The sequence below is a fragment of the Oryza sativa genome, chromosome 4 (assembly GCF_034140825.1).
Source record: "Oryza sativa Japonica Group chromosome 4, ASM3414082v1".
NCBI lineage: Eukaryota > Viridiplantae > Streptophyta > Magnoliopsida > Poales > Poaceae > Oryza > Oryza sativa.
Window position 1 is genome coordinate 21,633,184 of NC_089038.1, and position 60,948 is coordinate 21,694,131.

At 44.6% G+C, this 60,948-nt stretch overlaps 7 protein-coding genes and 1 pseudogene across 10 annotated transcripts in view; 4 read left to right on the forward strand and 4 right to left on the reverse strand.

The window, feature by feature from the left end:
* Nucleotides 1-1,302, reverse strand: part of LOC9269193 (uncharacterized) — a 2,950-nt gene extending 1,648 nt beyond the window's left edge. Inside the window, exons 1-4 of the mRNA XM_015778404.3 lie at nucleotides 1,041-1,302; nucleotides 297-377; nucleotides 115-203; nucleotides 1-25 (exon numbers count right to left, since the gene is read on the reverse strand). The exon at nucleotides 1-25 is cut by the window's left edge and continues 50 nt beyond it. Of these exons, the coding sequence (XP_015633890.1) occupies nucleotides 1-25; nucleotides 115-203; nucleotides 297-377; nucleotides 1,041-1,163 (318 nt within the window). The 5' untranslated portion in view covers nucleotides 1,164-1,302. The remainder of the gene's footprint in view (nucleotides 26-114; nucleotides 204-296; nucleotides 378-1,040) is intronic.
* A 12,992-nt stretch (nucleotides 1,303-14,294) lies between these two features.
* LOC112938623 (dehydration-responsive element-binding protein 1C) lies at nucleotides 14,295-15,467 on the reverse strand. The gene has a single exon (XM_026024647.2). It carries the CDS (start codon nucleotides 15,439-15,441, stop codon nucleotides 14,707-14,709), a length of 735 nt encoding a protein of 244 aa, XP_025880432.1. The 5' UTR covers nucleotides 15,442-15,467; the 3' UTR covers nucleotides 14,295-14,706.
* An 8,428-nt stretch (nucleotides 15,468-23,895) lies between these two features.
* Nucleotides 23,896-28,657, forward strand: LOC4335856 (histone-lysine N-methyltransferase ASHH1). Its single transcript, XM_015778019.3, has 10 exons — nucleotides 23,896-24,176; nucleotides 24,262-24,335; nucleotides 24,427-24,583; nucleotides 25,042-25,128; nucleotides 25,227-25,311; nucleotides 26,298-26,391; nucleotides 26,529-26,727; nucleotides 27,003-27,037; nucleotides 27,563-28,118; nucleotides 28,209-28,657. The coding sequence occupies exons 1-10, from the start codon at nucleotides 24,174-24,176 to the stop codon at nucleotides 28,473-28,475; spliced, it is 1,557 nt and encodes a 518-aa protein (XP_015633505.1). The 5' UTR covers nucleotides 23,896-24,173; the 3' UTR covers nucleotides 28,476-28,657.
* Nucleotides 28,658-29,817: 1,160 nt separating this feature from the next.
* On the forward strand, nucleotides 29,818-34,069 carry LOC9266560 (ubiquitin carboxyl-terminal hydrolase 27). Of its 2 annotated transcripts, none has more exons than XM_015781642.3 (11): nucleotides 29,818-29,971; nucleotides 30,439-30,817; nucleotides 30,926-31,049; nucleotides 31,608-31,708; nucleotides 31,800-32,027; nucleotides 32,357-32,425; nucleotides 32,547-32,678; nucleotides 32,757-32,891; nucleotides 32,976-33,038; nucleotides 33,123-33,368; nucleotides 33,494-34,069. In XM_015781642.3, exons 2-11 carry the CDS (start codon nucleotides 30,578-30,580, stop codon nucleotides 33,770-33,772), a joined length of 1,617 nt encoding a protein of 538 aa, XP_015637128.1. In that variant the 5' UTR covers nucleotides 29,818-29,971; nucleotides 30,439-30,577; the 3' UTR covers nucleotides 33,773-34,069. The 2 variants fall into 2 exon arrangements, with proteins under 2 accessions (XP_015637128.1, XP_015637129.1); XM_015781643.3 differs by having other exon boundaries at nucleotides 31,800-31,929; nucleotides 32,561-32,678; nucleotides 32,804-32,891.
* A 3,274-nt stretch (nucleotides 34,070-37,343) lies between these two features.
* Nucleotides 37,344-39,888, forward strand: LOC4335858 (transcription factor bHLH95). Its single transcript, XM_015779624.3, has 3 exons — nucleotides 37,344-37,886; nucleotides 38,835-39,374; nucleotides 39,524-39,888. The coding sequence occupies exons 1-3, from the start codon at nucleotides 37,398-37,400 to the stop codon at nucleotides 39,617-39,619; spliced, it is 1,125 nt and encodes a 374-aa protein (XP_015635110.2). The 5' UTR covers nucleotides 37,344-37,397; the 3' UTR covers nucleotides 39,620-39,888.
* Nucleotides 39,889-42,501: 2,613 nt separating this feature from the next.
* On the forward strand, nucleotides 42,502-45,694 carry LOC4335859 (transcription factor bHLH95). Of its 2 annotated transcripts, none has more exons than XM_066309265.1 (3): nucleotides 42,502-43,052; nucleotides 44,490-44,975; nucleotides 45,336-45,694. In XM_066309265.1, the coding sequence occupies exons 1-3, from the start codon at nucleotides 42,633-42,635 to the stop codon at nucleotides 45,432-45,434; spliced, it is 1,005 nt and encodes a 334-aa protein (XP_066165362.1). In that variant the 5' UTR covers nucleotides 42,502-42,632; the 3' UTR covers nucleotides 45,435-45,694. The 2 variants fall into 2 exon arrangements, with proteins under 2 accessions (XP_066165362.1, XP_015636599.1); XM_015781113.3 differs by having other exon boundaries at nucleotides 42,505-43,052; nucleotides 45,339-45,694.
* Nucleotides 45,695-47,357: 1,663 nt separating this feature from the next.
* Nucleotides 47,358-51,256, reverse strand: LOC4335860 (cellulose synthase-like protein H2). Of its 2 annotated transcripts, XM_015779351.3 has the most exons (7): nucleotides 50,364-51,256; nucleotides 50,100-50,228; nucleotides 49,429-49,641; nucleotides 48,978-49,104; nucleotides 48,703-48,884; nucleotides 48,253-48,603; nucleotides 47,358-48,140 (listed from the first exon to the last, which is right to left on the reverse strand). In XM_015779351.3, exons 1-7 carry the CDS (start codon nucleotides 51,123-51,125, stop codon nucleotides 47,580-47,582), a joined length of 2,325 nt encoding a protein of 774 aa, XP_015634837.2. In that variant the 5' UTR covers nucleotides 51,126-51,256; the 3' UTR covers nucleotides 47,358-47,579. The 2 variants fall into 2 exon arrangements, with proteins under 2 accessions (XP_015634837.2, XP_066165361.1); XM_066309264.1 differs by lacking the exon at nucleotides 50,100-50,228.
* Nucleotides 51,257-53,933: 2,677 nt separating this feature from the next.
* LOC4335861 (putative cellulose synthase-like protein H3) lies at nucleotides 53,934-59,729 on the reverse strand (annotated as a pseudogene).
* Between the last annotated feature and the right edge of the window lie 1,219 nt (nucleotides 59,730-60,948).

Consider the following 60,948-nt stretch of genomic DNA (forward strand, 5'->3'; position numbering starts at 1 on the left):
GGAAACATGGCGGGTAGTCTCAAGGCTATCATAAAGACAAACAATCATATCAAACACATAAGCCCTTTCCAAAATAGATACAGGTACATGGAAAAAAGATTGTGTGATCCTCACGTGTTAAGCCCTTCTTCCAATGGTTCCCAAGTGTCAGTTATGTCGATTGATTCAATAGAGGTATTCTGATGGAGACCAACAATCCTTCTCTGCTCAGGGAGGGCGTAGATCAGCACATGGCATATCGTAACAGTGAGGGATATCCAATATTATCTGATTACATTATGGAATTGCAAATTTACCTTGAGAAGCTCCACAATTGCGACGGTCTTGTTGATCGCCCTTCCCATAGCTTTGATAACGATTTCATCTGTCGCGTTGTCCTGCTATGAGGAACGAGAAAGCAAAAGCAATTATTAGTGACTAATTAGAAAACATGGATATTCCCCCAAAATAGCAGTCCCAAACATAAAGAGATGGACAGATTTAACAAAGCCACTACAGTCAGATTCCCTCATGATTACTGTGCCATACCAGACAGTGGACAAATCAAATCTCCACACATATAGAAAACAATTACTAATAATTAGTATCATTCACAACACAATACCACCTTTACCCTACTAAATCTATTTCCTATTTTATTTTAAGGATAGTACAGGGTGAAAGTACTATCCTAAGACACACAGTGAACAAGCCCCACCTATCAATCATCAACAGCAACGATAAACCGCCTGCTACACCAGACCAGAAAAGAGTTCACTTCCTAAAACAATTTGTATATTCTATGGGATATAATACTAGTAGCAATTAGCAAAAATAAAACGTAACCAACCAACACCTAGAGCAGCAGCAGCAGCATCTACCAACGCAATAGTAGAGCCCTAGGTCACCAGAAAATCGGCCGGAAACATCGAGACGCGCCCCAGATTCGCTTCCGCCAACGGCGGCGAGATTACTGAACCCGCACTAAACCCTAGCTCTCCCCACCCAAAAAAAAAACAAAAAACAAAACAAATCGAAGGCGGAGGAGGAGGAAGGCGGACCTGGAGCAGGGCGAGGGCGTAGGTGATGTAGTTGCGGGTGCGGCCCTGCGCGGTGATGCGGATCTCGTTGGCGCCGATGGCCGCCTCCTCCCGCGGCTTCTCCACCCTCTGGTACCGATCCATCGCCTCGAATCCTCCTCCTCCGCTCCGCCTCGCCTCGAACCGAATCGAAAAATCCGCCTCTCGCAGCTGCTGCTTCCGCCGCTAGATTTCTCCTCTCCTCTTCGTCGTCGCCTCGAGAGGAGTAGTAGTTTTTGGCTTTGCTCGACGCCGCGAGGGGGAGGGAAGGATATAGGTGGGGGGAAGCCGGAGGTGGATAGGGTTCGGAGCGAGCCCGACAGGGACCCGGTTTGGGAGCCCGGGCCCGGCACGTCGTACGGTCGGTCGGACCGTCTCTCGGGTTGGGTTGGGTGGGGTGCGTTGGTTGGTCGTGTCTGTCCGCGTCGGGGTTGGGGTATCTGGTCCGGTCCGGTCCGCGTCGATCGAGTTGGGGAAAATTGAAAAAAAAAAAGGGGATAAATCGGACGCGCATGTCGAGGCGGGCGGGCACGGGTTGGATCTGGACTGTCGGTTTCCGATCGGGCGGTCGTCGCGTCGATGGGGGGCTGGTCTGTGGTGAGGTCAACGCCTTTGCCATGTCCAGATTCAGATTTCCCTTCAGATTTTGAATGGGACTTTGATAAATATACAATATTACATGCAACTACAATATAAAATTTGTGTAGACAAATACGTTAGCAAAATTGTTTTGAATAGTACTGAACTACCCGGAGTTCAGATTAGATAATTAGATTACTGTTTCGGATACAATTAGACGGGAGGGGTAATATTGTCTCGTGTCATGTCCGTACTCCGTAGACTGTATAGCTGCTAAGATTACAGTTCGAATTCGGAAGAATACCAAACCGTTAATAATAGGAGTACTTATACTAACCGAAAGTATAGTACGAGCTCGAGTCCAGTACGACCGCGTGGTTTCTTAATTCTTACATTTATCATCCTATATAATCTTGTTATATTATACTGATTAAAGCCTAAAACAGCTACAGTAACGACCCCCCACCCCCAGTTTGTTTCAAAAACCAAAGCTAGCCTCCCAATTAAGGTAAAAGATTGCACCAAAACTCCTGATCTATTTACGCATACAATACAAGACTGAGGGAGAAACGAATCAAACGATAGGAACAGATTGATGGCTGTAAAACTCCGGTCCCTACCACTGATGCACATCGGTGATATCGGATTTTCATCCTCGAGTGAATGTTTTCTCGTTGCTTGCATATCATCACCAAAATAGTTATAAAAAATTTTAAAAAGTTTTGATAATATAGATTAATATAAAATATATCATTTTACAAACATGCAAGACTAAATTCGACTTCTATAAGTTACAACAAAGAAACAAACTAAACTGTGAAAATAGTTATCATACATTCGTTGTTATTTTTCTACAACTTTTAAAAGTTAAATTTTAACTTGCATATTATGGAGTGATATATTTGATATTAATCTTTATTTTAAATTTATTTTAAATTTTCTGTAACTATTTAGATAGGATGTACATAACGAGAGATGAGTACACTTTCCCATGCATTTTTGAAAGCGAATTCAAGCAGAACCTGCAGAAAATCCTGATCTCGCTCGAAATCAGTACTCCTACTGGCTACTGCTGGAGTAGTACCATGCGTGGTTCCTCCACAGCTTTGATTAGCGATGACAAGGAACCGCACAAAGCGTACTCCTATATTACTCCTGTCCTAACTATGGTGCCCAAAGATGGCAGCAGCGTTGATGACAACATTAACACGGGAGGATGAAACAACAACCGGTGGTATCCCTGCAATATTTACTGACCAATGTTGCAAGTTGCAACTCGACGCTTTTGCTTTGACACCAGCTGGTTAATTGTCGACGACAATTAGGCCAAATCAAGAGACACATTTATTCACAGGCAAAGTTGGATCCCCAATTGGTTTGCTAGTGCCGCGACGAAGGAACTGGGCTAGGAAGGCCCTGCCCATGCACACAGCCCACAGGGGCCTGCGAGCCTGCGACTGCGAGATAAGAGAGTGCACAGGTCGATGCATCCTGGTTACTTGGTGAGTTTAGTCCCATACCGGGGAATCAAGCAGGTGCGCAGCCCCCTCAAATGGTGGCCTTGGCGGCTGCTGGGCGTGCCAAAATGGAGGCACACGAGGAGCCCGTGGATCCCCGTGACCTAGTGGCGGCACAGTGTGCACGGTATGTGCACGTAGCGATCCCCAAACTTGATGTTGCAAAAAACTTCCTCCACAAGAGGATCCGCCACTAGCCAGGCGCATGACACATGCGCTTAGCAAACTTTTTTTATTTCTTCTTCTCTTTACTTATTAAATAAATGAAATTGATACATTTTTGTTTCTTCCTCTTTACTTATTAGATGATGAAAATAATACATTTTTGTTTCTTCTTTACATTGTATAAATGAAGATGACTCTGCATTGTATAAATGAAGATGACTCATGTACATTTTTGTTTCTTCCTCTTTACTTATTAGATGATGAAAATGATGCATTTTTGTTTCTTCTTTACATTGTATAAATGAAGATAACTCTGCATTGTATAAATGAATATGACTCATGTGTCACCTTGTGATTGAGTCGTAGGTTTTCATAACCGATTCTGCTAAATCTTTGTCGACAGATTTTTCGTTGCAAATCACTCTTTTTTCAACCCTTAAATTTATGGTGAGATTCGTGCTAACAACATCCAAAAAACTAAGGCAGCTTACCACTTACCATGTGCAGCGCTTGGCCATTTGAGTATGGAGGAGAATTTGGTTGTATATATAAAACAATATTTACATCATAATATAAAATTACAGTCCTATATAACTAAATTATATATGTAAATTCAGTTGATATGACATGTAAGTGCACTATAATTTTGATAAAAATAATGTGTAAGTAAATATGCATTTGTTATTTTCTTTTGTAGTTCGTTAGATATAAATCTAAAGGTAGAAAAAATCTAGGTGATTTTTTTTTTGAAAAAATGGATATTCAGTTCCACTGTAACACCTTGAAAATCATATCGGATCCATGCCATGTTACTAGGATCTATGCCACTGTAACACCTTGAAAATCTAATCCATGCCATGTTGTAGGTCTGATACACGTTTTGAATCGTATTTTCCCATATACCAAAATAGGCATGCCTCCTGTTGCCCAAGCATTGTCTATTTGTCTACTACAATTTAATGCTCCACGTTATATGATCTCCTATGATGCTACAATTTAATGCTTCGTGTCAGATCAGATATCCTATGACTTATGCATTGTCTATTTGTCTACTACTCCCTCCGTCCCTCCGTCCCATAATATAAGAGATTTTGACATTTTGCTTGCACTATTTAACCACTCGTCTTATTAAAAAAATTTATGCAAATATAAAAAATAAAAAGTTGTGCTTAAAGTACTTTAAATAATAAAGTAAGTAAAAAAATAATAATTCCAAATTTTTTTTGAATAAGACGAATGATCAAACAATGTAAGTAAAATATTAAAAATCCTTATATTAAGGGACGGAGGGAGTATAATTTAATTAATGCTTTGCGTCAGATCAAATCCACAACATTTTGAATCAAAATCACTCGGGCAAAAGAATGGTGATGGAGGAGTTGGCGTAGAGGAGTTGCCGACCACGAGCACCAGCTAAACCTAGAACCCACCAGTGGCCGCCCTACATCTGCTTGCGTCACGCTGAGCCACTACTAAACCCGCTATCTCTGAGTCTCGTCACCATCGCCAGATATGCTTAACCACTGGATCTACAAGGTCCTCAACGAACGGAGTGAAGAAAGAGAGGGTGGGATTATGAGATATGCTCCGCACAGTCCTGACCTTGCCACCATTGCCGCTTGCTCCACCGTCGACACGGTCAGCGCCACCCCCGGCTGCTTGTTTCGCTGTCGACGCCATGTCGCGAACCGATGGCACTTGCTCTGTTGTCCCCTGCTCGCTCAGTTGGTTGGAGGAATGTAGGGTAGAGACGATTGGGGGCAGAGGAACCCACGGTGTCTGACACAGGAGGGAGAGGCATTTTGATCCATATAAAATTATAAATAGCCAAGAAAAAGAGAGTTGAAATGTATGTACACATGATATAGATCAGATTTTAAAAGTATTCTAGTAGCATGATTCCTAATACATCAATTGCAGTGAAATTTTAAAACCATAAAAATTATAATGGTATAGATCCAATTAAAACCCAATGGTTACTAGAGTTTAGTAAAGGGTTTTTTTTTTACATGCAGTGATGTACGCCATGCCTGCACACGCTCTGCTTTGGCACAAATTAGGCCCACCAATATCATCAGCTCGTCAACGACAATTAGATCCATTATACAGGCAAGTTGAATCCCAATTGGTTTGGTGGGCCGCTAGTGGCCCACACGCTCCAGCAGAGTGCCCACAGCCCACAGGGCCTTTGGCTCTGCACACGTCGATGCACTCTCTGGTTTAGTCCCATACCACGGAGCAAAGGGGGTGTGCTGCCCCTCAAATACCGTCCGCGTGGCATCTGGGCGTGCAAAAGAGGAAGCACACGCTGAGGGTGACGAAGCGTGCTAGTGGCGGCGTAATTTGTGGGCGATATGCCTACATAGTAATCCCTAAAACCAAACTTTGAGTGTTTGTAACCAAATTCCCGCCACTAGCTCCCAAGCACATTACATATGTGCTTCTAGGCAATTTTTTTGGAAAATAAATATATTGCTACTATATTTAGACTAATCTGATGGACATATAATCTTTTTTTCGCAAACGGGAAAAAGCTATGCATGTCAGTATGTTAGAAGAAGAATTATGTTTTTTCTTAAAGGCGCAAAATCTTTGCACATCGCTATATTAGAAGAAGAATGTTTAAATACAACTTTTGGCACAAATATGAAAAAGCTTTGACCTTTGCATGTCACTATGTTAGAAGAAGAATGATGTTTTTTTTTCGCAAAGGCACAAAAGCTTCGCACGTCGCTATATTAGAAAAAAAAATGTTTACATATATGTTGTAATGATCATGGAGGGGTTATGAGGGGGAGAATCCAAACTAAAAGTGGGCTAACTAAACCGGAATATGCTCCAAATAAAAGGTGCAGGGGGTGGTGTTGGCTATAGAAAAACAGCCAAGTGCCAAAAATATCTCAAAGAGAAAAAGGTTCTACCTTCAGCTAGAGCCGCCCCTCTTGCATGCTCGTGTCCACCACCGTATCTACCTGGGAAACATCACCAGTGAAGACGCAAGAATTTTGTTCTAGCCAAAGCTACCAGGTAAGCAGGAGGACGGAAGAATTGAAGGTGCTTGTGCATTCAGCCATATGACTCCTCCCACCAAAGATGGAGGTTAGACTACCGATTGGGAGAGAGGCTTGATAGGCCTACCTCGATGAGCAGCTTGTGCCACACCTGTCTAGCAACAGCACATTCCATTAGAATGTGGTTTGATGTCTTCGGCTCCTGCGTGTAGAAGGGGCACATGACATGGTTGTCCATCCCCACTGAAACATTAGGTCCGCCATCTAGCATCAACGTTGGATGTTAGCCAAAGAAATAGCTTGTACTTGGACGTGCCAGCGCCGTGCCACAAAAGATCCACAAATGGGAAGGAGTGATGCGTAGTGACAAAGGCATTGTAAGTCGAGCGCCAGTCTAACTCTAGATGAACCAGTCTATGATAAAGTGATGAATCGTAATGTATCGAATTTTATCCTAGACTATCAAGACCGTTAGGCCGCCTATGAAAACCTTTGCGTACAGGTGGTCCTTTTCCCTGCTTGGAAAAATATTTTTGACCGCTTGCAAAAACTTTTTTTATTAGTGTGTAAAATGGTCCTAACAAAAAAAATGTATAAACGACGAGTTGTTGACGAGAATCATGATTAGGCTTGTACGTGGTGCACCCGCTGTTCCATGAGAGATATATATGTTCAGCTGGTTCTAAACACAAGGAAAGTGCACATTGTTTTTAGTACCACATCGGAGAGCCTATAGTGTTTTAAATATTACTTTGATTTAAAATGGTTTTGTTTGTCTTAATTTATTAATTAGACTATATTTTTATGTGATTATGATATAAATATGGTATTTATTGTGTTTTGTTGGTATTATAAAATAAACATCTTCGCACCATTTTATTTTTAATCCTGCGTCTGCCTCTGCTCCCAGCCGTTACCACCATCAAAAAGAGGAGACCAGAGGCGGCGGCGCCGAGCGATACGACTCCTGAGCCCCACGATGACGGCGACGTCCGAATGCTCCAGGGAGCCCAAGAAGCGGGGTTCTAATTTCTAGATGTTAGAAATATGGTCATAAATCGGCATATTTTAATCCAAAATATTAAGACAATAATCATGGCATAAACAGTGTAGGGTGATCTAGTGACAACATGTAACATAACCAGTAACATACTAAAGGCATCGTGCGCATTATGAATATCAGGAACAAGAACATAGTAGTAACGCAGTAGCATGCTAGAGGCATCATGAATATCAGGAACAGGAACATAGCAGTAAAGCGCTAACAACGGGAACAAGAACAGGAGAAGGATATACCCCGAGAATGGCCCTCCGCTGGATTGTGAGGCAGAATTGCCTCCGTTGGTGTTGTTGTTCGCGGCACCGGCTCCAGCTCCTGGCGCACCACCTCCAGCTCCAGCTCCTGGTGGCGCACCACCTCCGCCATCTCCTCCAGCAGCAGCAGCGGCGCCGGCATGGTGGGCGAGGACGAGCAGTCGTGCGGGAAGCACTCCCCAAAAACCTGATCACCCGCCTACCCGGTGCAGATCTCAGGCGAAGGTGTGGTTCCGGAGGCCCTGCTCCTTCCGATCTCTCGTGTGCGCAAGCGATCAGAAGCGAGGAGGCGAGAGCAGCACAGGCCCGGAGGAGGAGGAACTAACACCCGGGAAAGAAGCAGGCGGATCGTTCTGATCGGACTCGCGGCCTCCTTATCTATCAGGAGAGAGGCAGTCGTGGGAACGTGGGATCGTGGACGCGCCGTTGCGGAGGCAGTCGTGGGAACGTGGGATCGTGGACGCAAAAGAGTAGTGACGTGACGCACGCACACCCACCACGCCCATGCCCTCGGCCTCGGCCTCGGCCTCGGCCCGGCCCGGCGCGCGCGCGCGTGTGGCTTTCCGACCCCCACCTCAACCAGTCAACAAGGAGCCTCCAATAACTCCCTATTTAGGTTGAGATATTCCTCGCTTAAATCCTGAGGTGATATTATTATCCTTAACACTTATTATGGGCCTTTGAGATTTAATAGGATAAATTGGGCCTAGCCCAATTATTCTAACAATCCCCACCAAATTTCAAGGCTCATAAGAAATGTTCTCAAGGTTGTGCCTGTTTGATATACCAGGGTTTTGGTGGAGACTGTTAAGTTGAACTTCCACCTAGGAAATGAGCTACATCAGACCACAACTGAACAATGGACTATGCCTTCAATTGTCAGTTTTGTGTGATCAGGTTTCACTCAGACCCTTGACTGGTACTAGGCTGCCGTTCCCATCCCCTCTGTTTGGAGCATATAAGTCAAACTCCAGGCCTTTCATGAGTATCTAGAGATCGCCCAAACCTCATAGACTGTGACTAGCAGTCGAACTCATATAGGTGTGTTCCTTTTGAGATGTTCTGCAGGTCAACATCTCTGCTTGGAAAAGCCACTCGGATCACATTAAGGCATGAGCCATCCTACCATGCAGGAAAGAAGAGAAGTACATCATGAAAATGAGCCCTTTACAAGGGTCTCTTCTCTCAGTCACACAATAGTTTGTTTCGCCATCCAAATTCACGGGATCTCCGATCACAATGGACAGGTTTCCACTATTGTGCAACCTTAGGTGGGTATCAAGCCCATTTTCCTTGATGCACTGTCTATCACATTACGTGGTAGCCCCTTGGTAAACTGATCTGCCAGATTTCTAGCCGTTTGGACATAGTCCAATGCTATCACTCCGGAGTTTTTCTGCTTTCTGACAGATTTCAGTCTTCTCTTGATATGCCTAGATGACTTCGTGTTGTCCTTTGAACTGTTCACTTTAATAATCACTGTTTGATTATCACAGTTCATTAGGATAGCTGACACTGGCTTTTCAACCACCGGCAAATCCATCAGGAGTTCACGAAGCCACTCGGCCTCAACTGTCGCAGTATCTAGTGCTGTAAGTTCTGCTTCCATTGTTGACCTCGTTAAGATGGTCTGCTTGCAAGACTTCCAGGAAACAGCGCCACCTCCAAGTGTGAACACATATCCACTTGTGGCTTTTATCTCATCAGCATCAGATATCCAGTTTGAGTCACTATACCCTTCTAGTACTTTTGGATACCCGGTATAGTGAATTCCATAGCTCATAGTGCCCTTTAGATAGCGCATTACTCTTTCCAGAGCCTGCCAATGATCATCTCCCGGATTTGAGACAAACCGGCTCAGCTTGCTTACAGCAAATGAGATATGTCAGGCCTCGTTGCACTAGCCAAGTACATCAATGAACCAATGATTTGAGAGTATCACAGTTGATCCCTTGCTATTCTTCGGTTTTTCCTTAATAGCACGCTGGGATCATAAGGAATAGGAGCTAGCTTGCAGTCACTATATCCAAAGCGACTCAACACCTTGTCCACATAGTGGGATTGCACAAGTGCAATCCCACCCTCATCTCCTCTTTGTAGTTTGATGTTAAGAATAACATCAGCCTCTCCCAAATCCTTCATTTCAAAACTCTTGGACAGATAGTCCTTGACCTCCTCAATCACATTGAGGCTGGTCCCAAAGATCAATATGTCATCGACATATAAGCACAAGATCACTCCTTCTCCCCCATCATAGCGATAGTACACACATTTGTCAGCTTCGTTCACAACGAAGCCTGCAGATGTAAGCGTGGTGTCAAACTTCTCATGCCATTGCTTAGGTGCTTGCTTGAGGCCATACAAGGATTTCAACAGTTTACACACCATTCCCTTCTGATCTTCTAGTACATACCCGTCTGGTTGATCCATATAGATCTCCTCCTCTAGCTCTCCGTTTAGGAAAGTTGTCTTAACGTCCATCTGATGGACGAGAAGACCATGAGAGGCTACCAGAGCAAGTAGTACTCGAATCGTGGTCAAGCGAGCAACTGGTGAGTATGTGTCAAAAAAGTCATTGCCTTCCTTTTGGGTATAACCCTTGGCCACAAGCCTTGCCTTGTACTTTTCAATTATACCATCAGGCCTAAGCTTTTTCTTGAAAACTCATTTGCATCCTACGGGCTTGCACCCATATGGACGCTCAACGACTTCCCAAGTACCATTAGACATAATCGAGTCCATCTCACTGCGTACTGCTTCCTTCCAGTAGTCAGCGTCAGGAGATGAATATGCCTCTTCTATGGTTCTTGGGGTGTCATCCACGAGGTATACAATGTAGTCATCTCCAAAGGATTTTGTAACCCTTTGTCTCTTACTCTTGCGAGTATCTACAATGTTGTCCTCCTCAGGATTTTCCTCAGGCGTTTGATCATTGTGTTCTATCGGTGCAAAGTGCTCATGGGGCATGACAGTTTCTTGACTAGAAGTGCTAGGTGTATGTTTCATGGGAAATTCATTCTCAAAGAATGTAGCATCTCTGGACTCAAAAATTGTACCAACATGCATGTCGGGTACTCCAGAGTTTACTATTAAGAATCTATAACCCACACTGTGAATAGCATAACAAAGGAACACACAATCAACAATATTTGGTCCAAGTTTCCGCTTTTTGGTTATAGGTACATTTACCTTGGCCAAACAGCCCCATGTTCGTAGGTATGAGAGATTTAATTTCTTCCTTTCCCATTCCTTGAATGGTGTTACTTCCTTATGCTTCATTCGAATTTTATTCAGGACATGACACGCAGTCAAAACTGCCTCACCCCACCATTCCTTGGAAAGCCCCGCAGTGTCTAACATGGCATTCACCATCTCAGTTAGAGTACGGTTCTTTCTTTCGGCCACCCCATTTGATTGGGGTGAATAGGGAGGCGTCCTCTCATGAATAATTCCAAACTCTTCGCAAAAGGATGCAAACTCATTGGAAAAATACTCCCCACCTCTATCAGACCTCAACCGTTTGATTTTCCTTTCAAGTTGGTTTTCTACCTCAGCTTTATAGATTTTAAAGTAATGCAATGCTTCATCCTTTGTTTTCAATAGATACACACAACAAAATCTAGTGCAATCATCTATCAGTGTCATGAAATATTTCTTTCCCCCTTTAGTCAACACGCCGTTCATTTCGCACAAATCGGAATGAACAAGTTCTAGAGGTGCCAAATTCCTCGCCTCAGATGCCTTGTGAGGCTTGCGAGGTTATTTCGATTGAACGCAAGTATGGCACTTGGAACCTTTGACCAAAGTGAATTTTGGAATTAAACTCATGTTAGCTAAGCGCGTCATACAACCGAAATTCACATGACAGAGTCGCGAATGCCACACATTAGACTCATCATTCTCGCTAATATGGTTCACAACATTATGATTATTACACATGTCATTCAAAGAAAAGCGGAACAAACCTCCGTTGTCATAACATTTTCCAACAAAAGTCCCATATTTAGATACGACACATTTATTGCACTCAAACACAAGTCTAAAACCTTCTCTACACAATAGAGAGCCGCTAACTAGATTCTTCTTTATTGAAGAGACATGCTGCACGTTCTTCAGCTGCATGGTCTTTCCCGAAGTAAACTTCAGATCAACCGTACCAACACCATGAACAGCCGCAAGCGACCCGTTTCCCATCAACAAGGAGGAACCTCTTCCGACCTGATAAGAAGAAAATAGAGAAATGTCAGCATATACATGAATATTAGCACCAGTATCCACCCACCAATCAGGTGAGTGAAAAACAGAGAGAACTGTAGGTAATATTTTACCGTACCCCGATGTTCCTCCGCCCTCGCTAATGACCATGTTCGCAGACTTCCTGTCTTTGCGCTCAGGACAGTCCTTAGCCCAATGCCCAGACTTGCCACACACAAAGCAGTCTCCCTTTGCCTTTCTCTTGCCTTTCTTCTTAAAGTTGGTTGCAGCCTTGGATTTGACATCAGGCTTGACTTTCTTGTTGTTGTGGGATACATGAGGGTTCTTCTTCTGTACCATATTGGCACTAGAACCTCCCTCAACCTTTTTGCCCCGGACGTCCTTTGCCCTCGCCTTCTCCTCAACACCCAAAGAACCAATGAAATCAGAAACACTGAACTCTTGTCTCTTGTGCTTTAGAGAAGTGGCGAAGTCCGACCAAGAAGGTGGCAATTTGGCAATAATGCCACCCACCACAAACTTGTCCGGCAACTCGCAGTTGTTGTTCTCAAGTTCCTTAGCCAGCATCTGAATCTCATGAGCTTCTACTACAGAACGGTCATCGACCATCTTATAGTCATAGAACTGCTCCATGACATACAGCGCACTGCCAGCGTCAGAAACTCCGAACTTGGCCTCAAGTGCATCCCACATGTCCTTCCCAGAAGGCATGTGCATGTACACGTCCACTATGTTGTCAGCGAGTACACTGATCAATGCTCCACGGAACAGACAATCCGAAGCCTCGAACTTAGCCTCTTCCTCAGGAGAAAGAGGTGGTTCACTTCGTTTGCCCCGTGAAACATAGAAGCATTGCATCGCTGTCAACCACAATAGTGCACGTGCTTTCCATCTCTTATAGTTAGAACCATCAAAAGCATGTGGTTTCAATGTAGCAGCAAAGCCAACTACCGAAAATGACCTATCAGGTTTTTGGATAGTTGAAAATATGGTCATAAATCGGCATATTTTAATCCAAAATGTTAAGACAATAATCATGGCATAAACAGTGTAGGGTGATCTAATGACAACATGTAACATAACCAGTAGCATACTAAAGGCAGTAGCATACTAAAGGCATCATGCGCATTATGAATATCAGGAACAAGAACATAGCAGTAACGCAGTAGCATGCTAGAGGCATCATGAATATCAGGAACAGGAATATAGCAGTAAAGCGCTAACAACGGGAACAGGAACAGGAGAAGGATATACCTTGAGAATGGCCCTCCGCTGGATTGTGAGGCAGAATTGCCTCCGTTGGTGTTGTTGTTCGCGGCACCGGCTCTAGCTCCTGGCGCACCACCTCCAGCTCCAGCTCCAGCTCCTGGTGGCGCACCACCTCCGCCATCTCCTCCAGCAGCAGTAGCGGCACCGGCTCCAGGCGCAGACATGGTGGGCGAGGACGAGCAGTCGTGCGGGAAGCACTCTCCAAAAACCTGATCACCCGCCTACCCGGTGCAGATCTCAGGCGAAGGTGTGGTTGGGAGGAGGAACTAACACCCGGGAAAGAAGCAAGCGGATCAGAACGCGAGAGCAGCATAGGCCCGGAGGAGGAGGAATCTGATCGGACTCGCGGCCTCCTTATCTATCAGGAGAGAGGCAGTTACCCGGTGCAGATCTCAGGCGAAGGTGTGGTTGGAAGGAGGAACTAACACCCGGGAAAGAAGCAAGTGGATCAGAACGCGAGAGCAGCACAGGCCCGGAGGAGGAGGAATCTGATCGGTCTCGCGGCCTCCTTATCTAGCGGCCTCCTAGGAACGTGGGATCGTGGACGCGCCGTTGCGGAGGAGGAATCTGATCGGACTTGCGGCCTCCTTATCTAGCGGCCTCCTGGGAACGTGGGATCGTGGACGCGCCATTGCAGAGGCAGTCGTGGGAACGTGGGATCGTGGACGCAAAAGAATAGCGACGTGACGCACGCCCGTCACGCCCTCGCCCGACCCGGCGCGCGCGCGTGGCTTTCCGACCCCCACCTCAACCAGTCAACTGGGAGCCTCCAATAACTCCCTATTTAGGTTAAGATATTTCTTGCTTAAATCCTGAGGTGGTATTATTATCCTTAACACTTATTATGGGTCTGAGATTTAATAGGATAAATTAAGTCTAGCCCAATTATTCTAACACTAGACACAGAGGTGCACGTTGTTTACTTTAGCGCCGTCAATTTTTTTTAGTCCCACACCGGAGATCGAAAGGATTTCACCTCTTCTTACATATCTATCCTGCTACGCTGTTGACGTGCTCGATCGAAGGCACACCTCGCACACACGGACGTGTATGCTGATGGTAGTGTGCGTATGTCACACGTAAGCATATCAAACAAAACCCATGGATTATGAAGGCCGACTTGTGGACATTGCTGTGTTGCTTGTCCTCGGCTCTTCGCTCAACAATTGAGCAAAAAACAGCGCATGACACATACGCTAGCAATTTTTTTTATTTTTGCTCTGCCCCCCATTCGGGGGCTCCTTGTATCGCAAATCACTACAACCAAAATTGCTTTGAGTTTACATCATGTATCTATCTACATAAATAATCGCTTGCCTTACTTTAAATGAGTTTTTGGAACATACAATGATTTTTCGGGAAACAATCTAACAAAGTTATTCTGCTACTACTGCTAATTACTACTACTCCACTACTACTACACTACGGAGTACCATAAAAGAATAGGCTAATTCTCGAATATACTATGAGTACCTAAAAAAATAGCCTAATTCTCAGTACCATGATAAAAGAATATGCTAATTCTCGAATCCTTTGCTTTTCTTCTTCAAATATCGCTAATCCCGATTCCCGAGGCGTCTAGAAACCGTTGTATGCACTGTCACCGCGTTGCTCCCAGCCGTTACCGCCATGAAACAGAGGACGAACAGGGGCGCCGCCACCGCCACCGCCACCGCCACCGCCGGCTCCGCCCGAGCCCGAGCCCGACGGCGACGGCGACGTGCCAATGCTCCACGAGTGCAAGAAGCGGCCGTTCCCGCCGCCGCCGAAGAACCCGTCCGGGACGGTGGAGCTCGTCGGCCGCTCCGGCGCCCCCGCCAGGATCCTGGAGTAGTCGAGGCAGTCCGCGACGTCGCCCGGCTGCGACTCCAGCAGCGCGGCGGGCGCCGACGACGCCGCCGCCGCGGCGGCCGCGGCGTCCGTGGCGCGTCGCTCGTCGGCCGCGGCGGCGTCCTCGGGGAAGTTGAGCCTGGCGCGCCCCCCGCGGAAGCGGAGCGCCGCGGCGTCGTAGGCGCGCGCCGCGTCCTCGGCGGTGGCGAACGTCCCGAGCCACACCCGCGCCGCCCTGTGCGGGTCCCTGATCTCCGCCGCCCACTTCCCCCACGGCCGCCGCCTCACCCCCCTGTACTTCCTCGCCGCCGGCACCGCCCCCTGCCGCGCGCCGTCCGCGCGCCACGGCGCTGTCCTTGTCACCGCGGACGCGGCGGTCTCCTCGCTCGGCGGCGGGCCGCCGCCGCCGTACGCGACGACGTGCGTGAGCGCCGACACGATCGCCTCCGTCTCCGCCGCGAGGTCCGGCTCCGACAACGCCATCGCCGACGCAGTAGCTACGCTCGTTTGACCTCATGCAAGAACACCCCCCAAATTTATATGCTCCTCTTCCTCAACCACTCGAGCTTAAAGAAAGCCAAGAAACTCCAAACACCGGACACTTCCCCATCCATCGCCATGATCAAAACAAACAAATCGAAAACACGGTTTGCGGAAGCCAACTTGGATTAAGCAACATCGAAATTAGCAAAAACAAATGGTTTGATTAGAGCGAATGAGGACGAAGCGAAACCGAATTAGGAGAAGATCAGTGGATCATAAGAAGACAGTCCCTCGATCCTTGGCCACGAAGGATTGGATGATCCGTGGTGGCTCTGCGCTGACTCTAAACGTTTGCTTCGACTCTTGGTCCACTGCTGCAAGAAACCCAGGAGCCAAAGCTAAAAAAGACAAAAACAAAAGCAAATTTTGTCCGTGTGTGTTTATGGCGATTCTTGGATTGTTCTCATCTCTGAATCAAGTAGGAGACAAAAAGAGATATAGATTTTGTGATGGCTGCAGTTTGACCATCTAGAAAGGAAGTCAGAGTGGAGGAGACGAAGGCAAAGCAAGTCGATCGAGCAGGGAAATTGGGAACGGTGGAAAATGGTCATAAGGTGATTGATGGATGATAATAACATTATTATTACATTACATGTAAAATAACACTAAATAAACGGGGTCATTCCGCCACGTGGCGATTAGTATTTTTCCCGTACCTCAGTACCTGTGATTATTTGATGAGCACGTGACGTGTCGAGGCACGATTTGCCGGTCTTTAGTTTTTTTTCTTGAGATTTTTTTTTTTTGGAGAACTGGTCTTTGGTGTTCGCTTCCGTTTTCGCTTTGGTCGTGCAGGCGTGTGCAGGCGCCGTGTACGGTGACGCGGAACACGCGACGGGATGCAGTGGCCCATACCGTGGGTCTTGAGCTTAGCTGAAAACCTCTGCTGCATGGCCAAGATTTGTTTTATAAGAAAAGACAAAGTTTTCCAAGTTGATGCATGTAAAATCGACGCTATTTCTTTTTCATTTTTGGAGAAAGAGAAAATGTAGTACGCTGTTTTTCTAGAAGAAAGATGATTTTTTTTTAATGATGTTTCCTTTAGGAGATCATTAGTTGGTCAGAATCTTACATATTTGTATGAATTGTGTGCTTCTATTGTACATATTCAATTGAATCAATCCTCTGATAGCTTTAGATGGAATTATCATCAGAATGGAATATTTTCTGTTAGGTCGATGTATCTAGCTTTAATTAATAATGGTTATAGTGAAAGAAACAAGATTATTTGAAAGCTTAAGATGCCACTTAAGATTAAGATTTTTATGTGGTACTTGCTTAAAGGGGTTGTGCTAACCAAGGATAACTTGGCAAGACGAAATTGGAATGACAGTTTAAAATGTTGTTTTTTATGAAAAATGAGACTATTCAACATCTTTTTATAGAGTGTCATTATGCAAAATTTGTTTGGAGAGCAGTACAGTTCTCTCTTGGTTTATACCTTCCTACTACCATATCTAATATGTTTGATGGTTGGCTTTTGAGGGTAGATAAGAAGAAGAGTAAACTCATACTTGTAGGAGCTTCTGCCATATGTTGGGCTCTGTGGTTGACTAGGAATGATATGGTTTTTGACAAATCACTATCTATCTCATATATACAGGTAATTTTCAGGGCAACATATTTGCTCCGATTTTGGGCACAGCTGCAAATGTGTGAAGATGATCGAGAGCTTATGAAGGTTGCATGTCGTAAGCTTGAGACAACGGTCATGCAACTCCTTGCAAACTATAGATGGAGATTCATAAATAGACTTGAATAAATGTGCTCTCCTTATCTTAGTTTGATATTTTATTTTGTTGGGTATGTTTAATTCATTTGAACTACACTCAGTGTTTGGGTGTTACTTTTGTAATAATTGGCTATAGCTCTGATGATCAAAGGCCGGGATGTTTTATTCTATTATTTTTTAAAAAAAGCTTTGCACGTTATTATAGTAGAAGAAAAATGTTTGAATACAACTTTAACGTTAGAACAATCATGGCGGGTTATGATGGGGAGAATAGGGTCCGAATTTAGCTGAAAAAAAACCTAAGTGCTAAAAAGATCTCCTAGAGAAGAAGGTTCCGCCTCTATCTAGATCATGTTCACCACTGTGCCGATCTGGCAAAAAAACACTATCAGAGGCACGAGAATTTCGTTTCCAACCAAAGCTAGCTGCTTTGTAACCCGGAAACGAAAGAGTCGAAGCCCTTCCTGAGGTTGCCTAGCGAAAACACACTCCATTGGGAACTCCCTTCCGGCGAGTCCCAGCCCACACGGAGCTTGTCCAGGCCCATCAGCTCGTTGTCTTGGAAGCCCAATCAAGCAAAACCTATCAGTACTTCCGGCCCGGCTCAACACGGCCGTATGTCTGTATCTATCAGAATTTTTTTCATTTTTCATTTTTTTAAAATATTTACAGAAATAATCTATCGTCAGAAAAATTTACAAAAATAGACACTGCCGCCCTAGTGGAAGGTGGCAAGCTGACGTGACAGACGGCGGCTCAACGGCGCCGTGTGCGCATTTTGCGCTTTGGTCCTTACCGCCCTTATTTGCCCAGCTGGAAAGAAGGCAGAGATGAAAAAAAACCGGCCAAATGCTTCTTTCCACCTTTGTTGATAATGGCCCTTCTCGGGCTGGCTTTTTCATGGAGGCCCATTGCCGCCCTGGCAATGGGTGGCAAGGGTGTTAATACAAAAAGTTCAACTTTTCCAATCGGCCGTCACCGCCCGTCGAGCCGTTGTCTGCCACGTCAGCTTGCCGCCCTGCACTAGGGCAGCAGGATCTATTTTTATAAATTTTTCCGACGATAGATTATTTCTGTAAATATTTTTAAAAAATTTAAAAAAAGAAAATAATTCGTATCTATCAGCCACAATTATGCTACCGCACGTTGGATTTTTCTCGTCTTCCACCTGCCTCGGCATGCTAAATCGCAGCGCTATCCACGTCCAACTAGGGGTGAGCATTCAGTAATACCGAAAATTCGATCTCGGTTTTCAATCTGTTTTATGTTCGGTCATTTAAAGCGCAAGACCGTTCGGACTTGAAAAATATTAAAGATAGAACTATTTGGTCTCGGTCTTGGTTAGACCGAAATTTCAGAAATATTCAGAAGAATCGCACAAATCCACAATAAATTTCAAATAAAAAAACATACACATGAAGAAAATTCATAAAAATCCCAGATCGGCTTTCTTCATTATCATATACTCATCCCAGATCGGCTTCGGCACCTCTCGTCGCTGGCGGGGTAGAGGAGGCACCATCAGATGTGCCCCCGGGGTGGAGCCACGGAGGATCGCGGCTTGGGCTTGGCAGTTGGGGGTTTGAGGCCTCCGGGCTCCGGCAGCATGGGTGTCGACTGAAGGTGGCGCAACAAGAGTAGGTCGTCGTGGTGTGACTTGTGAGAAGGAGGAGACGCTGGGACGGTGCAGAGGCGCCGACGACAAAACACGACGTCGATGTGCGAGAGAAAAAGAAAGGAGCGCTCAGGTGAAAAAGAAAAGAAATAAGCGCTCTCTCCTAGTTGGGTGGGAGAGCGTGGCGGCTGCTAGCTGGGTGGATGAGGAGAAGGCAATAGAGAGGGAGCTAGGGTTTTACTAGTGTTGAGCTTGCTTTCTTGGGCTGATATGGGCTTTCAATGAAATTCGGTTAACTAAGGGTGATGACCGAATTGATCGAAAAAAATTCGGTCATCTAGTAAATAAGACCGAATTTTTCAGTCTTGGTTATTTTGGTTCGGTCTTTTTCTGCCCACCCCTACGTCCACAGCTAGCGTCGCTGATGGTAAAAGGAAGAGAAAATCCAACCATTGACATACACATAAATCTAAGAAATACCATCGATAAATATGAGTTTTATAAAATACCATCGTACAAGTGATTTTGTCCTAGAAATATCATTGTCGTTATTCTTCCGTCTACCCAACGCCAACGGGGAGATGCTAACGGAATTATAACAACATTAGCATTTATGGGACAAAGTTGCTTGTACAATAGTAATTCATGAAACTCGTATTTGTCTATGGCATTTTTTTTGGAACCAGACACTTATCAATGGTACTTCTTAAATTTTCTTAAAAAAATTGTAAAATCAACGAGTTGTTGACTTTGTTGGACAATTCCTATACCAGTTTAGCTGCCATTTGTTCGGCAGATGTGGCTGTTTGGTTGGTTGTGTAAAACTGCCTAAGCTAGCCAGACATTTGTGGCTAAGTTGCTAAAGTTGTGGCCAAGAAAAATGAAGCCACATCTTAGCCTCCTTGCCACACATTATTGTGTCTATTAAATGTAGGGTCAAGTTAAAGGAAAGTTTGGCATAACTAACTTATGATTAGAACCAAACACTACACTAACTTGATCAAACCTACTTGCCATACTTATGGTAAATTAACCAAATTTTGGCTAGCAACCAAACAACCTCTACTAGTCATACGTTGTGTGACGAAGGAGATGGGCTGAGATTATGACGGAACTGGTACGTTCACCGAAAGCGTACGTGAATACAGTACGTGCGCTCGTCTTTCCACGAGGAATTTATTCCGCTCCGCGGGTTTCTAAACACAAAGGTGCTTAGGTGGTGCACGTTGTTTAGTACCACACCGGAGAGCTAACAACGTTTAGTCCTCCTCATATGGCAGGCGACAGCCGAACCAAGCGTGCTGACGGGCACACCCCGAGTCCGGTGGCTGCACGTGCTGAGTGCACGGCTCGCAATATTCACATTGGTCAAAGGAAATAATCATTGTCACCGCCCAAGGGCAAAAGACGCATGACACATACGCCTAGCATATGTCCTCCTTTTTTTTTTTGTTTACGCGACCATTTTTTTTAATGAATCAATTTTATATTTCTGAACTCTGAATCACCCGGTCAATTTTTCACCTTCCTTAAACCGGCGTAAATCAAGTCAGTCGACTATTTGGATGGCGTTTTCATCCTACGTGATGCTCATGGGATCCACATGTCATATGTCCTCCTTTTTTTTTGTTTACGCGACCATTTTTTTTAATGAATCAATTTTATATTTCTGAACTCTGAATCACCCGGTCAATTTTTCACCTTCCTTAAACCAGCGTAAATCAAGTCAGTCGACTGTTTGGATGGCGTTTTCATCCTATGTGATGCTCATGGGATCCACATGTCAGTGAGAGAAAATAAGACAAAACGGCCTCACATGGCAGTCATTCCTTTCTCCCCTTTACCATCGCTCTCTACCCTCTCTCTTTGTTCTCGCCAAGCCAGTGCCAAATGGCGTCACTCCGCGGTAGGAGCTCCAACACATGCTTATTTTTTTCGGTGTGGTTAACATTTTTTTAATTAGTCTAGTTTACATATCTCCAATCTTGCTCCCTTAAACCGGCGTAAATCGAGTCCTTCGCTGTTTGAATGGCGGTTTCGTCCTACGTGATGCTCATGGGACCCACATATCAGTGAGAAAAAAATAAACAGTAGCCTTACAAGTTAGTCATTCCTTTTCTCCCCTTTACCCTCTCTCTCTATCTCTCTTTGTTCTCAGCCGGAGCCAGACGACGTCACTCAATGGTAGGAGCGCCAACACCAGCCAGTCCGTGAGTTCTGCACGAAGTATGTGATGGCGCCGGTGAGGTTGCAGTCGTTGAGGCTAAGGCTCTAAAGCTATTGCATGGCGGTGGTGTCGGCGGGAAGGTCGATGTTGTTGATGCGGCTGGTGTGGTCGCATGAGATGTGCGGACAGGCGGCGTAGGGCTCGGCGATGTTGAGGTCCCACTCTAAGGCGAGGGCATTGCCATTGGTCAGCGAGCGGCGCAAGTCCTAGAGCATGGATAGGCTACATGGGTTGATGGTGGTGTCGGTGACGATGGGTGGGTGAAGGAGGAAGAGTGTCGCGGGGGCGCTGACAAGAAGGAGGGTGGCCATCTAGGGGAGGTGCTGGTCAGGGAGGTGGAGACATTGGAGATGGGAGAGAGAGAGCCAGGTCTATCTATGTTAGGCAAAAACAAACACGGTGCTGTCGATGGGAGCACGCTTGGGCAACGCTCCCCAGAGCCCTCCTGCGATAGATTGTGCCACCAGCGCATCCATCGTCCCTTCGCCGCCAACGCAAGCACCATTCATTGCCGCGATCACCGGCGTTCTGCATCGCTCGATGGCCGTGACTGATGCCAACATCTCCAGGATGGCACGGTGGAGCACCTCGGTTGTGGGCAGGGGGTCGTCATCGGCGCTGCCCGACAGGGAGAGGACCAGGTGGGGTTCCTGCAAGAGCTGAGGTCAATGCCGACAACGGAGAGCATGACGGTGCGCACAGTGCGGAGGAAGTTGAGGAGCGCCATGGCATGGGGGATCTCTGAGAAGGCTTCTGGGCTGAGGTCATTGAGCTGGACGGGGTGGTTGAGGTAGGTCTCACAGGCCGCCACGGACGGGTTGGGCCGCGACACTGCGAGCATCTTGAACCCTCGTCAGAGCTCCATCTCGGGCGTGGCGCGGTCGCCAATGAAAATAGAGGAGAGAGAAGAGAAGAGGTAGGGGAATAGAGGAGTCATGACACGTGGGCCTTACATGCTGACTCGGCAAATCAATCGTGGTCATCATGCCACGTCAACAAACCAACCTCCAAACCACCGAAAGAGTCGATTGGCACCTTTTTTTTTTAAGATGGGGGAGACATTATACCCAGTTTTACGGTTGAGGGAGGCAACTTAATCACGAGCAAGAGATGAGGGACCAAAAATAGACTTATTCCATTATCCTTTTGCCATGGAAAAAGTACACCGAAGGTCCCTCAACTTGTCATGGATGTTACAAAATCGTCCTTCAACTACAAAACCAGATATAACGTATTCCCCAACTTACAAAACAGTGCAAACTAGGTCCCTCGGTGATTTTGACTCCGATTTTATCTTATGTGGCAGCTGACTCAGCGTGAGACCCACGTGGGCCCCATCCGTCAGCCTCTTCTTCCCTCCTCTCCCTCCACCTCTCTTCCTCTCTTCTCTTTTCTCCAATCTCCGGGCGGCGCGCGGGGGAGCAACTGCACGTGACGTGCGGCGGCCGGCGGGCGCAGGCGGCGTGGGGAGGAACCGCGCGCGGGCGGCGGAGCGGCGCGCAGGCGGGCACAGGCGGCGGGCGACCTTCGGTGTACTTTTTCGTTTAATCCATCCATCCTGCAAGGCAACCGCCGACAAGGTTGCCCTGGAGCCCATCATCTCCAGTAGTACGCCGATGAGCAATCGATCTGATGATCCCCATTTGCTTTGGATCCTCAGCAGCTGGTGGTTCCTGCTACAGTTCTGCTTGCTTGTTGTTAAGATCGAGCTCACATGCTCGCACTGTTTGGTTTGGTGATTGCCACTGATTTGAACTGGTACAAAGTTAATGGTTGACTTAACTCCAGGCGGGCGAAGGCGGCGTGGGGAGGAGCCGCGCGCGTGCGGCGGGCGATGGAGCGGCGCGCGGGCGGACGTGGGCGGCGGGCGGCAGCCAACGGGGGAGCAGCGGGGCGCGGCCGGCGTCGGGTGCAGCCGCAACGTCTCCTTCGCCACGGCCTGCAGGTCACCGACCACCGCGTCGAGCTCCGCCTGTCGTCCCCGCCGCGAAGATGTCCTGGTACACGAGATCGCCGGTGAGCTCCGCCGTCTCGGCGACCACGCTCCGCATCTCCTCCATGTCGTTGTCGTCGCCGGTCCACCGCCGGCCCATCACCATGCGAGGGACGATGTTGCTGGTGACACCCATCAGCGCGGCGTCGACGTCGACGTGCTCGGCGTCGGTGGCACTCCAGCTGAGCGAGCCGACGAGGCGCGCCACCTCCTCGCGGCGGACATGGCGGAGCCGGTCTAGCGTTAGTCCGGCGAGGAGCTCGTGCACCTCCGCCCAGCTCCTCCTCGGCCGCTCGCCGCCTGCGCGCGGCCTCTACCCACGCCGCCTGCGCCCGCCGGCCGCCGCCCGTCACGTGCAGCTGCTCCCCCGCGCGCCGCCCGGAAATTGGAGAAAAGAGGAGAGAGGAAGAGAGGTGGAGAGAGGAAGGAAGAAGAGGCTGACGCGTGGGGGCCCACGTGGGTCCCACGCTGAGTCAGCTGCCACATAGGATAAAACCGAGTCAAAACCGCCTAGAACCGCCGAGAGATCTAATTTGCACTGGTTTTGTAAGTTTGGAGATGCGTCATCCGGTTTTACAGTTGAAGGACGATTTTGTAATTCGATGACAAGTTGAGGGACCTTTGGTATACTTTTTCCTTTTGCCATTTATAGATGAGATTATTTGCTCCGTTTGCAAAACGGAAGAGGCAATCCAGCCAGGTTGCTTCCGGCCCGGCCCAACACGACGGCGGCACGAGGACCCGGTGATCTCTCCCTCCCATCCTGGCCGTCCACGTGTGCAGCCCGCTACGCTTCCAAGCGCTAGCGCCGCCGATCCGACCCAGCCGAATCCGTCTTTCCTCTCCTCCTCCTCCTCCTCCTCCGACCACCGGCCAGCCGGCGAAGTCCTCCGCCGCGGAGCTCACCTCCTCCGGCGCCGGCGACGCCCCCCTCGGTAGCCCCGGGGAGGACGCCTTTCCTCCGGCGACCACTTCCCCAGTCGCCGCCTCCGCCGCTCCTCGAACCACTCACGCGCCGCGCGGGCTCCTGTCCCAGGCTATCAGCCGCGATTTCCCTACCCCTCTCGCCGGATACCTCGCCGCCGTCCAAGAGCTAGCGTCTCTGATGGTAACTTCTCTGTGAGCTCGCTCGCTCGCTCGTAGAGATTCCTGATTCTGTATGATTGAGCTCCCCGGGCTGTTCGGTTTTGCAGGAGGAAGAGCGCATGGAGCCGCCGCCGCCGCCGCCGTACATCCACATCGAGACCAACGATTTCTTGCACAGGAGGTGAGTGAGTTTCACGGCGATGTGGGACAACGGCTGCGTCCTGTGCTTTTGGATGTAATGCGAATCTTTATACTTTGGTGCGCGATGCTAGGCACAAGAGGCAGAAAGAGGAGGACATAGCTGTGTGTGAGTGCCAGTATAATCTGCTGGATCCGGACAGCGCGTGCGGGGATCGGTGCTTGAACGTCTTGACTAGCACGGAGTGTACGCCTGGATACTGCCTCTGCGGTGTATACTGCAAGAACCAGGTTGGTGTTTCTCTTGTTCAAGTAGTAGCGCAACCGTTCCAAATCTTGATTGAATGAATATCCATACATTTGTTCTTACATGATTACTTTAGTTCACTCGAGCCTAGTTACTAGGCAGGAGGGGAAAAAAATGGTGTAACACGGTTATTTTGCTTTCTTGTCTTCTTGATTGAATATAATCCAGTTTATTATAGATGTACAGCAATTTTCAATATAGTCGTGCTGGCTCTTAGCTGTAAGGATTTTTTTTCAAGTGAGATTGAATATAATCTGGTTTCTTATACATGATGTACCATTATTTCTAATATATAGTTTTACTAATTTTCTATAGATACCGAACACTATCATTTTCAATATATAGTTTTACCAATTTGCTAGGGAGGCCGAATGTCATCTGGAGTGCTTTACAGTTTCACTGGTAGTTATGTTTGTATTTTAATCAATTTCTCTGTTGGCAGCGATTTCAAAAAAGCCAATATGCTGCGACAAGGCTGGTAAAAACTGAAGGGCGTGGATGGGGCCTTTTGGCTGATGAGAATATTATGGTGACTGAATTTACCTTGATTTTATGGTCTGCTAATGTTGTTAAATATATTCAAGTGAGTATGCTTTAGTGAGTCATTGTTTTCTTAATGGTTTTTAGGCTGGACAATTTGTTATGGAATATTGTGGAGAAGTAATATCATGGAAGGAAGCCAAGAGGAGATCTCAAGCATATGAAAACCAGGGTCTGTTGATTTTATCTTCCCTCAATGTTAGCATGGTGGTACATTTTGGCTAGGGATGGCAACCGGGCCATCCCCGGCGGGGTGTGGTCCCCCGTCCCCGTCCCCGTCCCCGTGCAGTTAGAAATCACCCGCCCCCGTCCCCGGTGTCGGGGCTGTATTTCTCCCGTCCCCAAGCCTCGCCGGGTGCACGGGGCACCCACGGGGTCGCACACCCGATAAACTCGTGGGCATAAATCAACAAGAAGGTTCTCTAGTAGGAAGGTAGAAGTAGAACAGATCGGCAAAAATAGCACGAGGACATACATCTATCATTTTCTCAGATTATGAACATGACCATGGTGCCAGACTTGCATGATTCTGTTGCCAAGAATCAGCTCCAACTTCCATCAAAATGAGAAAAATAAACAGCGACAAACAGGACAGAGCAGAAAATAACAAGCAAAGTATATACCGGCATTCGGATGCAGCAAGTGCCCGTCCTCTTGCTTTCCCGCATGAGCAAGCGACTTGGAGGCAGAACAACAGCTCGCGCGGCATGGTCACCTTATGCGGCGGCGGGGTGCTATATCGCTGCTGTGGCCTGGAGGAGGTGCGATGGCTGGCGCCCTTGCCGACCTCGACTGGCGGCTGCTGATGGATCTGAGAAGGGGACAAGGGAGGACTGGTCTAGTGTAGGGTTTCTTTTGCTTTATATACCAGCACCTCTAAATTGGGCACTAAGTGGGCTTTTAACTTTTATGGACTGTACATATGCCTACACTACTCGAGTCACCCACGGGGATTCGGGGCCGGGTGCCTATGGAACATCCCCGTCCCCGCATCACCCAACGGTGACAGTTTCTAGCCGATAACAGCCCCATGGGTGATGAATTTAGCCTGTTTACATACCCTAATAGAGTTTTTACCTATCGGGTATCGGGGTTCGGGTCCCCATTGCCATCCCTAATTTTGGCTAGCTATAACATTTGTTTTTTGTGCCCTGTTAGGTTTAACGGATGCCTATATTATCTATCTGAATGCTGATGAGTCTATCGACGCAACAAAGAAGGGGAGCCTGGCAAGATTCATCAACCATTCGTGGTATGTCTTGTAGCAAATATATGTCTGCCTATATTATGTTTCTTTCATATGCATTATTTGATAATTGATTATCGAGTTTTTTTCCATTTACTAGCATTTAATGATTAAATCTGATAGCTTGTTATTGAAGCATGCAGCCAACCAAACTGTGAGACAAGGAAATGGAATGTTCTTGGGGAAGTAAGAGTGGGAATTTTTGCGAAACAAGATATTCCAATCGGAACGGAACTATCCTATGACTACAACTTTGAGTGGTTTGGTGGTGCAATGGTGAGGTGCCTTTGTGGAGCTGGCAGCTGTTCTGGATTTCTTGGGGCTAAATCACGTGGTTTCCAGGTAAAAAGTTGTTGTGTGATATGTCTTGTAACCTGAAAAGCACCATTTTATAAGTAGGATTTTCCCTTGCACATGTGCTGGCATAATTCTTCTGCATTTCTCTCTTACCATGAGTGCTGAAGTACAGGTTACATGCACAGTCGCTTCATAAATTGTTAATTTATATAGGAGTAGTTACAAATTGGTTACATTTTCAGTGTTTATTTTCATTTTTACATTCCTTTTAGAATGCCCATCGCTTATGTAATGAATGCTACATTTTTGCCATGTTTTAGGAGGCTACATACCTGTGGGAAGATGATGATGACAGGTAGGATTGTGCTTGTACTTACCTATCCAATCTGCTGAATAAAATATTGTCTATTCAAATGGTCCCAGGAAGTTATATGTGGTAACTTCTGTAATTGGATGGTTTTACTTAGCAGTGACCTTTCTCTGTTATTCCCTCAGTCCCAAAATATAATAACTTAGGATCAGATGGGACGTTTCCTAGTACTACAAATCTGGACAGGAAACGTCCCATCCGATCCTAGGTTGTTATATTTTAGGACGGAGGGAGTAGTTAAGACAAATAGGAAAAAAGAAGCAATTAAACAGCATGTTAACATAACTACTATTATGTCTTGCTTTATTATCTTCTCAGATCCATATTACTGTCATGTCTTGCATTATCATCATAGAAGAAGATCCTAGTTGGTTAAAAATATGCAGATTTGTGTTGCCTGGGTCAACCTGTCATTTCAAACAAAGCCTGAATTTCTTGAAATGCCGAAATATCGACGGATACAACAAATCTGAGCACCGGTTAACATATGCTTTCCATCTTAAATTGCAGGTTTTCTGTTGAGAATGTTCCCCTTTATGATTCTGCTGATGATGAACCTACCAGCATTCCAAAGGACATCTTAATAAAAGATGAGCCAAATACACAGGATGGCAACAACAACACAATCCAAAATACTGGGATTCCTATTATTGCAAGTTCAAGTGAATTCACACCGATGAATGTTGAACCATCGATTGCGAGTTCAAATGAGTTCACACCGATGAATGTTGAACCATTGAATGTGAGCTCAAATGAATTGACACCAATGACTATTGAACCATTGAATGCTATTCCAATGGGAGTTGATTTTACTCAGAATGGATCAATTGAATATGGTGCGCAATGTGCTGAAGATGCTCTGCAAAACTCAACGCGTGGAGTTGCAAACCTCCAGAATCAAAGTGCGCCCCGGGACAACAACCATACAGAGTTGGTTGCGGTGAAACGTAGACCCACACTTCGTGGTGGAAAAGCTAAACGTGGTATGCGCAAGCAACTGAATGTTGTGGGTATCTGTGATCGGTTAGCATCAGAGGTGGCACGTGAAGAAATATTGTATTGCGAGGTAAAGAACTACTGTAACTCCCTTTTTATTGAACATTGCTCTAGGAAAGCTTAGGCTTTGCAATGACCTTTTTTCCAAATCAAATGTCAGGAAATGAAGAATGAAGCTGCTGCTGAAATTGACAGCCTGTACGACGAGATAAGGCCGGCGATCGAAGAGCATGAGAGGGATAGTCAAGACAGCGTGGCCACAAGCCTTGCAGAGAAGTGGATTGAGGCTAGCTGCTGCAAGTACAAAGCTGATTTTGATCTGTATGCTTCCATTATCAAGAATCTTGCTTCCACACCTCTAAGATCAAAAGAAGACGCGGCCCCTACAGAGCAAAATGGATTGATGTACTTGGAAAACGGTCCATGAACCGATTTACAAATTGGACTTGTAAAAGCTAGAAAAAGGCTAGAGATTGATTGTCAGACATAGTTGAGGTTTAGGGGATTATCTTCCCTGATACAATTTGGTTAAGAAAATTATGCAAGGTCATATTTTTCTTATTGCAAATACCATTAACGTGAGTATGTTTACTCATGGAAACCCTGAAATACCTGGTGTTACAAATTTCGAAGTCTACTCCATGTCTGCGTTTCGGTACGCCTATGTGGTCCATATGCCACCATTTGAACTTATTTTTAGTTCAGCCATTATTTGTTCACTGTAACAAGAATTTTTTTGGAGATCAGCCATTATTTTTTTTGGGACTGTCTAGGTAGCATGTCTCCTTTTGTGATCAATCATCACTTGTTTTTTCTTTCTGAGAGGAACGATTGTTTGTTGATTGTAGCAGTAGGTTATCAATTGGGCTGGGTCTTTCCTTGCCCGCCCGAAAATTCATGTGTAGTTGACAAACCAGGAACTACACGATCCGTTTGGTTGTGGATCGTGCTAGTATGACTCGTCGCCAAGCCATGCTTGGGCCGCTACCCGGCCCGGTGTACCAACATGACAAGTGCATGTGTCATGACAAACTAGGAACTACACGATCCGTTTGGCTGTGGATCGTGCTAGCATGACTCGTCTATCCAAGCCATTTGGATAATGCGATTAAAACTAATTAATATTATTTTCCATTTTTCAGGTTTCCATTGTTCAGGTAGGGTGGGAATAGGATGTGCTAGACGAAATTACTAATTACTGTTACCATTTTGTGCGTATCCTGATAAAGGTAATCAGTATCGAAATACCAGGTAGAATCGTTTTCTGATTTATAATGTCATAGGATCCGGATAGTATCATAGGATCGAGATACTACCAGATTTTAGAAAATACAAAATTTGATATAAAATAGATAATATGTTATATAAATTAAAGCATATAAATTGATTCCGATAAATTTAATTGGTTTATGTAAACTTAAGCATATTTGTTCATACTATTTTTAATCTATCTTATACTAAATACTCTCTCCGTCCTTAAATATTTGACGCCGTTGACTTTTTTAAACATGCTTGATCATTCATCTTATTTTTTAAAATATGTAGAGCTATATGTATATATAAAAGTATATTTAACAATGAATCAATGATAGAAAAATAATTAATAATTATAATACGATGAAAAAAAGTAAACGGTGTTAAATATTTAGGAACGGAGGGAGTAATATTTTGTAGGATTGTAGAAACGCGACAGTAAAATTTCGTAATACTGATCGGAGTCGTAGAAGGGTAGGGATCCGTAGAATAGGAAGAGAGTAGGGATACGGATCGGAATACTGATAAACTTCCTCGTCAGTTTGCCCTTTAGCCCACCCGCACCGCCGCCGCAACCGCCTCCGGCGATCCCCATCCATCCCGCGCCGCGAGCGGAGCAGGGCGCCGCCGTTCGTTCGCCCTGCTGCTTCTCCCGCCGCATCCATCCCGGTGAGCACATCCTCCGCCACCGCGCCCCGCCTGCGCCGATCCCCGAGCGAGCGGTGTCGCCGTCGTTCGTGCTGCTGCTTCCGCCGCATCTCTCTCTCTCTCTTCCCACGCACTTCTTCTCGAATTCGCGTTAACCCTAGCTTCTGTTCTAGAAATTTGCCTTAACCTTAATGGTAGTAACAGTTTGATGGCTCCCAAAAAGTTTAGATCCGCCACTGGTTTGTCGGATTATGGTATTATACTGGTTCATAAACATGTAGCTGGGCAGTTTGATCTTGATGTTTTTTTTTATTATTTTGGGTAAAATTACTATTCCTTGCTTTGTGTTTTGTAATAGTAACCATCGGTTTGATGGTAAGTAAATTGCTAACCAGAATCGATCCTAGTCCGTTTAATTGTTATCTACATAGGTCATGAATCACTGTTTATTTTTTAGCCATTGTTCTGAAATATTACATTGGATGCAGGTTATATATCTATTTATTCAAGTGTGAGGTAGTTGGATAGAAAGCAAAAGTCCCTGGTGCAAACAACTTTAGGTGTCCTGTGTCCCGGTATTTGATTTTGTTTCATGCAACGGACATTGGGGGCAGGATAAGTCGAGTCATGGGAAAATCCGAGCATGGCAATCTACTGGTATCTCTCAGTGATGGGCTGCCCCATTATAGTCTTGCAGCAGCAGTTGGCCTGGCAATAGGAGTTGCTGGGTTGTGCAAGGCGCTGCATAGCAGCTTGGTGATACCACCAGTTTCTCAGAAGAAGTTACTTTCGAACTCAGATAGACTTTATTACACTGGAGGCCTGAAAAATCTTGGCAACAATTGCTTTCTTAATGTTATCCTGCAGGTATATGTCGTTCTCTATTGAATGATCCGTCATATGGTACTCTTTATGTATAGCACTGTCATCAGCTGGAGCTAAAATGCTAAACTAGAGAAAATGTTTGTTTGACAGGCACTTGCTAGCTGTGACGGGTTTGTTTCCTCTCTAGATAATTTGCTTGGAAGTGAGGATGTGCTACCTGAGGAAAAGTCCGAAAAAATGCCTCTTATTTTTGCTCTAAGTTCTCTTATAAAAGGTACACCGTTTACTCTTTCTAAAATGCACCTTTGGAAGGGAGTTGGTGTGGAATCAGTACTTAGCAACTTTTAAGTTCTTTTTTATTGATTTGTCTGTAATTATCTGTGCAATACATAATTTGAGTGGAAAATAAAGTGTTGGTTCCTGTGACCCTAGTGGTCTCAGGAATTACCGAGCAGTGGTGGTCTGGTGGAATCGTTACATACTGTAATACTGTAAACACGGTTCGTTTTTACAGGTATACTCTGATGCAGTGTTGACATTTATGAATCTATTTACATAAATTGCTGAACATCATATCATGTCATTGCATTGGTTGGTAAAATGAATTGCTTGCAGCTCACAGTTTGATGTTCTTGCTCCACTTCACACATCACGGTTTCTTCCTTCAATATGAAAGAAAAAGCATGTCTTTTTAACTGTTGTTTTATTTTTCTTAAAAAGAATATAACTTGTGATGCTCCCAGTTTCAAGTTCTATACTTGTAAAACTTCATTTAGTTGGTTACTCATAAAATTTCTTTTACTAGTTTATGAACTTTACTTAAATGTTGTAGACTTGAGCGTAGTTCGAGACAAAAGGACTGAACTGAGTCCACACAGAGTAATGGATGCTTTGAGCTTCTACGTCGGCCACTTTAATTTGACAAGAGAGCAGGCATGATGTTTAATCCTGTATATTTCTTCTCTTTAAATTTTACTTTTATATTATATGTCCTTAAATGATGAGAACTATTTAACCCTCATAGGATGCTTCGGAAGCCTTTCATCATCTTTTGACCTCACTGAGGGATGAATTTTCCCGTTGTTATGTACCAAATAGGAGTTCTCTGGCAGACATCACCATGTTTCCTTCCAAAGTATATAGTCAAAGGGAAGGTAACCAGCCTGAATGCAAGCGATGGAAACAAAACCTATTTGGTCCCTTTGATGGGACTATTGGCAGCATATTATCTTGCAGAAATTGTTCATCTGTGGTAGATACCTATGCCCCTATTTTTGTAGCTGTTAACTATGCTCCTAATCTCGTATGTTGTGACGATTAATGTGTCCTCTTCTCTATCTTTTACCAAATGCATGTTGCTGTACACACCTTTGACAATTATTTTATCTAGCTATATATGTATGCCATTATAAGTATGGTATTATGGAAGATGTATTGATGATAAATCTGTATATATTTGACCAATTTAAATATATTTTGGTGGGGGTGTGTCACATGCTCTCTGCAGTTTGTTGAAAGCATGCTTAGTACTTTTTATCACTTCTGTTGATTTTCTGTTCTCATTGTTATTGTTTTGCACAGCTGTCATTGGACTTCGAAAATTTCTACTGCTTGCCTCTCTCACCTGTGGCTACTATAAATGGAGATATTGTATGTGCAAGTGAACCTTCCTATGTTTCATTAATTCAGGATTCATCAATGGCTAGATTTGGTTCCTGCGCTATTCATAATGCTTGTTTCCCTTATGTTTCTCTTATCGTGTGACATTTAGATCAATGGATGTAGTTTGGTGGATTGCCTTGAGCACTTTACGGCGTTGGAGCATCTTGACAACTATCGTTGTGATCATTGTTGGCACAATGTTGCTGCCAAATATTTGTCTCTTAAATCCGAAGTTGATGAGGTAGTAGTTTTATCTTTTGATGTATCTTAGTTGTTTAACTAAGCTTGATATGATACCCTGTATTGTTATCTTTGGCAGGAAAAAATTAACAAACTACACACCTGTGTCGACTATGGCACTTGCAGTTGCAGGCATATATTTACCCCGGAGGAAATGACATGTTCGATATCTTCTCAGGCAACAAAGCAGCTGGCTATCACTCATTTCCCAAAGGTACAACCAAAGTACCTTTTTGTAACATAAGTGGAATTATGTCGTACAATATGTTGCTAAACCTGATTTAGTATCCTCTTCCAGATCTTGTGCATTCATTTGCTACGCGCTTCTGTTGGTCTAGATGGTGAATTTGTTAAGCGTGGGGTAAGCGCACGTAACATGTGTAATAAATACTGTTGCTTTATATCACTCCACACTCTAAACTATATAGGTCGTCTTTGATTGCAGGGACACATTTCTTTCCCTTTACTTCTTGATCTTTCACCATTTGCTGGTGGTGCATTAATCCCTGGACAGGGACCTAAACCTTCAGCAATGAACAAGCAAAGACATGGCCAGCAAACTCTCCATCTGTGGCGACAGCTGAATGCAGAGATGCCTGTGAATATGTTCCCCGCTGCCACTGATGGGGACTCATCAAGTCATCATTGTGGTGATGAATCAATAAACACACTTGGACGCTCATTTTACGTGGTATAAACTACTTACAACCATATATATTTCTTAGGTTTTGTTTGAATGATGATGGCATTCCTGATCATTTTTTCTATACAATTAAAATCACGCAATCATTTCATATGCCTCCTTGTCTTTTTTAGGGAAATAGGGATGCAGATAGTAGGTTCTTGTCTTCATCATCATTGACAGACAAGTTATATGGCCTCTCATCTGTCGTGGAACACTACGGCGTATGTGGAGGTGGGCATTATGCAGCTTACCGGAGAGTAACGCCAAATTCGGATTCTAATGAACCAGTGCAATCTCTTGCAAGTTTTAGAAAGGAGTGGCTTTACGTCTCGGATGATCATGTGTCCCATGTTTCAGAGTGTGAAGTTTTGGCAGCGGAGGCCACCCTGCTTTTCTACGAAAGGCTGTAGCAACCTGTTGAGTAGTAAATTAACTTCTTTTCTGGACAATGGAAGTATAACTTCCAGCCTCTGCAACAACTAAGAACACATACAACCATGTCTATGAACACTAGGATTTGAACCTTGGTGGGTGGATCCACGACTCCACCACCACATCAACGGGAAGCACGCTTCCCTAGTAAATTTACTTAGGGACAACACATTTTTTAGGGAGATCTCCAAAAAAGTTTATGAATAATTGATACTCTTTTGTTTGAGAACTTAATCTTGAATAAAGAATCATCAACTCATTCTTTTTTTTCCTGACCTCGTGGAGTTTGTTCTAGTAGAGATGAAATACGAGAATCAATTGATCAACTTTGTTTCAGTTGTAATATTATTGTTGTGTGCTGGTGAAAGGATACAATGGATAGCCCGTGATAGCCTAGCCTGACTTTGTTATTTTCCCCTTTGGCAACAGCATGAAAGGCCAAAATACAATTCCACTGCAAAGGGCCTTTGCAGAAGGGGAAGCAGCATGAAGGGCTAAATTCTGTTCTACTGCTGCAAAGGATGTTATTTTAGCTGAATGGACACTTGGCATAGCAAATAGAGGAGTTATGTGTGTCAGCGTGTGTGCTTTCGGTTTTTTTTTTTCAATTTCTCTTTTTTTTTCCCTCTCTTTCTCTTTTCTTCTTCTTTATTTCTTATTTCTTTTTCTTTTTTGGCTTGGCTCCTCTGATCTTCTCTTTTGCTAGACAAAGACAGATACAACTTGCAGCTAAAGCTGGCTCTACCAGAATTTACCTTTTTAGCTGGAATTTATACAAGGAAAGTCAGTATATGCCATCGAATGCTTGCTTTCACGGTATTTTGCCATTGAAGGTTTAGGGTGAATGGCCTATATATATTATTTTCTTGAAGAAATTCTTATGAGAAACCTTTTTTGCTACCCTTTCTAAGGAGGGTAGTTTTACCATCGTTAAAAAAATACTGGAAGATACCATATTTTTTTAATGTAAACCTTGGTACTTTCAGATACTAGGTATTTCATATTGGAAATTTTAGTGTGAACTCAGACACCAAATATGAGCTAAAATTTTCCAAGAAGTCCATGAATACATACTCTTTCTTTACCACTATATATTTAATGAAATATCATCCTTCAAAGATTCCTAAAGTACATTCCGGCCACTTGTGTTGCCCAAACACTATGTATTTTTAACATGTTCTTAAGTTTCTGAACTCTTGTGCTCTAAATCAGCCCCTTAGTTAAATTTTACCGTAAACTACAATTACATGTTAATTCTTGTTTCTCACTCGCCCTATCCATAATTTGAGATTGACGAAGTCACCAAGGACATTTCACTATTGATAGTTATATCGCTTACCACTGAAAAAATAATTAGTTGTAAATGTGAGCATCTGTACCAAGAATTTAAACCCAGGCGAACAGATTCCACCACAATAAATCCAACCAATTGAGGTATGCTCACTTGGTTGCATGTTAATTCTAGTTGGATTACATAGCAGCATCCCAAATATTTTTTATGTTGGTACTTGGCTCGAAGGGAATGTCTTATACTTTAGTAGCAAAATAATTGTATTAACTATTGATAATTTCGAATAGCAGTGTGTATTGAAAGTTATTTATAAATTGGAAATATGTATGTTTCACGTGGAAATTGAAGCCAACTTATATATATGTTTCTCCCTAAGCTTTTCTTGTTATCTAGTTGTTCGATGGGCGTAGGCCTTCCGCGGGTCCAAAAGTGAAACTTAATTCATTTAGTTGTGCCCATATTTATTGATATGTTGCAAAATCATAATGATATCATTATTAGAATTGTCATAGACTAGAATTTTACTCCCTCCGTCCCAAAAAAGCCAACTCCTGGTTATGTATTTGGACATGCGTCATGTCCAGATACATAGCCGTTTTTTTTGGGACGGAGGGAGTACATTGAACCATAAAGCTATCCATTTTAAGAAACAATAGCCCTCACACAAATCAAGGTTGATTTGTTTGAATATCACAATCTTCCCTAATGGTACATACCTCCTCTTCTCTCTTTTCTAATTTTATCGAACAGGAATTTTGAGTTTCGGTAGTAATATCGGGTCGATGGAAAGCTATAAACTTGGGCCAAATTTAATGGCAGATATATTGAGGAATGTAGCTTCCCAGTAACTATCTAATGATTACCTTATGGGCTATATTTTGTTTTTTTACTTTAGATTTATAGCACTTTACCTAATTTAATCTGTTAAAGTTCAAACCAAACTAAAATCTAAGCATTGTTGGACTATGTTGCTATTTGTATCCATTGAATATTTAAACTGTATTTTACAAGCATCTCTCTTGCTAGAAGCCTGGAGGAAATGGGAATCATGGGTACACTTTAGCAACAAATATTTTGTTCTTTTGTTATATACATCCAAAACCATAAACGACATTGTACTTTGAACATTTGTATACGAAATGGAAATACGGAATATTTTTCATAGAAGTAACGCAAAGTCGAAGTGTGTAAGGCTGTGTTTAGTTCATACCAAAATTGGAAGTTTGATTGAAATTGGAACGATGTGACGTAAAAGTTGGAAGTTTGTGTGTATAGAAAAGTTTTGATATGATGGAAAAGTTGAAAGTTTGAAGAATTATTTTGGAACTAAACACGGCCTAAGTACTAGCAGATCCAAAAATATATATCACCCAAGATGCAAGACCCAGAGTACGTTGTGAACGGCATTGTACACTGACCATTATGTATAAAATGGAAATAAATAATGTGTGTCCCAAACGAACATAAAATTTTAGGGTGACAGTTCTAGCAGATCCTGAAAATAACAAAGGATATTTGTCACATAAATAATGTAAAATTAAACTGTGTCAGTACTGGCTGCACTACGCAACCGTTGGAACAACACCACTGGACCCAGGATTGTAGATGGCATTATACATTGAACGTTGTGTGTGAAATGAAATACATAATACGTGTTCCATAAGTAACGTAAAATTAAAAGTGTACCAGCACTAGCGGATCCTGCCAATAATTAAAATTTCTGTTTCTTCCTAAAGTAACGTAAAAATTTAAGTAAATTAAAGTGTGCCAGCACTAGCGGATCATGCCAATAAAAAGACATGCAAAATGTTGCTCTCAAAATTGTAAATAGCATTGTACACTGAACTCGTGTATGTAATAGGAATACATAATATTTGTCAAGTAATAATGTAAAAGTATAGTGTGCCTGGTGGGTGTTCCCATTAACGATCCCCCCTCTCCGAACCAAAGAAAAAAAACCAAACACAAAGGTAAAAAGAATGATATCAACATATGAGCAAATGTAAAGTCCCAGTGTATCTACACAACACAATATATATCTTGTGTGTCTTTGCAAGTGTCTGCAATTGTGAACACATTGTAAACTACAAATTTCACATGAAATGGAAATATATAATAATATTTATTTCAAAAGTAACGTAAAATTAAAGTGTGTCAGTACTAGCGAATCCTCGCAATAATGAAAACATATACCACACAAGATTTGGGACCATTAAATCGAGCACAAAAACCCATTTATAGAGCATCCTAGCTACCCTCTTCCCCTCATATCTATCCCCTTTCCATTGTACTCCCCATACACCCCTTGTGCCATGTCTCAAGAAGGTCCCAACAACCATCCTCAAGGCACCCAAGAAACCCATGACTGCCCCTTCACCATCGCCACCAACACACCGTTAGGCTCGACAAAGATGGGCTACTCCGACTCTAGAAAGTCTGACGAGAATAATACCTCGTCAAAGCCAGCAAGTCCAGTGGTGTCTAGTGATGTTGTAGAGATCAAGGAAACATGGGAAAATGTTGTCGTTGCGGATGAAGAGGGGGAAGGTGGCGAGGATGGCTTCGCTAGCGATGCTAGTGAATCTAAGTCCAAGAGCTCATCTGATGAAGTTGATTATGAGCTCTTGGATCTTTTGGCAGGTGCAAGTGAAGGATGCAGCGGAGGAAACAACAACGATGAAGTGAAAAACTTTGCCTATGCAGACCACAAGATGCATGTTTTGAGAGAGAGGGAGAGAAGGAAGGAGATGAAAAACAAGTTTGAGATTCTGCATGCCCTCATCCCCAACCTCCCAGAAAAGGTAGGATTTACAATCCTATGGGTTTGCATACAAATAAATCATTTAAGTATGTTTGAGATACTTACAATTTTATTTTTTTTCCTGGCTTGATTAGAAATTCTAGATATGTAAATAAAAGAGTATGTGCGATGTATTTGCATGTTTGTTTTCTTATGACTTGATTAAATTATCTGTTGTTCTCTGACTTCATTAAATAATCTAGATTTACATAGATAGATTATGTTGTGTTAATTGCTAGATTGTTTTTATTGTTTGATGTACAGAGATAGAATATCCTTTTTCTATTTTGCAAGGGATAGAGAGGTTTGAGCTGGCCATAACTTTTAGGTGACAACAGTTAGAATTACTTTAGATGTGTACCGTGGTCTATGACATGGTGTTTGAGTGATGGAATGGTTTTTTTCTTGTTATACAAACTATACTGCCGTGTCATGTTCAACTACATTTTAGTAACTTTTGATTAGATCTATCCATAATCCAAATCAAAATCGACATATTGCTTGCACATTCACATATTTATGTTACTAAGATGTTGTTTAAATTACTTGTATTGGATTTATGGATGTATGTACTAACTTGAATGTCATCATATTTATTAAGATAAGTAAAACCCATGACTAGTCCATAGAGTTACACGTGATGTTACTAAGGTCCATGAACATACAAAATGCACATTTAGCTCGGTTATCTTGGTTTAATCCATCACAACAGGCTCAAACCTCGCGCGGTTGACTATATGACTGGCCACTTGGCGCTTCACGCTGGCAAGATTTTTGCGTTCGCTGCCGTTCGCTCCCTCCGAAGCACAACGCGGCAGTAAATTTGCATTGACCGATCAATTGATTGTTGTTGCTATTGTTGATGTTGTTGTTGCCGTTGTTGTTGTTGTTGTTATTGTTGTTGTTGTTGTTGTTGTTGTTGTTGTTGTTGTTACTTTTATGCATGTAGACTGACAAGGCCACTATAGTGGAGGCGACCATAAACTATATCAAGAACCTCCAAGACAAAATCCATAAGATGGAGATGCTCAAGGTGGAGCGCGAGCATGCCATCGCTCTCGCCACCGCCGCAACCGCCACCGCCGCTGCCTCTGCGGACACCGCGCTGCAGGCACCGCCGCCGTCGGAGGAGGAGAATGAGGAGCACGACTCCGTGGTGGCTGCAGCGACGAGGGAGATGGCCCTGGCTGACATGGTGCACGCCTGGGAGCAGCAGCAGGAGGCCGCCGCCACCGGCGGCAGCCATGGCGGCCACGCCGTGCCGCCGCCGCCGCCCGCTGCTTCGCTCCAGACGTGGACGGGGCCCAACATGACGGCGAGCCTCACCGGCGATGACGGCTTCATCACCCTCTCCCTGCCGCATCAGGGCGGCCAGAAGAACCTCGTCGCCGGCGCGGTGAGCGTCCTGGAGCGCCACCACATCGACGTCGTTACGGCCACCGTCTCGGCATCCGAGCAGGGCGACAACCTGATCAGCCTGCACTGCCATGTACGTGAATGAATCGTGTGTTCATATATCATTTGGGGTTTCTCTCCTCTGTTATTTAGCCACGTTTTAGTTGATCGCGATCGAGATCAGTACAAGCTGTGATCTAATCAAAATCTTGGTGTTTTTTTGTTTTGTCTTTGATCAAACAGCTGAGTCCAGGGAGCTCTAGCTCTCAGAACCTGACGCCTCTGGACAAGTTCAAGCTGGCAATGTCAGAGCTGATGCTTTGGGTGATCTCCGTCTGAGAAGAATGCCTATAAATGCCATGAATAAAAAAGCAAACCTTTTCTGGGTTTAGCTGCTTCCGTCGTCTTCGTCGGAATGAACAAGTCTTTGATTTGCTTCAAATTTAGTCGTCGTTGTTGAATTGAACTGCTTTAAATTTATCATTCTTCGCAAGTCTGGTTTGAGTTTTCAGACATAATAAGTTGTGTATGAGGTGGAACCTCCAGTTAATTGTCGTTTGCAGACAATGTTTGTTTCTAATAATTTGCAGTAATTGTGGGTTTGCTTATTTGGTTTGAGAGAAATGTGGCTTGTTTACATGTTGCTATTGTAGCTTTGGATGCCTTCGAAATAATTCTCTATAGGTTCTGCAGGATAGCCTTCCTCTCAACACTCTGCAGAAGAAAGTTAACAAATCGATTTATGAGACTTTGGTCAAGAACAGAAGATAAAGCTAAGTTTGTTCGAAGGGTTAACAAATAAGTTAATAATTAAAGCTGCTCACAGATTAGCCTAGGAAGGAGTGTCTTCGAGTAGTTTTACTATCTGGCTTTCTGTTGCTCTAAGATTTATTAGTTTGATTTTGGCTGATGATTGTAAGCATAACAATTCAGGTTAATTGAATGCAAGTAGCATTTTGAAAAACCCATAATTCTTCATTTCTTCAAGTTTATGTTAGATGCATGGTATGCCAAAAACCTGTAAAGTTTTACGTTTTAAATACACAACACCTTTCCCCCTAAGGACAAGGCAATTAGCAAAGACATATTTACGGTGGTTTCTACTAATAGTTTCGATTTGATAAGGTAATTTGATTAGAGAAACCATTTAGTTGGTGCGCAAATCAATTCATGTCTATCTGATAAGGTAATTTGATATTTTCCCCCCAGTGGTTTAAGAACATACTCCTCCGTACTAAAAAAAACCAATCTAAGAGGAGATGTGTCTCCTCCTAGAACAATAAATCTAGACAAATGTGACTCCTTCTAGGACAATGAATCTGGACTACCCTCCTAGGACAATGAATCTGGATAAATGGTAGTCCAGATTCGTTATTATAGGAGGGGGTTAAGTTTTTTTAGGACAGAGAGAGTAAGATCAGGAACAGTTTGTTAAATTATGTTCAGGATGCATTCCCAAATAAAAGTGAGAAACTGAACACTATTTTCTTTTTCGGTTATAGCAGTGAAACCGGAGGAAAATCCCCCGACCAAATCCCAGTTCTCGTGGCTGATTTTACTGCAAAAACGTAGCTCATGAATAGCAGCTGCCAAATGCATAGGTTCTCTGTTATATTTGAACAAGCTGAATTTCGTGCACAATTGCGCAGAGCTAGACTAAAGTTTAATCATATAACTCTTACGTACTTCTATAGTAATGCCCATGTAGTAAAAACCACAAACATGTTGACCCAGGGTCTACATGTCAGTGGTCGTAGCTACATGGGTTGTACCGCAGATGATCCGTTTCCTATATGATGAACTGAAAATGCCTAGTATTTGTCCCATAAGAAAAGCAGAGTTGCAAGTACGCTACTGCTAGCTAATGCTGCCAATAATAAAGACACATCGTGCCAATTAAGATAGCCTATACGCGCTAATCTCGTGACTTCATCCCCACACCCTAATAGTTACCGTCAGTTTTATTCATGGACTAAAATTCACAACTTGGAAAATCAATTTCCATTAAAAAGAGAGGTATATGGTAAACCAAAATCAAGTCTCAGATGTTTGATTACTGCATATGCATACTCTCCCCCATAATAAAACAATTAATCCCCTTTCACATACATATATATACATGATTATTATAATATTGAAGTAACTAGATTTTATAGATTTGAGATTAAAAACAAATGAAAAATATATGGACACAAAAACAGTGTTTTGTGGTTGTATAGGAAAATAGCTTCTTCATTTTTTTTAATTAATAGCGCCATTTCAGTAATAAATTAATAATTCATCTTAACTATATTATACTCCCTCCATCCCCTAATATAAGGAATTTTGACATTTTGCTTGTGTTGTTTGACCATTCGTCTTATTCAAAAAAAATTTGAAATTAGTATTTATTTTTTTACTTACTTTATTATTCAAAGAACTTTAAGCACAACTTTTCGTTTTTTATATTTGCACAATTTTTTTTTAAATAAGACGAGTGGTCAAACGTTATAAAAAAATAGTGAATATCTCTTATATTAGGGGACGGAGATAGTAATTCTTTCACTCCTATGTAAAGAGATGCAGGTTGCATAAACATCCACGTATTGATGATACATAAAAGCTGAAACTTTTTCACAATAAAATAAAACTTGTGAGCTGGATTAGATTACTACCAGCAAGAATGCAAGATAGGTAGCTTACTGCACCACACAAGCTTCTTTAATGCTAGGAGTTCTGAGGGAAGGGGAAATCCTATACTTTAACCACAAAAAATGTTTTTATATTTATGTCCATAAATGTAAAGGGTACAATGTGTTGAACGTTGTGCATGAAACAAAAATACAAAGTATCTGTTCCAAAAGTAAATAACGTAAAGTTTCCAGTGCTGACTAATAAGGCCAAGAAAAAAGATGTATATTGTGCCAGGATGTGTAGGCCCACCAACTCTTGAGCACGCCTGAGTTTTTCCATGTACTTCTCTCGTGATCTGGTTGTTTATAGAAGACCCACTCAGTAAAATCTTAATCCTCGGGTATAAATCTATATGTACCCTCAACCTCAATTAATCCATATGTAGGGAAATAATGGTTGATTATTGCATAATATCCTTTGAAACTACTAATTTTTGTTCCAAAGTATATATCTTTACTTTAAAACTTCATTGAGGTTACAGATATAAGTATTGGTTAAAGCATAGACTAGAACCAACTAAGAAAGTTTTGATGACAACTATTAATGCAATAAATCCCCCTAAAGAACATCTTATAAGAATCCCCATAGCTTGCCCTCCTCCCCAATTCCCAATCTCTATTCCTATCTTGTTGCTCTCTTCCTCCTCTAGTCCCAACACCTCCACCTCCCCATACACCCCATGTCTCAAGAAGGAGCCGACCTCTCTCAAGATGTCGATGAAAGCCCATATCACACCGCCGTTGTCACCACCAATAATCTGGTAAGGTCGATTAAAGCAGAGAAATCTAACTCTAGCTCTAGCTCCGGCAAGCCTGTCGAGACAGACATCGGTTTAAAGGTAGCAAGCCCTACTATGTTTGGGTTCAACACAAAGATAGAGGGAACGGGAAAGAACATGGCCGTCAAGAGAGAGGAAGGAGAAGGTGGTGGTCGTCCTGGCGTCAGCAGTGGTGTCAGCACACGGGATACCAACGGAAAAGGCAAGAACGCTATGGACATGGAGCACGCGTTGCATATTTGGACGGAGAGAGAGCGGAGGAAGAAGATGAAGAACATGTTCAGCACCCTACATGGCCTCCTCCCCAAGATCCCAGGCAAGGTCAGCATGACATTTCTATTTTGGGGCTATTAAATCATGATTGAAATGTGTGAAATATAGTATTTTTTTCCTTTGTTTTATGTGATTTATCTTTCGTTTTGTTAGTATTAATGGCTAGATCATTGTTTTATTGCATGGGTAAAGATATATACCTATTCTTTTTTATGCAAAGAGCAGTTGTGTTCTCTATGGTTTGAGTGTGAATTAAAACCTATGTAAAACCAATACACTGCATTGGAAGAACATTATACGTGTAGCTTTGATGTTGGATGGAGTTTTTCTAGAGTAATTTGGTTTATGGAAATAATGTTGTGAATGCATCTTTGTAGGAGTAGTTCATATTGTTTTGTCAAATATACATTCATAATTAGAATTTGACCTTGTATTTTAGCATCATATTAATAAATACCAGCAATTAAAACGTTCAATGCTAGCTGTAATTTGAGCTCCAATAAGAACTTTTTAATGCCACATTATCTTTTCGCTTTTGTTGAATTTTAACCTATACGCTAGCTTGTTAGATGTGGTAAAAACATGTCATGAACTTTTGAATCAATATGATCTGGTTGTCTGGAGGATACACCTACAAGCTATTAAACAATTCTAATTTTGTACCCTTCCGTTTTAAATGTATGAAGCTGTTAGCTTTTGGTTTACGTTTGACAATTAGTTTTACTATATTAAAAGAAATAGTATGTAAGTGTCATTTATTTTGTTACGATTTCTTTAATTTTATCAGTAAAGTTAATTTAAGTGTAACTTATACTTTCACATATTTGCACTAAATTTTAGAATAAAACGGATGGTCAAAAGTCACCAACGTTATATATTTAAAAATGTAGGGAGTATGTCTCTTTACCTTTTCTATTTCTAAAAATAAAAGTAATTGTTCTAGAGGACATGATAGTTTAGTTATGTTTCTATCAAAACATAAGAATTACAAGAAATTTGGAAGAAAACAAGAAACAAATATAAATATGTAATGTTCACATCCTTTTGTTATAGGTTGCAAATGCAATTGAGAAGTTCTATATATCCTTGATTTACCAGGATTTGGTATTTTCCAATTGTTACAAGAAAAAACTGACATTGGATAGTTCTTATCTCTTTTTAGATTACACGGCAGACGCGCGCGCACACACACCCACAAATGGGTCACCTAACATATGCTCTAAGAGACGAAAACCTATAGCACATCCTTGATCTTACTAAATTTATGTTGAATGCACACCTATATGTGCGTAATATTCGTGGACAACATGATTTAAACCCTAGTGGGTGGAGTTTTCTATGAATTAATCTAACCAACCAAATTTGATGTGTTTAAAAGCAAAATCTGCATTACAGCATGTACATACATATATGCATATCCCTACAAAAGCAAATTAAACTTGCGGATAGAACATGGATGCATATAACCTGATGATCATGTTGCAGACTGACAAGGCCTCCATTGTTGGGGAGGCCATTGGCTACATCAAGACGTTGGAGGACGTCGTCCAGAAGCTGGAGACCATCAAGACGGAGCGCGTGCGCGCGCACCAGTGGGCGGCGGCGGCGGCAGCCGCCGTGGCAGCCAACGGCGGCGGCGAGGGGTCCTCTCACTCTCACTCTCAGCCGCCGCGCCACGCCACCGCCGTCACAGTCGCCGTCGCCGAGCCTGCGCCGGTGGCGGCGGCGGTGAACGCGCAGGCGCCGCAGAAGAAGGCGGCGGCGGCGGCGGCGCCGACGCTGCAGACGTGGTCGGCGCCGAACATCACGCTGACGATGGCCGGCGTGGACGCGTTCATCAACATGTGCCTCCCGCGGCAGAGGGCGTCCTTCACCACGGTGGCGTTCGTCCTGGAGAAGCACCAGATCGACGTCGTCACCTCCACCATCTCCGCCGACCATGACAAGAGCTTGTTCAGCGTCCATGTCCGCGTAAGTGCCATTAGCTCACCGACGATAATCTCTTCCAAAATATACTCCCCCCGTTTCACAATGTAAGTCATTCTAGCATTTCGCACATTCATATTGATGTTAATGAATTTAGACATATATATTTATCTAGATTCATTAACATCGAGATAAATGTGGAAAATATTAGAATGACTTACATTGTGAAACGGAGGAAGTAGTTAACTTCTGGCTACTTTTTAGACAAGCATTTGTCCAGATGCATAGTCAGAACAGAAGTTGTTATAGTTTAGGATGGATGCAGCATTTGTTCGGATACATAGATATAATAATATAAGTTATATGTAATGTGAGTAATTTGTTCATTTTGCTTGTGTGGTTAAGCAGCTCAACGAAGCATCCCTTCAGAGCACAGAGGGTCTGACGCCTGAAGCCAAATACAAGCTCGCAGTGTCAGAGTTGATGGTCAGGCTCGCCGAATGAGACGAATTTGATCGTCCTGAATTTGCTGTCCCCCTTGCTACTCTCATCGAGGATTCGTACTCTCAGCATTTGGAATAACTAAAACCAGTCTTTGCTTTCAGTTTAGTCGTTGAACTTGTTACTTTTTGGATAATTCGGTTAAAGTTTCCGAACATAAGTACACCACCAGGAGGTAAAAGTGTAAAATCCGTTGATGTTGTCGTCGTCGTTGTTGGAGTTATAGACATGTTACTTGAATAATATAGTGTTGTTTCTTGATACATTTTTTTTTGAACGACTCGCACGAGACGGTACGAAGTTCTATTGATAGAGCAGGAAAAAATTACAAGATCACAACCCTAAAGGGTCGTAACCAGGAAAAAGGAAAAATATACCACCACCCACACACCGACAGCTCCAACACACAAGACCGGGAGAAGGCTAACACCGGACCGGCCGCCGCTAAGCTTGACCGACTGCCGCTAGACCAACAAAGAAACATAGATGAGATCGCCCAAAAGAACACCCTCACAACCAATACAAAGCCAACTCCTAGAGTGTGCTTGCACCAATCGATCGAGAGGCTTCGGCTAGGGGATACCAAAACGACGTATTCAAGAAGAGAAGCGATGGTAAACCACCGCCGCCATCCGTCGGGGCTCAAAGGAGCCAGGACTGGGCTTTCGCCCGGCAACCACCCTTGAGGGATGAGACAGCACGACAACACCCTCAAGAGGGGGAATTCCATCGTTGTCGGTCCGGCCATGGCCAGGCTGGGTTTTCACCCGCTGCTCACCACCGGCGAATCCACGGCTGACGCACCAATGCTCCCACCACCCCTCAACCTCTGCCGACATGTGGGACCCCTGCACCGGCGCCCCCTACTGGCTAGCCTTCGAGCGCCGAAGACCGCGTCACATCCATCAGCAGCTCCTCGAACCGAGGTCGCCTCCACTGCCGGCCGCGCCTCTCGCGTCAAGCCGGCCTCCTCCACCGGATGCGCCTCTCGCGCCAATCCGGCCTCCCTCCATCGGCCGCGCCTCTCGCGCCAAGCCGGCCTCCATCTCCTCCGCCCGCGCCTCTCGCGCCGAGCCGGCCTCCGCTGCCATCGGTTGCGCCTCTCTGCGCCAAGCCGGTCTCCAACCCCTCCTCCAAACGCTGCCGCGCCGGCTAGATGCAATCGTCTCCTACACCCTCGGCTAGCCGTCCAAGGCCGCCATACATCCTCCCACCTCAGCCACGGTGATCACCACCATGCCTCCTTCCACCGCAGCCACGTTCGCCACCGTGCCTCCACATTCACAGCCGCTGCAAGCCGGCCGCTGTCGCCGCTGCTGTCACCAACCGCCAACACCAGCCGCCGCCACCGCCAACGCGGCTACTGCCTCGTCGCCCTCCGTCACCACCGCCTCTGCAGTCCTCCGCTGCCGCCATCGCGGCCGTGGACCGCCGTCGCCATCGCCGCCACCGGGGCTGTGGACCTCCGCCGCCTGCCGTCGCCCCGGGAGGACCGGAACCGGCCTCACCCCTAGGCCTTCGCCTTCGCCACATCCGTCCACAGCAGCGCGCATCCATCGCCTCCTTCCGGCCGCCGTCGCCGCGAGGCTCGCCGTCGCTTGGCCCCTGGATGCGGGGAGGCCGGATCCGCCGCCAGGGGAGGCGGATCCACCTCCGGCGTGGCCGGATTCGCCGCGACGACCCCTCGGCGCCGCCTCCCGCGCCGCTGACCGCCGCTCGCTGTTGCTCGGCCCTGGACACGGAGGGGCCAGATCCGCTGCCGGGGGAGACGGATCCGCCTCCGGCGTGGCCGGATCCGCCACGCCAACCCCCCGGCGCCGCCTCCCGCGCCGCGGACCGCCGCTCCCGAGCAGCCCCGGTGTCCCCGCCGCTGGCTTCCTCGAGGAGGGGAGAGGGCCCCGCCACCGCCGTCCTTGTGGCCGGTCGGCTTTGCCGACGCGCCGCTCGGGCGGTGGCGAGGCAAAGGGGAGGAGAAGGGAGGAGGCGGCGGAGGAGGATGAGGCGCCGTCCGTGCCGCCCCTGGGACGGGAGCGACGCGGATGGGAGCGATGGAAAATGATGAGGTGTTTCTTGATACATATGATACATGCTCCTATCATACCATTGAGCTGGGGGTAAAATTTACTTGTCTATGGTTAGATGTTGAAATTAGTTTCTTTTGCAGAAGGTAACAAACATAGCCACAAGTAAGCTAGCCTTCAGCTTGACACTCCAAGGGATCCCATAGCTTCCCTTGCCCCACACTATCCCTCTTACAAACGGGAAGAAGCACAGCACCAGCCACCCACAACACATGAATTCGCCGATACCCGGGGCACAGGGCACACCTTCCGCTGTCCCGAAAGCTACCCTACATGCTCCGACAGTGACCGCAACGATGTTTAACATCGCAAGTGCCGTCACGGGGATGAACACCGGCAATGAGTCGAAGGTGAACCTCCCAGGGTCAGCACCATCGGTGTTGTCATCGTCATCAGACATGCTTTTGTCCTTGCCGGTGACCTCAAAAACAGTTTCGGAGAGGCCTAAGGACTTGAGGAGCACGGTAAGAAATGCTAGTGTCCAGGCAGAGACCGAGATGATCCGTTGCATCCTATGATTGTTCCACCATGCACGGGCGGAGAGCCCGCACGCCATGTACTCCATGAAGTTGTATGTGTTATAGGATATGAATAGGGCTAACGGGACGCTGAAACCATCTTCTGATGCCTACAGGATACCAAGAGTATAATAGTTCATCCATATCACTCTCTAGCCAACCAATTGAAAAGTACTTGAAAAATATAAGGAATGTATTAATGAGTGGCATGCAAATGATTACCTTTGGCAAGAAGGATTGGTTTGTGAGTATGCAATAAGGTCCCAACAATCCATAGCATAGCTCAAAAGGCGCTCTCAGAGGCCACCCAAGGACGATCAGGTAGGCAAGACATTGCCGGAATTTGAGGCGCTTGAACATGGTTGCGAGAATTGGGTTGTTCCGGCTGATGATTATCTCAGATTGGCCAGTTGCCCATCTCTTGAACTGAGTTAGGCAGGCTGGTCCTCCAATCGGCGCGGAGCCCATGAATGCGGGTGGTTCGGTTACCATCAATACGGATCTCCAACCCATCGCGTGTATCCGCTGTCCGGTCAATATGTCTTCTGTTAGTGATCCATAGACCCAACCAACCTGATTAGAATATGAGGGATGAATTGTATGAGACTTGCAGAAAAGTGTACTGCACTGTAGCATAACCTACAAAAATATGGCAATGGAAGTTGTCTTTACCTCCTGTCCCCAACATGTGCCAATATCATAGTTGCAAGCTGAAACTGCTTTTGCCACTTCAATGCGACTTGATATATCAACCATTGGCTTAGAGGACAGATCCCAAATGATGTTTCTTGCTGATTCGTTCAATTCCTCTGAGTTTCCAAACCTGGTATGAAGCTCCTTATAAGACGATGAACCTGAAGAATTATGCCAGGTCTCTCAATTTAAGGGTGTGAGATGGCATGATTGATGTACTCCTAACAATCACATCAGTGTATGCCCAATTTCACCTATGGTATCTTCTCTCTCGGCTCCATTGAAGTTCGGTGGCACGCCATAAACTGCTTTCCTACGGTGAAAGCAGCCGGTTCCAGCATAAAAGGCACCCTGAACTCCTTGAACCCCACTGATAAATCTCTAAACATGACACAAGATCAGTTTAACTTATTTGGAATATTAGTGGGGTTAATAAGCAGCATAGAACGGGATACGGATTAATGAAGAAACATTTTGTGCATAGTAAATTCAGATTTGATCAGACAACTCATTTTCCATATATAAGCAAATGTACAGCCAAGCACGACAGCTACTCCCTCCGGTTCTATAATTCTTGACGTTTATTTTAAAAGGTTGATTTCAAACAATCAGAACATTAACCATCGATAGATTAATACTCCAACATACAGATGAAGGCAGAAATACTAGCTACTAGCATTGATCATCAGTACACTAGCTATGTACCTTGAAAAAACACTCCATCTGGTTCCCAAATGGATCGTCCTTGAGGGCGTCGTAGAATCTCTGCGGCGCCTGGACGAACCCGCTGCTGGCCTCGTCGTCGAACCCCAGCAGCAGGCACATCGCATGGAGGACGGCCTGGGGATTGTTCACAAACATGTCGCAGTCCATGTTCAGCATGATCGGTGCGTTGGTCATCACAGCTGACACCCTCGTCTGCACAGAGAGAGAGAGAAAAAAATGCTTTGTCACTGCAGATTCTACTTCGGTTTTCATTAGCATATTTTTTAAAACGGCTAAACGGTGTGTTTCATGCGAAAACTTTCTATATCAGAATTGCTCTAAAATATCAGGTAAGTCCATTTTTTAAGTTTAAAATAATTAAAACTCAATTAATAATGTAGTAATGAGTTTCTCGTTTTACATGCCCATATAGCATGTTTTTAAAACTGGAAAACTTTCTATATCGAAATTGCTTTAAAATATCAGATAAATCTATTTTTTAAGTTTAAAATATTTAAAACTCAATTAACAATGTAGTAATAACTTTCTCATTTCGCATGTTCATACTTAATCTTCATCTTCAATAATTTCGAACGGGGCTTAGTGAGCAGAGAAGTTCATGTATCACGATGAGGTAAAAAAATGCCGAAGAGCTAGCTATTGCCATCGACCTTGACGATGGTGGGGTGATTCCTCCTCTCGACGTTCAAGAACTCGGCGAAGAACTCGCCGCCGCCGTGCCGGAGGAGGGAGCGCTCGTCGGTGTTCTTGATGCGCCGCACTAACTTGTCATACTCATCCTATATATGAAATTGATCAAACAAGAAAATGGCCATAAACATAAGATCATCGGAACATGACGCTGTGTTCCGGATTATTTAGATGACATGTAAGAAACTCGAGAATATTGACTTTTCCAAGTATAGTTGATTGACCTTCATGAATGTCCAGTCGTCCAAGAACTTGCGATCGGCCGGGCCGCCGGACTCCGGCGAGGAGGAGGAGGAGAAGTACCGGAACGGGGCCCTGACGGCGACGCCGTACCGGCGGCAGAAGGGCACCCACGCGGCGGCGAACCCGGCGGCCTCCCGCAGCGCGTGGCACGTCAGCGGCGAGCACCCGTCGTCGGAGACGTAGCAGGCCAGCCGCTCGCCGGCGCGCGGGTAGTCGAGGGCGAGCAGCGAGAGCACCGTGTTCACCGTCACCAGCGGCGGCTCCAGCGCCGGGTCCGCCGTCGTCACCAGCATGTCCACCGCCGGCAGCTCGCCGTACTCCGCCGCCGTCGTCGACGGCGTCCTGCCCTCCGCCACGAGGTTCTCCGGCCGCGTGACGAACCGGACGGGGCTCCACTTGGCGCTCACGTTGAGCGCGCACAGCGCCGCGAACCACGCCTCGCACACGAGCGCCACGCGCCACACGCCGCCGTCGCCCCCGGCGCCGCCGTGGTGGCGAAGCAGCCGGAGGGCGAGGAGGGCGAGGAGGAGGAGGAGGACGGCGAGGCCGGCCAGCCGCCACGCCCACGCCGCGCGCCGCCCGAGGGGCACCCTCTCCTGCAGCGGCGGCGGCGGCGGCTTCTTCCTCCCGGACCTCGTCCCCTCGCCGCCGCCGCCGCCTGATCTGGTGGTGGAACCGGTGGCCGCCGCCGCCGCCACCACCGCCATTGACGGATCGATCGAGCGACGAAGCGATCGAGCCATGCGTCGAGCGAGCAACGCACGCGGCAACCGCACACGCGCGCCCACGCCGCGGCGCGCGCGTAGGCGTAGCTAGCGAGCGAGTACGTTTCTTGGTTTCTCCCATTATTATCTACTATAGTATTAAAAACGAAAAAAAATCATTGTCTTCTCCTCACTCCACGCACGCATCGCGGGGGCACGACGAGAGTATCGTTTTCTTCAACACTTCTATTTTCCAACATGCATGTGTTTATTCTATCACCAGTAAAGTGTGTCGTCGGTCCTTAACTTTGTTTGTTGAGATTTCCAGCTACTGTTTCCGGTTTGCACCGACCGTTTTAGTCAGTAACGATAATCGACGGTGGTGGAAATAGAAACGGTAATATCTTCCGGAAATGGGATGGAGGTTTTTCCGAATGTTTTGTCGGTAACCGTATTTGTATGGTAATTTCCGTCAAAATTCTAAAAAAATTCCGAAAGTTCCTCGGTGGCTCAGTTAGCCCAATCCATCGGATGCCTATGAATGACGGAAGCCTAATAGGCTTGCAGCCCATAAAAAAGGGGAAGTGACCAGGGAAAATGTTGTTAACCCTATGACGTGGTATGTTGATTTCGTGAATTTTGGTCTCCTCAATTTATCGATGTTAAAGTATTGTCGAATTTTGTTTATATTGTTCGTCAAACTTATTATCGTATCATTAATCATCATATAACGGTGTCACGTGCAGAGCGATGATGCAACAATAAAGTTAAAAAGTCATCTTCGTGCATAGTTAAATGTGTGCTATGCCACACTCTGCTAATTCCGATATAATTTTCGACTTCCAACCAATATCGGTATATTCCGTTCTGAATTGTTCCGTTTCCGATATACCGATATTACTGATATCGTTACCGTTTTCGGATCTACCGTTCTGATTCTGTTTTCGAGAAAAAAATATGAAAAAGAAAATGGTATAGGGTTTTTCCAACCATCTTCATCCCTAATATATATTTTTGAACTCTGAAAATACATTTTCAGATCTACAAATTTATTAAAGCGTGTCATTTCGGTCCTAAGTTATCATGACCACTCTAGTATCCTAAGTGACGTTGCTTCGCATACGAGCGCCACGTGCCACACGGTGCCGGCGTGCCACGGTGCCGCAGAGATGACTTCGCCACCACCGTCATTGCCGGATCGATCAAGCTACATGCGGCAAAGGCACACGCCGCGTGCGTGTAGCTAGTCACATACTTTGCACCGGTGGCGTGGCACATGCAGAAGCAGCTAGCGTCGTATAGTACTGGACACGGTTTTTATCTATCCATGTAAACGTCCACCCAACCTACGGGCCGTTGGATGGATCATAAGATTTGGAATGTGGTCCTGAGATCCTAGGTACCGATCGAATTCATTGGGGGAGTACATGTGTACACACGAATCATGTGGACATCCACCTAAGTAGATAAAAGACTACCTCGTATAGTACTCGAACATACGGTGCACTATGGGGGACCAAATCAATGGGCCAAAAAGGAAAGAGAAATGGCCAGTCTTCCACACATGTAAAACAAAGTTGACTTATTAGCACATGATTAATTAAGTATTACCCTAAAAAATTTAAAAATATATTAATATCATTTTCCGAAAGCAACTTTACTACTCCCTCCTTCCCAAATTGATCATCATGTAATAGAATTTAAAATTTCTCAAATTGATAATCATATAACTGCATGGACACGAATTTCATCGGAATACAATTAATATAATATGCGAGAATGTGTGCATGCTACGGTGTAATTGGCATAGGGTTTTAATTGATGCATGCATTGTGAGAGATTGTGTGCATGGTGTCTTGATTGATGTGATTTAAATGGTTCTTGGTCTTGGTACATAAACTTATATGATGATCAATTTGGGAAGGAGGGAGTATAGGAGATGGAATAGAATTTCAACCGAATACACGGTCACCAACCAAATACTCTTATATTTCTCCAGGGGCACATCAATAATACACATAGCGGGAACAACATTTTCCCCTCACAAACAAAACTTAGCCTAATCTCTAATGCCACATCAACATTGCAAATCATCATCCAATCAATTTATACATTTTCATTCACTTCCCTGCATGAAAAAACATGCCGAAACTGAATATCCCACAGTCGTGGCGGGTTTTCGTCGAATTGGAATCCTCGATGCGGCGAATTGAGAAAAGGTCAGCAGCGGTGGTGGCAGTGTCACCGCTGTGATATCACGGTGAGGGAAGGAATGTATGAGGCTAGAGGCTATGGACCCGGTGGCGACATCGCGCCCGCATCTCCATGATGAAACAAATGAGGACGGTATAGACTATAGAGGCACTCATCAAGAGGTGGTGGTGACACCTCATCGAGGGACAGAAGGGGTTGGGGATTGATGTATTCTATCTAGCAATTGGTTAGCCCAATCGTACCCATATGTAACCAAAAGTTATTTAGATTGATACCTGATACCTGGTGGTACGTTCTTAAGAATGGAAAAGCACTCGTATTTTTATAATAATGTACTTGTAGGTATTCGGAATAAAGAATTACTCTTTGTTTGGAACTTAGGGTCTCATCGTTTGCCCTAGAAAGAATTAGTTGTTACCAAAATTTAAATTTTGAAAATTAATTGTGGGGTTCATTTTAGGGTATTTTCAATATAGTTGTTTTCAGCATTGGCTTTTAAGTCGCAAATGACACATATGAAAGCTTTTACCTATAAATTATATTTTAATCTCTAATAAGTTGTTTTAGTATATAATCAGCTCTTAACCAACCGATGACGCTCTTAGTGGTTGAACTGCTATCTTATAGAACTCAGTTATGTTTACCAACAACACCACCAGCTGAAAGTGAAATACTCCATATGTTTATAGTTGTCGTCATTTGCTAAATGGAATTACAAACATATTGCTCAAATAATACATACATGAAACATGTTAAGCTGACTATGCTTACATGCTGAAACTAATTTCTATTGGAGCAGAACAGGAACAAGGCCACCAGCAAACTAGCCTTCAGCTTGACACTCCATGGGATACCATAGCTTCCCTTGCCCACTAGCCCTCTCACAAATGGCAATAAGCACAGTAGCAGCCATCCACAAGACATGAATTCACTTATACCCGGACCACCAGGCACGTCTTCTGTTGTCCCAAAAACTGCCCTCCATGTACCAATTGTGATTGCAACAATGTTCAACATTGTCAGCGCCGTAACGGGGATGAACACTGGTGATGCGTCAAAGGTGAATCTCTCCGGGTCAACCTCATCGTTTTGGCCATTGCCATCCGATGTGCTCTTCTCCTTACGGGTGACCTCGAACACAGTCTCGGAGAGGCCTATGGTCTTGAGGAGCACAGTAAAAAATGCTAGTAGCCATGCAGAGGCTGAAATGATCCGTTGCATTCTGTGGTTGTTCCACCAGGCACGTACAGAGAGCCCACATTCCATGTACTCCACGAAGTTGTATGTATTATAGGTCAAGAATAGTGCTAATGTGATGTTGAAACAATTTTCTGATGCCTATAGGAACAAGATATTACTGCATCACTTCTCTGCTCCCAACCAATTGGAAGTACTAAAAGAATTGTTCATGAATATGTAAAAGTTCTACAAATATTTGTACTACAAAAACTAATTAATACTTACAATTATATAAGCAATGTAAAGATAAGTATGGAGAGAGTACCTTTGACAAGAAGGATTGATTTGTGAGTAGGCAATAAGGAACCAACAATTCATAGCATAGCTCAACAAATCCCCTCACAGCCCACACATAAAGAGTCAGGTACGCAAGGCATTGTCGGAATTGGAGATGCTTGAATATGCTCAGAAGGAGTGGGTTATTCTGGCTTATGAGTATCTCAAACAAACCCGTTGCCCATCTCTTGAACTGGGTTAGGCAAGCTGGTCCACCCGTTGGTGCGCAGCCCAAGAATGCTGGTGGTTCGGTTTCCAACTTTGCAGATCTCCAACCTGCTGCATGGATCCGCTGCCCAGTCAAAATGTCTTCGGTCATTGATCCATAGGCCCAACCAACCTGTAGATATATGGAATGACTTGCTATGAAGCTTGTTTAAAAGTGTAGTGCATTGTAGCATAACCTACAAAAATATGACAAATGAAAGTTGTCTATACCTCCAGACCCCAATGTGTGCCACTCTCATAGTTGCAGGAAGAAACTTCTTTTGCAACCTCAATGTGACTTGATATATCTACTATTGGCTCACCGGACATATCCCCAGAAATGATGTACCGAGCTGATTCCTTCAACTCCTCTGAACTTTCAAACTTGAACTGAAGCTCCTTGTAAGATGGCGAACCTAGAGAAGCAAATTGAAAAGTCTCGCGATTTAGTTCTACTAGAATGATAAGACTAATGTTCTCCTGATAAGTGATAACCATCACATCACTGTGTATGCTCCAACTTCACCTGCGGCGCCCTCTCTTCCTACCACAATGGAGTCTGGTTCGATGCCGTAAATGGCTTTTCTACAGTGGAAGCAACCCGTTCCACCATAAAATAAGCCCTAAATCCCTGCAACCCCGCCTAGAAGTTTCTGAACACACGTACTGCAAAATTAGTCTAGTTTTTTTTCTATAGATAGAAATCTAGCATCTATATTCAGAAGTGGATATATAGTGTAGTTTTAATTGTTACTTTCAATTGGGTTACACAAAGATGTACTTTCAAACTTTCACTATAAGAATGGATAAGTGTTATCATTAATTAGTACTCCCTCCGTTTATTCACAATGTAAGTCATTCTAGCATTTTCCACATTCATATTTATGTTAATGAATCTAGACATATATATCTATCTAGATTCATTAAACATCAATATGAATGTGGAAAATGCTAAAATGACTTACATTGTGAAACGGAGGAAGTACTTCATATGTTTCATATGACAAGTCGCTTTGACTTTTTTAGTAAAATATTTTTAAGTTTAATCAAATTTATAGAAAAAATATAGTAATACTTTTTAAGGCAAACAAACATATTTGTAAAATATATTCAATGTTATATATAATGAAATGAATTTAGTGTAATTTGATGTTATAGATATTGTTAATTTTTTTTCTAGCTATAAATTTGGTCAAAACTAAAGAAGATTGATGAGGAAAAAAAATCAAAGCAGTTTATAATATGAAACGGAGGGAGGAATACACTGGTAGATGTATTATAACGGACAACCACTTGTGTACGCACGTACCTTGTAAATAACCTCCAGCTTGTTCCCGAAAGGATCGTCCTTGAGGTCGCCGTAGAAACTCTGCGGCACCTGAACGAACCCGCTGGAGATCTCGTCGTCGAACCCCAGCAGCAGGCACATCGCGTGGAGGACGACCTGGGGATCGTTCGCGAACATGTCGCAGTCCACGTTCAGCATGATCGGTGCGTTGGTCATCACGGCTGACACCCTCGTCTGCACACACAAGAGAGAGAAATGTACACATGTTTTCAGTACTAACGCACATCTCTGGGCTCGATCTGAATCTGACTCCCATTACATGTCGATCGAGCTAACAGTAGATATCAGTGCACTGATCGAGCTAGTACCAGGGCGTTCATGGCGCCGGCCTTGTAGTGATGGTGGTGTCCGGGGCTCTTCTCCCTTGAGACGTATATGAGATGCGGGAACCCTCCTTCTTCGCCTATCCTGTTCTTGCTGTTATTATCCCATATAACCTGATGATGATCTCCCCGATATGAGAAGTTCATGTCATGAGAGACAAGAAAGATTTGATGTAGTTCTGACATGATCAGTTTGAAAGCTAGCCATGTGGGGAATCGACCTTGACAATGGCGCGGTGGTTCGTCCTCTTGGCGTCCATGAACTCGGCGAACTCGCCGCCGCCTTGCCGCAGAAGGGTGGTCTCGTCGGCGTCCTCGATCCGACGGACTAGCTTGTCGTACTCACTCTAGAATTATACACAATCAATATGCCGTTAAAGATTAAAGTGCTAAAGAGATTCGATAATTTAACACGTTTTAAAATGTGTTTTGATTATTTAACATTTTGGACATTTTCATTTACTCAGATGGCCCCACATGTTATTCTCACAAGTATCAATTAAAATAATTGGGAAACGAAAGAAGTGTTAAATTATAAAATTTCTCTGTGTAAGCTGTGGTTATTTCTTTTTCTCCTTTGTCATTTTGGATGTTAGCATGTTCTCACTCTGGTCATAATATGTGTTGTTTTCGAATTCGTGTAGTAATATATGTTTAAACTTTGACCGTCAAATTCTATTTGAACGTTTCGGTTCTACTTTTGAATGTTGTATGGTTAATTAGATTTGTCCTGAATAAAAGTTTCAAAATGTTATATTAACTTGTATGTATCTTTTATAAGTTTTATACTTAGTAATAGTAACTGATAATTAATAGTCAAACTAGTGTCCCAGTGACTATGTCGTTGTTTAGCACATCACGTTGTGATACGCTAAAAAAATAGTTAGCACAGTTGTGCACCTAGCATACCAACAGGGACGAATCTGGACCTTGGGGCCTCGCGTAGCTCTATTCTTGACCCATAATGTTATGGGCTAGCTCAATTAAACCTGATCCGCCCCTAAATTTATTTAGAATAAATTTCACAGAACCCCACGTTATTGGGGTATCTATTAACTTCAGTTATTGTGATTTGTTTTAAGAAATCTCATATTTTAGAGTAAGATATTTCAAAAAAAAACCTATATTTATGTAAATACTCATATTTCATTATTACATTATTGTTTTTTTAATAAATTCACATTGTTGGCTCAAAATACACATTTCTCTTATCTAGTTTAATTGTTTTTTCAACTTTTCACCGCATACAAAACTCACCATAATCATAACCGATAATAATAAATGATAAAGCAGATAACGTGTATATATATGTATTTTAAAAAAGATCTCAAACATTTTTATACAATTAATATAGATAAATATATTAGTCGGATAGACGATATAAGCTTGTAGCTGAGTTTCATGAAACACTTTGCCCCTAAAACTTGAGGTTTCATGAAACAAATTGTAAAACCCGGGTTTTGCATTAAGGATGCCCCATAACCTTCGATTCTGTGAAATTTATTTCCCTCTATTTCAGGTTATAATACGTCTTGACTTTGGTCAAAGTCAAAGTATTTCAAGCTTAACTAAGTTTATAGACAAATATAACAATATTTATAATACTAAATTAGTTTAATCAAATCAATAATTGAATATATTTTCTTAATAAATTTGTTTTGGGTTGAAAATGTTAGAGCAAGGATAATAGTATAGCTCACTTTCTACTATTAGTCCATCTTAAAGCTAATATATATAATAGATTAGCTATAAGATTAGTTATAATTTTCTTCTCCTCTATCTATCTCTCACTTATATATTTAATGTATTTATCTTGAAACTTGTGTTAAGCTAGCTCTTGTATTAGAATCAATACTCTTGATTTTTTTTTTGTTACCTCTCTCCTCCACGTAAGCTTATAGTAGACTTATAGCTCATTATTATACTTGCTCTTACTATTTTTTTTTTCAACAAACTTGGTCAAACTTAAAGCAATTTAATTTTAACTAAAGTTAAAACGTCTTGTAACCTAAAAACTTTGGGGAGTATTTACTTATCCAGGGATAGCATAAAGCCTTACCTTCATGAATGTCCAATCGTCTAAGAACTTCCGGTCGGCCGGGCCGAACTCCGGCGCGGAGGCGAAGTACCGGAAGGGGGCCCTGACGGCGACGCCGTGCCGCCGGCAGAAGGGCACCCACGTCCTCGCGAACCCGGCGGCCTCCCGCAGCGCGTAGTACGTCACCGGCGAGCACCCGTCGTCAGAGACGTAGCAGGCCAGCCTTCGCCGCCGCCGGCGCCGCCGCCGCCCGGGTAGTAGTCGACGGCGAGCAGCGAGAGCACCTTGTTCACCGTCACCACCGGCGGCTCGAGCGCCGGGTCCGCCGTCGTCACGAACATGTCGACCGCCGGCAGCTCGTCGATCCTGCATCAAAGCACACTGTCTCCGCATGAGATCGAGATGGCCGGAGATGCACGACGACTTTCTAGGACGATGGGCGGCGCCACACCTTCCGGCGAGGTTCTCCGGGTAGGTGTCGAACCGGGCGGGGCTCCACTTGGCGTTCATGTTGAGCAGCCACACGAACGCGAACCACGCCTCGCAGGCGAACGCCACGCGCCACGCCGCGCCGCCGACGCCGCGCTCCTCGGCGTCGGCGGCGGTGGCGCGGCGGACGAGGAGGGCGAGGAGGAGGAAGAGTACGACGAAATTGGCCAGCATCCACGCCGTGCGCCGGATCGGCGCCCTCTCCTGCAGCTTCTTCTCCTCCTCCTCCTTCTCGCCGCTCGCCGCCGCCATTGTTACTGCTAACTAGCTTCGTCACCACTCGAGAAGTCGAGCTAGAAGCAGAGCTGCACGTCTCTCCTCTCCATATTTATACCGGCGTAGCTAGCACCTTCAATCAAATATCAATGGCAGCCATGGGTTTCTCTGGTTGCTCTTGCTCGATCGCTGGCGTTTGTCGCGTCTCCACGGGCGCCGTCGATGAACCGCCGCGTGACGACGTCGCGTCGAGAGAGAACGGCCGGCCGGCCGAGATCAATCATCGATGTCGAGTAATAATTAATTTCTCTTGGGGCGATCTGCACGGCCTGCATGCATGGCGTCACATCGTCTGGCCTAGCTCTAAAACGTAGCGATCCGATGACCAGAAAACGAGCAGTAATTACTGAGGGAGATGGATTAGCTGCGACATCCCCTTATCTCTTACTCCCTTCCTCCGTCATATTTTAAGTTATGTTCTGACGACTTTCTATGTCCATTGTATAATTGTTCGTCTTATTTAAAAAATTTATTAAAAGATTTAGAAAAACAAGTCACACATAAATAATATTCATGGTTTATCACCTAATAACAATAAAAAGACTAATCTTAAAAAATTAAAATAAAATGAATTGTCAAACGTTGAACGCAAAAACTCGCAACTGCACTTAAGATTAGGGGTGGAATCGAGCCGAGCCAGGCTTGGCTCGGCTTGGCTCGTGAAAGCTTGACAAAGAAGAGGATCGGCTTGGCTTGGCTTGATTAATGAAACGAGCTAAAATAGCAGCTCGGCTTGGCTCGTTTCAAAGCTCGAGCCAACTCGAGCCAGCTTGGTTCAGATACAGGCAATGAGGTGATGGACGGCATCAACGCCGTAGAGGACGGAGGCGGTAGACCGGCGGCGCTGGGAATGGAGGCGACAGGCTGGCGACGCTGTAGATGAGGGAGGCCGCGGACCGGCGGCGTTGGCCGCTAGGGATGGAGGCAGTGCCATAGGGGAGGGAGGCGGCGGACCGACAGTGTAGCGGAGGGAAGAGGCGCCACAGGGGAGGAAGGAGACGGTGCAGCGCAGCGCCTCGATGTCCTCATGCGGTCGCTGCGGACTCGCGGTCTCGCGTAGTGGGAAGGGGAGAAGACGGCTGCCTACGCGTGGGGTGGGTGGGAGACTGGGAGAATAGGTTAGGAACTTAGGGTTTTTGATGGGCCTTGGGCCACAACAGCGACAATAATGTGCTAGGCCATTTTTATGCAAAAAGCTTGACGAGCTGAACGAGCGGGTTGCGAGCTAGCTTGGGCTCAGCTCGATTTAGAAACGAGCTGCGTAGGCGGCTTGAGCTTGGCTCGTTTAGGTTTCAAGCCGAGCCGAGCTTTTGCGAGCTCGAACCAAGCCCGAGCCTGCTCACGAGCCCGAGCTTTTTGTCCACCCCTACTTAAGATGTTATAGAGTGGGTATATGCCATCTAAATAGTTATTATTTCTTTAAAACAGATTAATGAGAAATGTATCACTCCA

Excerpts from the sequence above, each read along its gene's own strand:
- LOC4335860 (XM_015779351.3), bottom strand. The coding sequence starts at position 51,125 with ATGGCTCGATCGCTTCGTCGCTCGATCGATCCGTCAATGGCGGTGGTG. Across the intron at positions 49,642-50,099 it reads ATCACCCCACCATCGTCAAG|ACGAGGGTGTCAGCTGTGAT; the intron begins GTCGATGGCAAT and ends CTCTCTGTGCAG. Across the intron at positions 48,604-48,702 it reads GCACATGTTGGGGACAGGAG|GTTGGTTGGGTCTATGGATC; the intron begins GTAAAGACAACT and ends TATTCTAATCAG.
- LOC4335856 (XM_015778019.3), top strand. Across the intron at positions 24,336-24,426 it reads AACGATTTCTTGCACAGGAG|GCACAAGAGGCAGAAAGAGG; the intron begins GTGAGTGAGTTT and ends GCGCGATGCTAG. Across the intron at positions 26,392-26,528 it reads AGATTCATCAACCATTCGTG|CCAACCAAACTGTGAGACAA; the intron begins GTATGTCTTGTA and ends TGAAGCATGCAG.
- LOC9266560 (XM_015781642.3), top strand. The coding sequence starts at position 30,578 with ATGGGAAAATCCGAGCATGGCAATCTACTGGTATCTCTCAGTGATGGG. Across the intron at positions 32,028-32,356 it reads GCAGAAATTGTTCATCTGTG|CTGTCATTGGACTTCGAAAA; the intron begins GTAGATACCTAT and ends TGTTTTGCACAG. Across the intron at positions 33,039-33,122 it reads GTGAATTTGTTAAGCGTGGG|GGACACATTTCTTTCCCTTT; the intron begins GTAAGCGCACGT and ends CTTTGATTGCAG.
- LOC4335858 (XM_015779624.3), top strand. The coding sequence starts at position 37,398 with ATGTCTCAAGAAGGTCCCAACAACCATCCTCAAGGCACCCAAGAAACC. Across the intron at positions 37,887-38,834 it reads TCCCCAACCTCCCAGAAAAG|ACTGACAAGGCCACTATAGT; the intron begins GTAGGATTTACA and ends TTATGCATGTAG. Across the intron at positions 39,375-39,523 it reads TGATCAGCCTGCACTGCCAT|CTGAGTCCAGGGAGCTCTAG; the intron begins GTACGTGAATGA and ends TTGATCAAACAG.
- LOC4335859 (XM_066309265.1), top strand. The coding sequence starts at position 42,633 with ATGTCTCAAGAAGGAGCCGACCTCTCTCAAGATGTCGATGAAAGCCCA. Across the intron at positions 43,053-44,489 it reads TCCCCAAGATCCCAGGCAAG|ACTGACAAGGCCTCCATTGT; the intron begins GTCAGCATGACA and ends ATCATGTTGCAG. Across the intron at positions 44,976-45,335 it reads TGTTCAGCGTCCATGTCCGC|CAGCTCAACGAAGCATCCCT; the intron begins GTAAGTGCCATT and ends TGTGTGGTTAAG.
- LOC112938623 (XM_026024647.2), bottom strand. The coding sequence starts at position 15,441 with ATGGCGTTGTCGGAGCCGGACCTCGCGGCGGAGACGGAGGCGATCGTG.